Here is a 71357-nt window from a genome sequence, read left to right on the forward strand (position 1 = left end):
GAGCTCGCCGAATGAAGAGATGAATACGCGAATGTGTGAATGACCTGCATTGGCCTGTCAGAGCTCCTTCCTCTGACTCTTGCTGACCCCGAAAAGGAGCCTCAGTGTAGAAGAGCGGAAGGGGTGGAGTAGAAGATGAGACTGTTAAAAAAAACATTTATTTATTTATTTGGCTGCATGGGGTCTTAGTTGCAGCACAAGTGGTCTTCGTTGCCTCATATAGGATATTTCATCGTAGCTCAGACACTCTAGTTGCGATGCGTGGACTCAATAGTTGTGGCACAAAATCTTAGTTACTCTTCAGCATGTGGGATCTTAGTTCCCCGACCAGGGATCAAATCCGTGCCCCCTGCATTGGAAGGCGGAATCTTAACCACCTGGGAAATCCCAGAAGATGACCTGAGCTCAGAGCCCTGGACTCCTAACCTGCTACTGCAGACCCTTGAAGACGGAATGAAAGGATGGCTGTGACGTGCAGCACTGTGGGCGGCACAAGCTGGTGATTCCCAAAGTTTCAGACAATATGGAGAGCAGTGTTTAACAAATGAGGGACCTCTCTCAGCAAGTCAGGAATAAAGGGAAATCATCTCAACTGAAGATAAGCATCTACAAAAAGCCTGAAGCTAACATAACATGTACTGGTTATACTGAAAGTTTTCCCCCAGAAGAGGATTTCTGCTTTCACAATGTAGAACAGCAAGTTCAAGTGCAAGAAGGCAAGAAAAAAAGAAAAGGCATATGGATTGATCTGGAGGAAATAAAACTGACTGCATTTCAGATGACGTGATTGTCGACAGAGAGAATCCCGTTTCAAACAGTGGTGCTGGAGAAGATTCTTAACAGTCCCTTGGACAGTAAGGAGATCAAACCAGTCAATCCTAAAGGAAAATCAACCCTGAATATTTATTGGAAGGACTGATGCTGAAGCTCCAATACTTTGGCCACCTGAGGCAAAGAGCCGACTCATTGGAAAAGACCCTGACACTGGGAAAGATTGAAGGCAGGGGGAGAAGGGGACAATAGAGGACGATGGTTGGATGGCATCACCGACTCAATGGACATGTGTTTGAGTAGGCTCTGGGAGTTGGTGATGGACAGGGAGGCCTGGAGTGCTGTAGTCCACAGGGTTGCAAAGAGTCGGACACGACTGAGCTACTGAACTGAACTGTATACATACAATACATACATATATTCATTAAGAAAGTGATGTTGGAGGAGGTCTAGATGCATAGATCAACTGAACACCATATAGAACCCAGAAATATCCCCACAAATATGCTCAACCAATTTTTGACAAGGTATGTAAGCAATTCACTGGAGGAAGAATAATCTTTTCTACAAAAGATGCTAGAGTCAATGAACATCCATAGACCAAAAAACAATTCACCTGATCCTAGACCTCATGTCTTCTGCAAAACTTAACCAAGGATAGGACTTCCCTGGTGGGCAAGGGGCTAAGACTCTGTGCTCCCAATGCAGGGGACCTCAGTTCAATCTCTGATTAGCGAACTGAGGCCACACATGCTACAACTAAGAGTTTGTAGGCCACAGTGAAAGATCCCACCTGTTGCAACTATGACCAGGCACAGCCATATAAATAAATATTTAAAATATTAAACAAAGATGGATCAAAGATTAAAATATAAAAAATAAAACTGCAAACATTTTAGATAAAAAATAGGAGAAAATATTCAGGATCTAGGGCTGGGCAAAGAGTTCTAGATGGGACATTAAAAGCATGGTCCAAAGAAAAGAGCAAAATGGATAAATTGGACCTCATCAAAATTAAAAACTTTTAATTTCCAAAGGCCCTTTAAAGAAGACAAAAAGGCAAGCTACAGACTGGGAGAAATGTCTGCAAACCACATATTCAACAAAGGACTAGAATATATTCTCTAGTATCGAGACTGTATAAAGAAACTTTCAGAATTCAACAGTAAAAGCCATCAAGCAATCCAATTAGAAAATGGGCAAAAGATGTGAATAGACGTCTCAGCGAAGATGATATACAGATGGTAAGTAAGCACATAAAAAGATGTTCACCATCATTAGCTTCAAAGAAATGTAAATTAAAACCATAATGAGACATGACTACACACCTATCAGAATGGCTCGAATAAAAAATACTGACAATCTCAAATGCTGGTGAGGAAGTGGAGAAAGAGGATCCCTCACACACTGCTGGGGGGATATAAAACCACACAGGCCTTCTAGAGAACAGTGTCTCATAAATTTAAACATGCACCTACCATATGACCCAGCGATTACACCCTTGAGCATTTACCCCAGAGAAATAAAGTTATGTTCACAAAAATCCTGTATGGGATGTCAACAACAGCCTCCTCTGTAGCCTCCCAGATGGGAATACCCACATGTCCTTCAATGGATTAATGGTTAAACAGTGGGACCTCCACACAATGGAGTATTACTCAGTAGTATAAAAGAGTGAACTATTAATACTGATACATGCAACAATATGAATGAATTTCTAGTCAATATCTTGATTGTGGTGGTGGCTATACAAATATATATATATATATGATAAAACTACAGAACTAAACACACAGGCATGCAAATTAGAACAAGGGAAACAAGAGCACTGAGCAATGGCTGCATCAGGGTCACTGTTCTTGTGGTGTACTAACATTTTGCAAAATATTACTGTTAGAGGGAGATAGCTAAAGGGTAAATGGGATCTCTCTGTATTATTTCTTACAACTGCTTATGAATCTACAATGATCTCAATAAAAATTTTCAATTACAGATGAGGGAACTGCTCTGGATGTTGCCTTTTAATTTTGCCAAGTAAGTCATTAAAAAATAATCACCCCATCTCCTGTTGCCATCCTTTCATAAGAGAAAGGGCATTTTCAGTGTAAAAACAAACAAAAAAAAAAGCAGGAAGGTCACTGTCTCGGAATAAAAGATGGTCTTTTCAAAATGAACATTTAGCTTATGAAAAGCTCACCACATTTTTTGTATTTCTCTCATTTCTCCAAGGACTGATAAGAATTCCACCCTATGAGATAAAGGATTGATGACAAGCATTTGGGAGCCACTAATATTAAGTGCTGGCTGGTCAGATGGGATTCTTGGGAAGGTGCTGATTGTGTGTGTGTGTGTGTGTGTGTGAGAGAGAGAGAGAGAGAGAGAGAGAGAGAGAGAGAGAGAGAGAGAGAGAGCGCGTGTATGCACGTGTGCCTTTGTCTGGAGGGGATTTTGCAGTCTCCGGAGGCTGTGTTTAGGATAGGCTGCTCTGATTACAGAAAATGATGCTCTGGTTAGGTTCTATGGATTCTGGGGAGTCAGGGATGGGTGCCTTTCTTAAACTGGAGCTGTGAGACACCTGCATCCCCTTCTCATGTTCTCCGCTAAGATGCAGAGGCTGCATGGAACTTTGGGTCCTCAGTGTGGGAGCCCAGGACAGCTGGGATCATCCAGGTGCGGGCCACCCTCAGCAGCCAGTGAGCCACGACATGGTGCCCAGTGAGATGCCCTTACTGTTCTGGGCAAATTCTGGGTCCTCACAGGTTTCTCTCATGCTGCAGGGAGAAGCATCCCTTTCAGCTGAACCTTCCCTGTGGCGAGTCACCCTGTGACCCCCGTGACTGATGGCTTGATGAGATTGGAATCCATGCTATGCCCCACTCACCCCGCCTCCCAGCCAAGAAGCTCACACTCAGCACTTCTGAGAAAGGCCTTACCCCGGTGCCTGTCCACTAATTGAATAACGCTCAGCTCCGAGTTCTTCCATTTGGTCAGGAATTAGATTTCGCCTGCCCATCCAGCTCTGGGCACCACGTTAGCAGAACTGTACAGAGGAGAGTCCCCAGAGGAGGGAGGCTGCTGTCAGCCTGTGACTGCTCAAGGTGTGCTCACTGACCCCAGCCCACAGTGACCACATGCCCTTTGAATATAGGGAGTGCCTGTTCTGGAACTTTCCTTGAGTGGACTCATGTGGCTGAGGGGCACTGTGGGGGCTGAAGTGCTGGAGAGGCCCATGTCTCACCATCCTCAGGTGGGGTGATGGGCAGACAGGATGACAGAAGTGGGGACTGAGGTGTCCTCAACCAGCAAGGGGTCTGCTTCCACGCCCCTCTACAAAACAGCCACCATGCAGGGAATGGTGGTCTGGCATAGAGCCTCAGAACCAAAGCTGGAGGTCGGCATGTTTCCTAAATACAAACATGTGTCCCTTCATCCAAGCAAGTGGTCTTTCCATGAATTTGTCCACCCATCTGTCCATCCATCCATCATCCATCCATCTACTTATCATCCATCCATAATCTATCCATCCATCCATCTCTCCATCTATCCATCTTTCCATTATCCATCCATCATCCTTCCATCATTCATCCATCCCTCCATCCATCTGTCTATCCATCCATTATCCATCCATCATCCTTCCATCTATCCATCCATCCATCCATCCATCTATCCATCATCTAGTACATCCCAGGCACTGACAGGGAATCCATCAGAATGGTTGTGAGCTCAGAGTTGGAACTAGACTGCCTTGGTTTGAATTCCAGGTCCACCACTTACTAGCTGTGAATTTACCCAAGTCACTCAACATTTTAGCACCTCAGTCTCCTAAACTGTGATATAGAGAAGGTGACAGCATGACACTCTTGCATGGATTCAAAAGTGAGGTAATTTAATGCAGGTAGAGTTGAATACAATGCACGAGAGAATAAGCCCCCAAAGAAGGTTAAAAACAAACATGGCCTGCATTAGATGTTGGGACACGGAAAACAAGATGCCACCCAGGCCCTAAATAAAACTTATTAACACCTAAATAAAACAATTAACACCTAGCAAAGCACTGGACAGAGGTTTCTGAACTTGAGCGTGGGGAGGATTCTAAAGGCTGATCCCATAGAGCCATGGCAGGGCCAGGATTCTGCATCTCTAATAAAGCCCTTGGTGCTTCTGATGCAGTGGTCCAACGGACCCCATAGGAGCCTCAGGGCTCCTTACCAGAGTGGGCTTTTGATTTTGAGGTGGTTTTGGAAAAAAAGAAGAGGAGGAAGCGGGCGGTCAAGGTGAGGGGCTGCAGCCTGAGAGGCAGCCAGCTGCAATCGGGGAACCACAGGGTGGGTCTGCAAGCCAGAGCCGGGTGTTCCTGGTGACAGAGCTGGTGTGTCAGCCAGGGGCAGCAGGAGCCCCCAAAGGGCAGGGGGGCTCTGTGCAGGAGTCCCTTTTTCTCCATAGGATGAGGGATCTCTGTAGACTGCTGGGTGGTGAATGGCATGAAGTGGTGTGTGTTGGACAGACCACCCCTGAGGACACTGTGGGCCATAGAGCAGAGGAGGACGAAGGATACTGATGTCCCCAAGATAAGCAGGAGATGATGCAGCTAAGGGCTGGGCAGGAAAGCTGGGAAGGGCACGGCCTTGCGGACAGAGGCGGGGACAGCCTGGGGGAATGTTTCACGGACAACTGACAGGTTTGAGCGGTGCAGGGTAGGGGTGAGAGTGGGGTCAGGAGAGAGGGGAGAAGGGTGGATGGTGAGCTGCCCGAGAGATGTGTCCAGCAGGGGTGGATACTAGGTCTGCAGCTCAGCTGGCTCAAGGCTGGAGATGGAGATTTGAGCATCAGTGACCCAGATCCTGGGGGTGGTCCAGATCTCAGGTCCATGTACAGCGAGGCAGGGACAAGGAAGTTCCCCAGCTGAGAAGCATTCATTCAAGGGAGATCCACAAAGCCAGGAAGGAGCCTGCCTCCAGCTGGAAGAGTTCCTGTGCTCCTTGGTGGGGCTTCCAGGCTGCCCCGTGCATGAGGGTTCTAGTGTGTGGGACCCCCTCTGCCAAGAACCCCAGGGGCATGTGGCTGGGCCAGAGAGCCACCCGTGGAGTTTCTCTTTCTGAGACTTGATTGAAGAACCTGTTTGCCCCTTCTGCCTCCCCTGGCCCCTGCCTGCCTGCCCAGGCCTGGAGAAGACAGATGCACCCTCCCCAAAGTCCTCGTCAGCATGGAGTGCCTTGCAGCACCCGGACATTTCTGGTACCTCACCTTGCAAATGAGCTGTGGACGACCTGAGAAGACTTCTAATTAGAGCATCTGTTTATGATCTCAGCTTCAACTGCATATGAACATTTTTCTCCCCTGTCCTTATCTGGAGCAGGCTGTCTGGGGTGGCGGGTGAGCAGGGAGGGAGGTGGGAGATTTCCTTGGGGATCCCCTTCCTCTGGCAGGGGGAGGGGCGGGTCTGCTCTTGGCCCCTCCCCACCCAGGGCTGGCAGGCATCACAGGGAGCTTTCCTCAGAACGTTTAATGGGAGTATTGCCAGATTCGACCTCAGAAGGGAGATTATATTCACCAGGCTCCCTCTGCCCATGGGATGTGATGGGTACCATGAATTTCTGCTATGACATTTGGCTTCTAGAGAGACGGCAGCAGAGAATGATGGACACATTTCATTTCAGGAAGAGTCAACTCAATGGAGCTGTAAGACACATGGTCCTCACTAAGTCAGGCAGCGTGGGTCCTTCTCCAGAACCTGCTCTGGATGGGCAAAGGGCCCATCTCCTCCAGGGCAAGTGAAAGGGACCAGGCTCCCCACTTGCCGGGCTACCCAGCCTCCCCACTTGCCAGGCTACCCAGCCTCATGTTCCTTCCACTAGCTGACTTCTTCAGGGCAGGCTGGGGTGCCAGACCCACAGACCCTCACCTGCTTGGTCCCTCCACTCTTGTAACCCCATTGCCCAGCACTGGACTCCTGATGAAGTTGGTGAGGATGAGGGTCACACCCAGAATGAAGAGGCCCATGGAGAGGAGAAAAGATGAGCATAAGTAATGGGGTGGCTCAGTCTCTGGGAGGTCCAGTCTCACCTCTGGAGGAGTTTCTAGAGGTCTAGGGGCCAACTGCCAGCTTTAATTTACCAGGCACTTTTTCAAATTGTATTACAAGCGGAGTCTACAACCAGCCATGGGTATTGCTAGAGTCCCAGTGCCCAAGTAAGTGAAGTCACTCAGTCATGTCTGACTCTTTGCGACCCCATGGACTGTAGCCTACCAGGCTTCTCCATCCATGGGATTTTCCAGGCAAGAGTAACAGAGTGGGTTGCCATTTCCTTCTCCAGGGGATCTTTCCAACCCAGGGATCGAACTCTGGTCTCCCGCACTGCAGGCAGATGCTTTACCCTCTGAGCCATCCCTCTCTTAAATATACCCTGACTCTCTGTGGCTACCAGAATGTGTTCTCATTCCCCCAGAGAATATTCTCTGTGTCCTCTGCCCTCTTCTCCAGCCAGAAAATCAGGTGTGTCTGACTGCCCTGTTGATTGCTCAACCTTTGTTTTTATTTGTTGGTTTGTTTTCTTGGCCGCCTGGCATGAGGGACCTTAGTTCCCTGATCAGGGATCAAACCTGCATCCGCTGCATTTGAACTGAAGTGCGACTGGATGGCCAGGGAAGTCCCTACTGTTCAAGCTTTGTAACTGAGAGGTTCAACCTCAGGATGGTCCCTGGGTCAGACCAGAGTCATGGGTGCTCAGAGGTGGGTGTGGGAGGGGTCTTCCAGGCCACCATAGGGGCCCACCACCTACCATGATAGCACTTCTTTTTACAGGATCTTGTCTCAAACCTATGCTTGGACCCCCCCCCCCCCAACTGTTTTGGGGTGGGTCTCATCATCAGAAAGAAGGTTCTAGGACTAAAGGATACCATCTTTCTCTCTCTGAACGCAAGGAGTGTGGGCAGAGAAGGGGTATGGAAGCATGTGTTGGTTGCCCTGAGCACCTCTGACTTGAAGGTTTAAGGACAGACCCCATACATCACCCCTCCACCACCATCAGCTAACTGGAGTCACCCACCCAGGGATTCAGCCGAGCCTCTCATAAGGCAGCATGTCCTTTTGACTTATTCTTCCCTTTGGAATAATGATCAGAAGAGATAATAAACCCTAAGAATGTGTTAGTCAGTCGTGTCTAACTCTTTGCAACCCCATGGACTGTAGCCCACCAGGTTCCTTTGTCCATGGAATTCTCCAGGGAAGAATACTGGAGTGGATTGCCATTTCCTTCTTCAGGGGATCTTCCCAAACCATGGATCAAATCCTGGTCTCCAGCACTGCAGGTGGATTCTTTACCATCTGAGCCACCAGGGAAGCCCAGCATACACTGAAGTGCTCCGTAACCTAAGTTAGCATATAATGATTGCAGAAGAGGAGATCAATCTTAGCAGCACCTGCAGGTGCCAGCCTCTGTCCTGGGTATGACCATCCTCATCAGGACTCACCAGAACAGCACCCTTACACCTGCTTCACAAGTAGGGGGCACAGCTTCAGGGAAATCAAAACACTCGGTCAAGGCCCAGATAGAAGCGGACCCAAAACTTCCCCTTCTACAAAGAAGTCCCTTTGGTACCCAACCATTCCATCTCTAGGAATCTATCCTGAATGTATAACCAGACCAACATACAAGGCATGTTCAGAAGAGCCCTGGCCATAGCTATAAATAATTATAAATAATAACAGTGGCTCAGCAGTAAAGAATCCTCCTGCAATGCAGGAGACATGGGTTTGACCCTTGGGTTGAGAAGATCTCCTGAAGAAGGGAATGGTAACCACTCCAGTATTCTTGCCTGGAGAATCCCATGGACAGAGGACCTTGGCAGGCTATAGTCCATACGATCGCAAAGAGTCAGACATGATTTAGTGACCAAACGACAACAACAACAGCAAGTATAAATCATCAAATGACCAAGTACCAGAGACTGGTTAATAAATTATGGTCTATTTTCAGAATGGAATATAATGTGGCCACTAAGAAAGATTATGCCGATCTATATCCATTAGCTCAGAGAGATGTTCATGAAATGTTATGTAAAGAAAAAAAAAGCAGAGTTACAAGATAGCACTAAATAATACAAGTATATTTTAAAATGAAAGTTCACATATTCACGTGCCTAAAAATAGCCTAGGAACTTTAACACTAAAAATATTCAAGGTGTTATTTCATGTGATTTACGTTACCGTTTTACTTTTCTGTTTTGTTGGGTTTTTAAACACAGGCGTGGATGAGTTCATACTTAAAAAGGAATAGTAGAGCTGTGCTCATTTTACAACGAAGATACCACTGAATGTCCTTTCACCATAGAGGAGGGTTCCCTTCATTTATCTAAAAATATGCAAGCTCTCCTCTGGGGCCCCTTCTTCTGGATTGTGGGGATGGGGGAGCAGGTCTATGACAGTCCCGTGGGACAGCCTTGGTCCCTCTCCCTTTCCATGTGACATTCTCAGAAAAGAGTCTTGATTTCTTCCCATCTTGGGGTAAAGGAATGAAGAACATTAACTCTGAAACATCTGAAAAGAAGGGGGCCTTGGGGAGCCATTTGGTCAACTCTTTCTCACATCCACCTGCTCTTACCTTCAGCTCAGCCATTTTGGATGGTCCAGATGCTGGGAAAGACTAAGGGCAGGAGAAGGGGCCGACAGAGGATGTGATGGTTGGATGGCATCAGTGACTCAATGGACTGGAGCTTGAGCAAGCTCCAGGACATAGTGAAGGACAGGGAAGCCTGGCATGCTGTAGTCCAGGAGGTCGTGAAGAGTTGGGCATGACCAAGCGACTGAACAAAAACAAGCTCCAGAGTCTGCATTACAGGCTGGAGGACGCCTCTCCCAGGCCACAGGAGGGGCTGCGGGCTCTGGACTCCGGCCAGCGAGCTGTCTGGCTGTCACTGGCTGCGCCTGTGGCCCCTTCCTCCTCCTAACCCCCATTCTGCAGCATGACTCCAACAGGAGGCTTCAGGACAGCAGAACAATTTAATTCCTATTACAGTATAAAAATTAATAACATTAAAATGTCATGATCATCCCACACTAATTAAGCATCTAATGAATAATTAGCTGTGGACACATCTGACATTTTTGGTCATTAATCTGAGCAAGTGTTTTAAGTTCCAAACAAAAACCCCCTCTGTGGTGGAGCTTGCAACTTTGTGTACAGTGGCAGAGACATACAAAAGCATCCTGCATTTCCTGCTCAGCAGGGAGGCAGGAGAGGGGCCAGAGGGGAGGCTGGTGCAGACTGGTCCTCTCTAATTGGGTAGCTGTGCTGGGGAGAGGCCGATGTGAAGACTCAGGGGCCATCAACACCCTGAGCCCCTGGGTCTGAGCCCCTGGGTCCATAATCCCTGTACATGGCTGATGACTCAGAGGCAGGGATCAAGCAGACTGTCTTACTGGGACCTCTTGTCCTTCCAGCTTGTGAAGCCTCAGGGAGGAGCAAGGGCTTGGGGTCATTTAGCAGACTTGCCAATCTGACCCTTCACTTAAAAGTGAAGTCAGGTGTCTGAGGCTCATTCATGCCATCAGCAAAGCAGAGACCTAAGGAACAATGGCTTGGGATATTGTTGGGGACAGGACTCCCCTCTTGTCCTCTGGTGCCTCTCATTTCAAGATAAGCTAGGGCACTCAGGCAATGTCGCAGTTGCAGAGGGACAGCCTGGGATCCCAGCAAGAGCCCAACAAGGTTTAAACCCAGGGTGACAACCCCTGGCTGTCAGATAACCTCTCACTCAGCCCCTAAGGTAGCCGTGTGTTGTTGTTTAGTCTCTCAGTCGTGCCCCACTCTTTGCAACCCCATGGACTGTAACCCTCCAGGCTCCTCTGTGCTTAGTACTCACACACAAAACTCCAGGAGGAGACAGGGGCCCAGAGAGGTTAAGTGATTCCCCCAAAGTCACACAGCTGGAAAGCAGCAGGGTCTAGATGAGAATCAGGGTTTCTGGCTCCAAAGTCTGCATTTTAGATGCTGCTCCTTAAACAACTTTCTTTCTAATATCTGAAGGAACCCTCCCAAGGTCACAAGAGCAAGGAACTGCTGGACCCAGATGAAAGCTGCTCACAAGTAAGCGATGCTCATAAGGGCATGTGATCTGAGGTGGAAGAGCCTTCAAGGACCCCTCTGGGCTCTCAAGGCCAAGCAGAAATCGACAGACAGCTTGCCCTGGTTTTCCTCCAAGACTGTCTTGAATCTCAGGCATACATCTCAGCTGCTGTGCTCTGCAGCTAACAAAGAGGGAGCCCCAGGGTCCCGCATGAAACAGCCTCAGCCCCTAGGACCCACAGCTGCTGGATATGTGCCCAAGGTGCCCCCGAGGGAGAGTGTCTTCCCTCCCGCTACTGTTCCCATAGAACCTGAGAATGGGACTGTCTTAATCTGCTCAGGATGCTATGACTAAATACCACACTCTGGGGGGTAAACCACAGATATTTATTTCTCATAGTTCTTGAGACTGGAAGTCTGAGGTCAAGGGCAGGCGTACTTGGTTCCTGGTGAGGGCACTCTTCCTGGTTTTACAAGGCCGAGAGAGATCCTGTGTCTCCTCTTCTTATAAGGACACTAAGCCCACGTGGGCCTCCACCCTCATGATCTCATTAACACCAACTGCCCACAGAGGCCCCACCTCCAAACACAATCATATGGGGGATTATGGCTTCAAGATATGAGCTTGGGGGGACACTCATTCAGTCCATGGACAATCATTCAGTCCATGGCATGACCTTACTTGGGAGTAGGGTCATTGCAGATGTAACAGGTTAAGATGAGATCATACTGGAGCAGGGTGGCCACTGATCCAACATGATCTGAGTCCTTATACTGCTGCTGCTGCTAAGTTGCTTTAGTCATGTCCAACTCTGTGCAACCTCACAGAACACAGCGTACCATGCTCCTCTGTCCCTGGGATTCTCCAGGCAAGAATACTGGAGTGGGTTGCCATTTCCTTCTCCATGAGTCCCTATAAAAAGGGGAAATGTAAGGCTTCCCTGGTGGTCCAATGGTTAAGAATCTTCCTTGCAGTGCAGGAGACATGGGTTCCGTCCCTGGTCCTGGAAGATCCCACATGCTGCAGAGCAACTGAGCCTGTGCACCATGACTACTGAGCCAGTGGTCCAGAGCCCAAGAGTTGCAACTACTGAAGCCCTTGAGCCCGTAGTCTGCAACAAAAGGAGCCACTGCAGTGAGAGGCCTGAGCACCGCTAGAGAGCAGCTAGAGAAAGCTTGCTGCAACCAGGGAAAGCTCACGTGCAACAACAAAGACCCAGCACAGCCAAACACAAAATAAACTAAAAAAAATTTTTAAACAGGAAATGTGGACCCAGGTGCACAGAGGGAGATGCCACGTGACCACAAAGGCAGAGGTGGAGGCAACCATCGCAAGCCCAGAGACCATCAGCAAACCATCAGAAGCTGGGAGAAATGCCTGGGCCAGATTCTTCCTCAGAGCCTTCATCTTGCCATCAACTTGATCTTGGTCTTCCAGCCTCCAGAGGTGGGAGACAATAACTTCCGGTTGTTGAGCCACTTGGTCTATAATGCTTGGTGCAGCAGCCTTAGGAAGCTAACTAACACAGATGTCTACAGGCATCTTGACTGTATCTAGGGCAGCTCTCCTGACCCCATACAGCCCCCATCGTTGTTAGTGAGAGCCCTGCAGGCAGTCTGGAAGCTTTTCTTTCTCTACAACCTGCATCTGAATGGTCAGCAGACCCCATGGCTCCACCGAGCATCCGTCTGGAATCGGACTGCTTCTCACCACACACAGCTCCCTCATGGGTACCACCGCAGTCCTCGGAAGCATCTCCCACTTGGTCTCCAGCATTGTCCCCTGAAATCTCCCTCTGATAACCAGTGGGATGTTGTTGGAATGTAAGTCACTCGTGACCTACAGAACTCCCATCTCACTCTCATCCTCCGTCCAGGGCCTCCCCTCCCCCTGCACTGCAGCACCCTCCCTTCCAGGAAGACGCCATGAACACTCAACGCCTTGGCAAAGTCTGTTCTCTTTACCAGATGCTCTTCCAGCTTCCCCTGACCCCTTTCTCCCTGCTCCCAGGAGAAACCTGCCTACGTGGAGAAACCTCCCCAGAGGGGCCTGTCGAGCCACCTTCAGGAGATGACACTGCTGTCCAGCAGCCATCACTCCCCCGCTCCAATTTTTCTGCTACCATTGCTGGCTCCACCCTGTGATTCACTTTGGCCACTGCAAGCGGTGGGGCAGACGTGACTTCCCAATAAGCCAGGTCATGGAACAAGGCTGATGAAACAGCCCAGACCTTCCACTCAGCAGGGGCAGAGCCCCAGAAGCTGCTATGATTGGAGGGAGAAATAAATACCTGTTCTTAGCCTCTGAGATTCCCAGGCTGCCTGTTACACAGCAAATCTGACTAGTAAGTTGCCTCCCTCCCCTCTCCTTGAAATCACAACTCATCCTCTCTTGGGGACACTCCAGGTCTCCCCTGCCTTCTGCTTTACTGGTTCTCCCCCCAGCACTGAGTCCCTCCTCCACGTGGTATGACTGACTGATGATGCTTGCTGCTCGGTGTCATCACCCTTGCTGGGGGGTAAGCTGGGTGGGTGGGGCCCTTGGTCTGCTCTGGTCTTCCGCATATTCTTGATGCCCAGAGGTGTGACTGGCAGAAGCAGGTACTCAGTGCTCCTTTTTGAGCAATGAATGAATGAGAGAGTGAGTGAATGAATGAATGAAAAGCACCCTCATGGATCAGTAAGGGGCACTCTCCACTCCACTGTGGAGAAAAGGTCTTAGCTCTGTGCAGGCAGGAGACCCTGAAGAACAGCCAGATTCTGAGCTGGGCAAACCAGGGATGTGGTTTCAATTGTCCAGACAAACCTGAAATTCTTGAGTCTGGAACAGAAATTCTGGGAGGCTCAGAAGGCATGGAGAAAACAGAGCGGGCTCCCTGCCACCCACCAGTCCCCCAAGTCTGTGCTCTGTCCCCATGCTCCTAGGAGGGCCTAGAAGGGGCTTCCTCTGCAAAGTGAGGCTAGGGGCCAGGAAGACCTCTGGGCCACAGTCTCCACACAAGGTCCCAGGCACCCAGAAGCCCCAGCAGTGGCTGGGTTCTGGGGAGAGAGGGTCCCAGAAGCATCACCAGCCTGTTTGGGTTCGTCTCCAGGGCTATGCCGTTCCCCAGCACTGGGGCATCTCCTAGGGAACTGCTGAATGAAACAGCTCCAGACCAATCCAGTAAATTCTGAGGTGAGGGCTTGAAAGGGGGGTCAGGAAACTGTCATTTCTTTTCCAGGCTCCTCAGGCCTGAGAACTGCTGGGCTTCATTCTTCCACTTTCCAAAACAGGCATCTCAGTAACCAGCACTTTAATGAAACAGGGAGCCTTATTTCAGGTCCTATGATATTAATACCAAGTGTGGAACCTCTTTCTAGTATGAAGATTGGTTGGAAGGGGACCTGTCTGGTCCCTGAGTCAGTGTGCTTGTCCAAAGGGAACCATATTGCCGGGAGGAGGCATATTTTGGGGCAGAAGGACTTAAGAATGATACTCAGAAACTTGAGCAGGGGACTCACTGGTGGAAAGAAAGAAAGTGAAAACGACCCCATGGACTGTAGACATCCAGGCTCCTCTGTCCATGGAATTCTCCAGGCAAGAATACTGGAGTGTGTTGCCATTCCCTTCCCAGGGGATCTTCCCAACCCAGGGATCAAACCCAGGTTTCCTGCATTGCAGGTGGATTCTTTACCATCTGAGCCACCAAGGAAGCTCTTCACTGGTGGGCAGGAGCCCTTTACCCCATTGGTGGCCCTTCCACCAAGAGGCATCCTGGCCCTGCTAAGGGGTGACAATTTTTAATGGGCAACCGTTTGGAGAGGGAAGCTTGCTGGCAGCAGCAGAGGTAGGGAGAGCCCATATTCTCATCAGATTTGCACCCCCATACTCCAGCCTCTCTTCTGTGGCTCGCTGATGGCTGTCCCTGCCCAGAGACCAGGAGGAGACCCAGGCAGCTGCTTGTGGTCCAGTCTGGGCCTCGGGCCTCGGTGCATTTTTACAGCCAAGTTATAAACCTCTGAGAAATGGGGTTTATAATGGAAACTCTGACACCACCAGAAATATATCAGCTCTACTGGGTGCTCTCAGCATACAGCCCTAATTTATAAACCACTCAGGGATCCCGGGTCATTTTGAAACTTACAGACAGTAATCCAGAGGCAGAGTAAACCAGGAGGAGAAAAAAATGGCGCAAGCGTCCGTGGATTATGAAGTGTGTGGAGGCCGACAGCTCAGAAATCAACCCTGTGTCACAGGCTCTGGTCTCTACCCTGAATCCTGGTACTCCCCACCCCCGCCTCCATCTCCAAGGGACCTGAAGGAGGCCTGCAGCTCCATCATTTGCCCAGATGCTGCTCTGGGCATCTTCTAGCTGTGTCTTTAGCGTGAGGATTGGAGAGAGAGAATGAGGGAAGAAAGGGTCTACCACGTGGTTTGACAGAAGAGATGGGTCTTCGAGATTTTTTCCAGTGTGTGTTCTCCTTTACTCACCAGAGACACAAGCTTATCCCTAAAGGGGGCGGAAGACCCTGTGCCCACTCAGCTTGTCGTCCCCAGGTCTTGGCTCTGACACCCTGGGGACCAGCCTCATTCCCAGGGGCCACTCTCCTGCCCATCTTCTGGGGAGGGACCCGCAGCAGTGAACCAGCGGCAGGAAGCCAGCCCATCCTCACTGAGGGCTGCAGACTGGGCCTGGGGAGCCTGCAACCCACGTCCCCCACCCTGCCAGCACTTAGCTCCCTGTCTCAGGCCACAGCCATCTTTCCACGTGTTTTCCAGCACTCTGAGGACCCTCACCTTCTTACTCAGCAACTGCATGTGTAGAAGAAATCAGGATGGAGACAAGGGCCCTGGAGGTAACCAGAGCAGTATTATAATTTCCTCTTCTTTCCCAAGAACAGGGATGGGCATCCTCGGACATTCCCACTTACTCCCTCTTCCTGGGTCTCCCCCTCTCCCTCCCTCCAGCCTTCCTTCCTTCTTAATTCAGTAATTCCATTCAAGGAATATTTTCTTGGCATGGCGGTGAGCTGGGCTCAGTGCCAGGTGCTGGGGACGCAGGACGACTTGGGGAACCTACGCGTCGTATGAGTCGCTTTGTAAGAAAACCAAGGTACTAAAGCAGCCTTTCCCGCCCATTTCCAACCACGCACTTTCTTGCTATTCCTCTTTAATTCCATGTGGAATTTCAAAGTAACTATTATGACTAACAACAAACCAAAGTCACTTTGTGGGGGCGTTTTCAAACCATACCAACCCTGTATCCAACTTTCAGGGGATTCCTGGCTACCTCTTCTGATGGAGAAGTAGACCCCTCCCCAAGCCACTGGCATTCACTAGGGGCCACCCCGGCCAGGATGGGGGTCTCTGAGCAGGGCAGCAATAGACCTGGCACAGAGCATGGGCTGAGTTGCCCTGCTCTTGGGCAGGGAGCCTCACCTCTCCAGTTCCCCTACCTGTAATCCACCTGGTAAGGGTTTCCCAAGGGGCACTCATGGTAAAGAACCTGCCTGCCAATGCAGAAGATGCGAGAGATGTGGGTTCAATCCCTGGGTTGGGAAGATCCCCTGGAGGAGGGCATGGAACCCCACTCCAGTATTCTTGCTTGGACAATCCCATAGACAGAGGAGCCTCAAGGTCTATGGTCCATAGAGTCACAAAGAGTCAGACAGGACTGAAGCTACTTAGCATACATGCAAGGGTGCTAGCAGGTTTCGTGGGATAACAAGCAAAGTGCTGAGCTCCCTGTCTGAAACATAGAACAGGGGGTGTGCACAGTAAACCTTGCTGCTGTAGCCATTCGTCAAGGGAACAAGCAAGAGTGGGAATCGTGTGAGCAAAGACCCTTAGGCAGGTCCAGCATTCAGTCAATACCCACGAACAGTGGCCATGAGCTGGTAGAGGTACCACTGTGTGACCAGCAGGGAGACGGTATCAGTCTTTCTAGGAAGATGGTGGGGCATACCTGCCGGCTCAGGGCTCGAGTGTTCTTTGTAGGGTGTGCATCAGAGTTCTGCCCTTCTCTGGGTATGGACGCCCCAGGGAGCCCCCTGGGGACTTGTACCCTGCCTTCGAGGTGGGGAACTGCGTGCCAACTCTGTGTCTGGCCTCAAAGCCCCCTCCGCCCCCTCCTCCCTCTCTCCTTCCTGGGAGTGTGTCTCTCGCGGCTCCTAGGAAAATGCAATTTGAGTCAAGCCACTTTCAATTACTGCGATGCAGTGTTCTGAGCCCACGAGGTGATAAAGGGCCTGCTTTCTCTCCTGGGAATGTATGGGGTTTTCCAGGCACCAAAGGAGAGAGGAAAAGGAAGTGAAGTTAACTGCTTCTTAGAGGAGCAAACGGTTCCGATAAGATCCCAGGGCTGGGCTGGTGCCCCCCTCATCCTGCTCTGCAAACCGTGGGCACCCCCCTTATGTGGAGACCAGCCCCCCAAAAGTGGAGAAACCAGAGGGGTGAGGATGAGCCCTGGAGCCAGAGCAGGGGGCAGGGGACCTGGAGAGCTAGGAATGGTGGGGCGACTGTGTGAGTGTGCAAGGGTGTGGGAGAGGCACTGAGCGTGTGCATGTGTATGCATGTGTGGGATCATCAGGTGGGCAGTGTGCACCTGAGTGTGTACTCCCACTTGTGTGCATCTGCTCTCCACATGTCTCATGAGGTGCACACAGGTATGAACCATGACGGAGGCTGTGGACCACACTGAGCCCCTCCCTCAGGGATTCTGAGTCGGGGCTGGGGGAAAGGCAGGTGAGACATGGATACCCACATCCCTGGGGAGTCACTGTTTGGAATGTCCCTGCCCCCTCAGGGGGTCATTGTTTGGAATGTCCCTGCCCTCCAAACTGATCTGCTCTCCAAAGTGACCAGGACAAACATTCCTGCTGGCCATGGAGCATCTTTGTCCTGTGCACTGGAGCAGCAAAGAGATGAAGGGCCAGTGCTCAAGAATGTTCTTGACCTTGCTCCCTCTCTAGTGCAGAAATGTGGCCCGTCCTTTGGTGCATCCCAGCTCTTTTGCTCCTGTAGGTAGCGCAGGTGGGTGGGGCCCTGACACAGACATGAGAAAGGCTGGAAGCTTCCGGGTCTGTGTCTTGGAGTAAGCTGGCAGACAGACCAGGTGAATTCCTACTTTTTGTTTCAAGAATATTAATTTTTATTTTTTTAACAAAAACATTTAATAAAATATCTTTGTGATCTTGTGGTAAGGCAGGAAATTTTTTTAACTTTTTATTTTGTATTGGGATATAGAATCTGCCTGCAATGTGGGAGACCTGGGTTCAATCCCTTGGATTGGGAAGATGCCCTGGAGAAGGGCATGGCAACCCACTCCAGTATTTTTGTCTGGAGAACCCCATGGACAGAGAAGCCTGGGGAGCTACAGTCCATGGGGTCGCAGAGTCAGACATGATTGAACGACTAAGCACAGCACATAGCCGATTAACAATGTTGTGATAGTTTTAGGTGGACAGCAGAGGGACTCAGCCATACATACACATGTATCCATTCTCCACCAAACTCCTCTCCCATCCAGGTTGCCACACAACATTGAGCAGAGCTCCCTGTGCGATACAGCAGGTCCTTGTTGGTTATCCATTTTAAACATACCAGTGTGAACATCAGACCAAGTGACTTTCTGAAGGAAGCTGAAAGCAGGGCCTGCGCTGTCTGACAAGGCTGTGCAGTCCTAGGTCCCCTTCCTCCTTAACACACGACTGTCTTGCTCACAGGGTCCCCTGGAAGCCACAGGAAAGGCTGAGCCTCATGTGCTGGTGAATTTCAGAGGCTACACCCAGGTAGCAAGGGAGCAGTGTGCTCGCCATAGCTGGGAGCCAGGAGCCACACCTGGTGGTTTCTCTGGGCCAGGACAGCTGTGGCTGTGGGATGCTGGGGAGCAGAGCTGTGAGGACCCCCGGGAGGCTGACTGCCTGGGCCCCTCCATCAGTTAGGCTGGTTCTCCCTGTGGCTGGGGCCCCAAAAGCAGTGTGCTTTGCCCCCTAGGATGTGGCTGTTTCTCTGGTTTACTGGATCTCAGTCACGGCCAGACGTGGGTTGTAGGGAGCAGCCTTCTGGTGCCCAGGTCCCCTCTGGCCATGCCGGGAAATCCTTGAGCCCTCTGGGCTCTGGCAGTCCCCTCTCACATCACCATCACCTGGTTTTCTCCTTCCTGGCTGCCCACCCCAGCCCTGCTTACCTGCTTCCTCCCAGCCCTTCCCTCCAGATCCGCCCCCTCCATGGTTTGGTCCCCAGAGACACAAGTAGGTACAAGCAGAGGTGGCTCAGGGGAGGGCATGTGGAAAAGTCCAGAGGGACCCCAGCTGCGGGGAACGTGGGCAGGAGGTGTTGCCAGGATAGCAGTGAACATCTCTTGTGACGCTACCCTGTGGGTTAACCTGAGCCAAGTGTGGACAGGCCGGCTTCCCCACCTCCTGAGGGCTCAAAACCTAAGAGATTGCAAGCCTTGCTGGACCCTCTGCAAAAGGGGACACCTCTGCAATAGAGAAAGCTGCAATGGTTCCTTGGCACCCAGAATAAAGCCTGGGGTGGCCTGAGACTCTGGATTTGGTCCCTTAACCAGCATAGCTCATAGGCAATGTGGCTCAGACAGTAAAGCATCTGCCTGCAATGCGGGAGACCCAGGTTCGATCCCTGGGTTGGGAAGATCCCCTGGAGAAGGAAATGGCAACCCACTCCAGTACTCGTCTTGAAAATTCCATGGACAGAGGAGCCTTGTAGGCTACAGCCCATGGGGTCGCAAAGAGTCAGACACGACTGAGCGACTTCACTCACTCATAGGCAGAGCAGCCCTGAAGGAGGCTGGCCCTGTGCTCAGCTCCAGGCAAGTCTTTACACACATGTTCACATGGAATGTTCCTGGATGTATACATAGGCTATAGAAAGCCAGCTCCTTCCTGGAGGCTGCCCGGCGGACGCAGATCTGAGATTAGAACCCATTTCGGCACCCCGCTCTCATGTTGTTCTCATGATCTGCCCCTGAGAGCAGTGGGTGAGGGTGGTGACTGTTCCCCTCCCTTTTAGTGAGGCATTGGCCTGGCCCAGGCCAGAGGGAGATGCAGGCCAGCCTCCAGGCCTCTACGTGGGCCAGCTGTGTTTCTCTAGGATACACTGGCTGGGCTCTGCAGAAAACTCACTCTGAGTTCTGAGACCTGAGAGCCATTTGATGAGCACACCCCTGGCTCCTATGCCCCATCTCCAGTGACATTTTCCACATTTTTTGTAACAGGGACCCAGGCAGGAGGGCCCTCCATGCTGCAGACTCTGCTCATGGCCCTCAGGCCCGCCCTGTTGTTCAGCAGAACTTGGGAGCATTTTCCAATGACTGGGTACCATTTTACCAGGATGAAGGCTGAGGCTATTGCAGTCAGGCCTGGGGTTTCCTAACAAGCCAGAGGGTGACCAGCAGGCTCCCCCATACCGTGGGGCCCACAGGCGGCCCCCCTTCCTTCCTCCTTTTTTTTTTCTTTGGCCATACCATGGAGTTTGTGGGATCTTAGTTCCCCCGTGCGTGCATGGGCGCTCAGTCGCTCAGTGGTATCCAACTCTTTGCAACCCCATGGACTGTAGCCTGCCAGGCTCCTCTGTCCATGGAATTTTCCAGGCAAGAATACTGGAGCGGGTTGCTATTTCTTACTCCAGGGGAATCTTCCCAATCCAGGGATCAAACCCCTGTCTCCTACATCTCCTGCACTGGTCAGTGGGTTCTTTACCACTAGTGACACTTGGAAAGCCCCTTACTTCCCCCACCAGGGGTCAAACCCAGGGACTTGGCACTGGACCGCCAGGGAATTCCCTTCCTCCTTCCATTGATGCTCCCTGGCCCCCACCCTCTGTCCAGGCAGGGCTAAGAGCCTAGAACAGAGGAGTGAATGGGGGCTGCCTCACACCCAGAAGCTTAGCTTCCAGCATGATTTTCCCTCTAAGCTCATCGGTGCCCACTGGGACCCTTGGGACCTCTCTTCAGCCCTGGAACTCCTTTTCCAAGTGCTGAGCAAGTGTCCAAAGATAATAAATGAAAATTTATTACACTTCCCCATGATCCACAGTGGATTCATTTCTGTTCCTTCACTGACTTCAGGTCCTCGTACACGTCAGGTCCCCCTGGAGCATCCTGTGTCCTGCTCTTGTTACAAGGGCCCCAGTTCCCAGAGCTCCCAGGGCCTGGGGCTCAGCTCCTCTGAGAGGCTCCACCTTCCCAGCCTGTGCCCCTCAGGGAAGCACGGGGTGCTGTGGACAGGTCATTGCTTCAAGGACCTCCCGCTAAAGGAGGCCATTTGCAGACTGGAGCTGGGCTCCTGCCCAAACCAGGGACCAAACAAACGCTTGGAATTCGTAAGGAGATTCTGCTGAGCTGCTGGAGCCCATCAAATTTTTATTGAATGCATTTCCTCTAGAGAACTTGTGTACTAAATCCTGCCTTGGCTGTATTAGAGGAATAAAAATTCCATGCACAGACTTGACTGCAAATGTTCTTCCTAAGAGCAGAGGACACACTTTCTCAAAGGCCACCTTTTTTTTCTTTTTTGCATGGAGGCTGGGTGTGGGCTTGTCCTTGGCCAGGGCCCGGAGGGCTCCAGAGTGGTGGGCTCCTTCCTTCCATGTGACAAAGGGTGGGATGGAAACCACTCTGCATCCTACCAGCCTACGTTCAAGACTCCTGTGGACTTGGACCTGTCTCGGCAAATTCTCCTCGCTGCTGCACCACATGCTCCAGCCCAGAGTGAAACCCACCATCAAGGGGGTCAGGGGAATCTTTGGCTTTCTCTCTACCCTGGTGGCTCAGGTCGGTCGGGAAGATACCCTGGGGAAGTAAATGGCAACCCATTCTAGTATTCTTCCCTGGGAAATCCCATGGACAGAGGAGCCTGGCAGGCTACAATCCATGGGGTTGCAAACAGTCAGGCATGACTGAACGACTAAACAACCACCACCCCATTAAGCTACATTCCTGGTTGTCCTCCACCCTCCTGGATGGGCTCTCTTGTAATTCTTTTCTGTACTCTGACTTTGTGTGGTTGTCTCCCCAGAGAGATAAGTGCCTTGAGATAAGGTACAGTGGGGGAAATGAGAGAGATAAAGCTCACGAAAGTATTAGAATCACAAGCGGAAGGTCTGCATGAAGTGGGAGATTACTGTACAGAATCACACCGAGAACTTGCCAGGATAAACCAACCAAGGGTGATTTGTGGGGTCGAGGCAGCATGCCAGCAAGTGTGGACGGCACGCAAACTGGGGTTGTCTTTCTCGTTCTCTGGACTGGCTGTGACTTATCCAGGCTTCCCTCGTGAGAGAGGATGGGGCAAGTGGCTCAGAGGATTGGGGGCGGGGTGGGGAGATGGCCTCCTGGCCCCAGGCCTCCTCAGGAACAAGGCGGTGCTTGTGAGCAGCACTGTGGCTGATGGCAAGGAGTGTGGGCCTGATAGAGGCTTCATCTTTGGGGGGACGGGGGTGCCAGTAGCTATTCCAGTCTGACAGGTCCCTCAAGGAGCCCTTTAGGTGAGTGGCCTCCAGCGAAGCTGCAGCCACTTTTCTTTCTGCCTGTCTTGGGGGATGGAGTTAACGTTCCGTGAAACTGACAGGCTGGTGGCCTTTGTGGGCTGGGTTATCTGTCCCGGTCCTGGGTCCCCAGCGGGTAGCACCTGGCTTGACTTTATTACTTCCTCCCCAGGCTGAGCCCAGGAAGGGAGCCCATCTGTGTTTCCCCAGACTCTCTGGACAGAGGCTCCTGGGCTGAGCTGCCTGACCACATGGAGGGTGGGTGATAGGGGAGGGGCTGAAGCAGGAGGAGCCTCCTTCCCGCTGTGCTTGGGGTTAGCATGCTCGGAGGAGGAAAGCTGGACTGCAGTCCTCTGGGAGACAGGAGGATGGATGGCATGACCTCCAAAGCGCCTTCCTTTAATGGGGACCATGAGCAACGGGCTAGGCAGGCTGCATTCTCTCTGCCCTCATTTCCTGAAGCACCCACTTTGTAATTACAGCCGACGCCAGACGAGCCAAGCTTGACTTAGATGCTGGGGATCAGTTCCCAGGGAAACGTTATAGTGGCTGTGACATTTCAGCATGGCAGCAGTCACCAGGGTATCGAGCAGATGCTGCAGTCAATGAGTCACGATTCCCTGTCCCTGGCATGGGGACGCAGACACACCTGTGCCTGTATGAGTACCCAAACTGCTAGAGCTTGAAGGCTGTGATGGGCTCATGGTCACCATCGATGCACACCACCCCACCCTCAACTGGTGCAGGTTACCCACATCTGGAAAGTCATATACATAAACTTGCGTGTCCCACATACAGTTCTATCCCAGAAGGAGCGATCCTGGCTCACACACATCTTTCTCTCTCCTGCATGCCTTCCCACACGTGGGCTGCTTTTCAAGTACAAAGGAGCCCCATTCTATTCAGACAATCCGTATGAAGCTGACCTCGCTCAAAGACCAGGCCACCACGCTGCTCTGAGCCGTCCCTCTGGGTCCAGGCAGTTCTGCTCAGGGTGCCTCCCGCTGACTCCTGGGAACGGGTGAGGGGAGCTCTGAGAGATGGCCCTGGCCCAGGGGAGAGAGAAAAGTAGCTCGACAGTTCTGAACAAGAAGAAAGAAGCTTTCATCCACCTGAGATTAAATTATAGCCAGGAGGCACTTCTGAATAGGACCAAAATAGATAACTGGAAACAGGCAGCCCTGCTCTAAATTCCCAGAATCTGTAGTCTTTCCTGGGTTAGGTTATCCTTGAGAAGCTCTGAGAGTATTTCTGTTTGAACAAGATCTAGGGGGTTCCACGTGGAAGAGTGTGATCTTTGGGTTAACAGAAGCCGTGTTAGCAGAAACCTCCCTGACAAAAACTCAAATCTTCACTTCTCACCCAGCTGGGGGCTCACAGAGACTCTGGACTGGATCCTACTTGGCCTGGAAGGGGCCAAAGCACCCAGGACATTGCTTCCACCCCTGGTATGCCAGCAGCCCAGCTGGCCCTCAAAATGAGAGACTGGAGGTCAAGGGTCTGACAGCCTTGGACTCAGGCCCTGCCACACCAAGGAGGGTGGATACTGACTGGTGCGTGTGTGCTCAGTTGCTTAGTCGTGTCCGACTCTTTGCAGCCCCGTGGACTGTAGCCCACCAGGTTCCTCTGTCCATTGGATGCTCCGGGCAAGAATACTGGAGTGGGTTGCCATTTCCTCCTCCAGGGGCTCTACCCCACCCAGGGATCAAACCCACGTTTCTTTCATCTCCTGCATTGGCAGGTGGATTCTTTATCATGATTGCCACCTGGGAAGCCTGGATGCTGGTTGGTGGTCAATGCAAATCACTTCTATGAATGGAAAAATGGGTGCCAAGACAAAGCATCTTAGAAGGGACTCTGATGTCTGAGGAATTCATTACTATTCCACCACTCCCCACCTGAACTGGATCCTCCCCGCAAAGAACCCAGAAGGCAACCCCAGGAATCAAATGAACCCTAATAACATTGATCGAGGAGAAACAGAGCCAAAGGAGAAAAATTTCTAAATAGCAGTTTGTCAGCCCTGAAACACTCTTCTGTCCTCTGTCTCTCACCAGGATGCAGGCTTGCCGTCTGGGTGCAAACAATGATTAGATTTTTAATTATTGATGAGTTTACATCTCTTACTCCTCTGCAGCAACCAGACAAGAGTCTGATAAGTTTGCAAGAAGGTTTCCAAAGATGGGGACCATTCTTTTGGAGTGACAGCATGTGGGTCAACAGAAACTTGGGTTTCTTGTCTCTTGTTAAGAAACAGGAGTGGTATTGGCCCCAGTCACCTGTCATCTTTGGCCCTCCAACTGGCTCCAACAGCATACAAAACAGGGTAGGGTCAAGCTCTCTGTCCAGGACAAAGAAAGCTTGCCAGTCAAGGCTGCTGGGCTCCCAGACCCTCGCTGTTGTCTTTTGTGTTTTCCATTTGGCTGCAGGCTCCTGCCTGGGGACCAGAGACTCTAGATCTTTGACCTACACATTCCCAGACCCCAGCAGCCTCATCTGAACCCCTTCATGGTTTCAAGTCCCCAGAGACTTCCTGAACTGCCCCCCATTCCCCCACCCTAGGAGGCAGTCTTTCTGGTAGATGCCTGCAGCCCAGGAGATTGAATTCATTCTTATTTCCAGGTGCTATACATTCAGATGAAGTTCTTTGGATCTTCTGCCCAGAAAAGTATAAATATTTCTGATCTATAGCAAATGTGTTTTCCTTTAGCTAACATCTTGGCAGGCAAGTACACTAATCTCCCAGGAAAATCTAGGGCCTGAATAGCAAGCAGATTTTTTTTTTTTCCCTGAGCAAATAGAAATTCTGAGTTGCTTTTTTAATGTTGCTTTTTTTTTTTTTTTAAACAGCAGATCTGGAGAAAAATCACAGTCCATTAAATCTGCATCTCTTGAAAGAAAAACCCAGAAGGCCACCTCCCCATCAAAGGCAAAATGAACAGAGTTGGGAAGTGTGTTTAAAATGCACCAAGGGAGCAGCCGCCATCCTAAATTACCCCGCTCAGCCTGCGGATGCAGGGGTTCAAGCATCCCCTACAAGATGGGATGAGAGAGGCCGGTCGGCACTGCACAGCCTGGTAAGTGGAGATGGGACCCGTCTGCTCCTGCTGAAGGCTCAGCAATGCCCCACCCTGTAGGTGCCAGGGACCCCAAAGTTGAGCAAAGAACGTGCCTAGCAAGACCCCAGACTCCGCAAACCATCCTCGATTCACATGCTTACATTTTATAGGCTCCTTCTGTGGCCAGACCTGGGGCATGAAGTGGCCCCCAACTTAATCCCTGGGGGATGGGTAATAAAAAGGAGGTCAGGAAAGGACCTAAAGCAGGTGGGTCTGCTGCCATGGGCCAACTACCGAGCAACACTGAGGAGTGCGTGCATGCTCAGCTGTATCCCACTCTTTGCGGCCTCATGGACTGTAGCCCACCAGGCTCCTCTGTCCATGGGATTCTACAGGCAAGAGTACTGGCGTGGACTGCCATTCCCTTCTCACCACATAGAAACACATCAAGGGCTGCTCTCCTGTATCTGCAGGCTACTTGCTCCCACACTGAGTTTTGGGGAGCTGTAAGTTGATACTATTGGGTTGGCCAAGAAGTTCTTTCAGGTAAGTGCCTACAGAAAAACCCAAACGAACTTTTTGGCCAAGTTAATACATCTTCCATTAGCACTCCATCCCTAGACTAGAGTCATCTTCAAAGTTTCGCAAATTCAAAATGAGTGAGACCTCAATGAATGTATTAGTGAAGCCACTTTTCAAACATCCCTTGGATTAGGTGGAAAAGCTAAAAATTTATAGTGCTTTTCACCAAATGGGGATGAAACTGTTGTAAGGTTATCCTGATGTCCTCCTTGTTGCTGTTCAGTTGCTAAGTCATGTCCGACTCTGTGACCCCGTGGAATGTATGTAGCCCACCAGGCTCCTCTGCCCATCATATTTCCCAGGCAAGAATACTGGAGTGGGTTACCATTTCCTCCTCCAGGGGATCTTCCCGACCCAGGGATCAAAACTGCATCTCCTGCACTGGCAGGTGGATTCTTTACCACTGAGCCTCCAGGGAAGCCAGCACAGAGGAGTAGGCATTGTTATTTCCACTTTCTTACCTGATAAGGTCTTTCCATCCCACTTGACTGGCTGCTCCTATGAGCCAGAGGCAGGTGGAGGGACTGTCTGAACTGAGGATCCCAGGACCACAAAAGGCTGAGCCTCCGTGCACAATGTTTGGCTCAGACCAGGGCAAAGCAGGCCCTTCTGGAACCTTCCATTACTTCCCACTCACTGGGTTGACCTGTCTGCTTCTTTCACTCTAAAAGGGAAGTGGGTGGAGTAGGGAATGGCAGCTCACTCCAGAATTCTTGTCTGGAAAATTCTATTGACAGAGGAGCCTGGCGTCTCAAAGAGTCAGATACGACAGAGCACAAACAAAAAAGGGTCCACTCTAAACCCAGGGTAATCTCATCTAAAAATGCACAATTACATCCGCAAAGATCACTTTTCCAAGTAAGGTTACTTTTGCAGGTTCTGGGGGTTACAACTTGGGCACACCTTTAGGGGCCACTATGAAACCTGGGGGCTTCTATGAAACCCAGGACATTCCTGGTGGCTCAAATGGTAAAGCTTCTGTCTACAATGTGGGAGACCTGGATTTGATCCCTGGGTTGGGAAGATCCCCCGGAGAAGGAAATGGCAATCCACTCCAGTACTATTGCCTGAAAAATCCCATGGACAGAGGAGCCTGGTAGGCTACAGTCCATGGGGTCCAGACATGACCAAGCAACTGTTTCATAAGTGATGAAACCTGGTAATGAAACCACTAGGAAACCACTATATATCTGGTATAATCTGGTAAGAAAAAAATATAAAAGGGGAGTGGGTTGCTCCAGCCCCTCTCACTTGGAAAACAAGCAACACCTCCATCCGGGAGACTGCTTCATGCCTTTCCAAGTGGGCAACCCACCACCTTGTCTGCAAGAAGGTGTCCTTGATCCAAGTAGGACAGCACCCCACACTCTGCCCACTCACCTGAACCAGCTGGTTGCTGCCAGCTTCCAGCTCAGAAGCTCAAACTGAGCTGGTGAAAGTCCAACACCAACAACGTGGACAAAGAACTCCACCGAAAAGAGCTGGACCACAGCATCCGTCTCTGGTTGGAACACAGAGAGCTCACAGAAGGGAGCATATTAGGCCTGTGTTTTTCATCACAGAGATGGTAAACAAACCCTGAGGAAGAGCTGCCCATCACCCGAGCTGGCTTCCCGACAGGAAATGGTATGAGTGACTTCGTTTTTAAACATTATTATCCTCTTGAAAGCAAAAGATAAAGGACGCCTTGGAGCAGCCAAATTGCTTTGGCTCAAAAATCATTTTAAATACCATTTCCTTTAACAAGCCTACTGCCTGGGCAACGGATCAACACTATCCATTTTAACCTTAGTCAGTAGGAAAAAAAAAAAAATCACTGGAGTGCTTGTAATTATTTAGCTCTCTCCCTCTCTCCCCACCCAGATATGTTAACTAATGACCAAACAATGCATACTCAAGTCCTATTTTAAACAACTGAACCCATCAGGGATTGTTTTCCCTCTGTGTCTACTATCAACCCAGATAAGGGGGATATGGGGCTATTTTCAACCATTCCCAGAAAGCACTGGAAACACTCTTCCCCTCTTGCTTAGGTTGGTAAAGCACCAAGTTAGAGCAGGTATTCACCTTTGCCCTTAAGCTGAACAAGTCTCCTTAAAGACGTCTTTATGAATGGGAAGGATGGAGCCAGTCTGCCTCTGCTGGAGAGGGTCAGGCATGGAAGGGCTCGACAAAAGCAGAGGTGGACAGGTGACCTCTCAGGATGCCGCTCAGATAGAAATGCTGTTAAAAAATAAATAAATAAATAAAGCTTGGAGGCTTTCAGATGTGTGGGTAGAAAGTGTGCTGTGCTCTCCTTTTTGTTTTGGAAGGAAAAGGAGTTTCCATTAGGTTATTTGAAACAGACAAACAAGCAAAACATGCATAAGTTCAAAGTAAATGACTTTCACAGGGAATAGCCTAGGCAGTGGAAGGGATCCGAGTCTCTGGGTTTGCTCTTGTTTGGGTCGAGAGACACGTGCACAGGAGGAAGTGTCTTTACCGTTGAAACGGGAAGGTCTGAAGAACTTTGGGGTCATAAACTTGCCTGGAGGGCTCTAGGTCTCCCCAAGGAAGAGTGTCCAACCTGGGAGAGGATGGTACCTCCGCCTGCAGTGCCTCAGAGGCCATGTCCATCTCCAAGGACCTGGCTCAGGACTTTATCTTCACAACTAGATCAGAAGCCCCTGCAGGACACACAGCATCTTACAGCAGAGACCCAGCAGGGAACTCACTCTGGCACCAATGCCTCTGGTCCCACCAGCCCCTCACCAGGTTGAGGGGCAGCTTTTAACGCTGCTCTTGGTAATTACAGTTTTGGCTTCACTGAGGCCAACTGTGGTGCTTCTGGGAGGATCGACTCCTTACAGAGTGACTGCTCATTTTACCTGCATCTCTTACAAAAAATAAGCTCTCAAACTACAGCCACTATGGAGAATAGTATGGAGATTCCTTTTTAAAAAACCTAGAGATAAAACTACCATATGAGCCAGCAATCCCACTATTGGGCATATACCCTGAGAAAACCATAACTGAAAAGGACACATGTACCCCAGTGTTCATCCCAGCACTATTTACAATAGCTAGGACAATGGAAGCAGCCTAAATGTCAGCGTCCATTAGCAGATAATGGATACAAAAGCGGTGATACATATATATACCATGGAATATTACTCAGCCATAAAAAGGAACAGGTTTGAGTCAGTTCTAGTGAGGTGGATAAACTTACTTACAGAGTGAAGTAAGTCAGAAAGAGGAAAACAAACATCATATATTAGCACACATATATGGACTCTAGAAAAATGGTGCTGATGAATATATTTGCAGAGCAGGAATAGAAACTCAGACATAGAGAACAGATTTATGGACACAGTCGGGGCAGGAGATGGTGGGATGAGTTGAGACAGTAGCACCGAAACATACACATTACTGTATGTAAAACAGATCGCTAATAGGAAGTTGCTGTATGACACAGGGAGCTCAAACCACGCTCCTGACAACCTGGAGGGGTAGGGAGGTTTAAGAGGCAGGGGATATATGTACACCTATGGCAGAAAACCAACACAACATTGTAAGGCAATTATCCTCCAATTAAAAACAAACAAAAACTACCGAAAGAGCAGATACGAAGCCAGGAAGCCCAGAGAGGGAAACTCGGCTGCAGATTTAGAATCAAGAGAGTCTGATTCTGGGTCTTGGTGAAGAGTTATTCATTCTGCAGGCCTCTGCAACATTAACCACAATGTTGCATCACTTGGGGAGGAGAGAGCATCCCCTGGGTGGAGACGGGGAGGGCTCTGTTTTCAGATGCCTGGTGAGGCTGGCCCTGCGGTCCAGCAGGGAGCATGGAATGCTTCCACTGGGACCCAAGTGCCCTCACAAAGCTGCTGAAAGTTACCCCGTGTAATGAGCAGCAGAAACAAGCTAATGACACCAGTACGCCGCCTCCCTTCTGTCCAGCGGACCAGGCACAGGTGTGTGTGTTCACGTCCCCACCTCTTCTAGGTCATGGGATGTCGGCCGAGGGCCCTCAGTGTGGAAGCATGGAGTGGAGGGTCAGACAGTTGGGGTGTGGCATTCCCTGCCGACATACCACCCTCACAGGGGGGCTCCACTCAGAGTCTCCGTACACGAAGCCCCAGTCAGCAGACTGCACGCACCCAGGGTGACTCTTTGCTTCCCAAAGGACTCCCAATAGGGCCCCCAGCAGCCTGTGTGCCATCTGTGCCACCTCTGGACTGTAAGCGTCCAGAAGTTAGGTTACCCATCTGCCTGGTCATCCCCGGGTCCCCTGTACGCGGCAAAGATCAGTGATATCTGAGGAATTTCAGATATCAGATAGAATCACTAGAATTTCTGTAGTGCATTTAAAACAAGATCTCAGAGCCCAGCAGGTGCCTTGGTGACCCACAGTGGAGCTGATATGCCGATTCTCTAGGCACAGCTCTGTCCTGTCCCACAAAGCCCTCATGAAAGACCCCTCCACTGTGGGGTTTATTTAAGACCTTCTGGACCGTACTGTATAATATGTCATCTGGAGAGCTACATAGGACAAATAGGAGCCTGGCCAGGGGATGGGAGGGTGTCATTGTCCCTTCCCAGGCCAGGGCCACTACTGGGGAGGAGGGTGGGCAGAGAAGGGAGGGGACTTCCACAAGGCCACATTGAAGGAGAAGCCAGTATTTACAAGCACTAAACTTTATGTAGATGATTTCATGACATTTTTATAAGGTCCCTACAAAACAAGTCTCAGCATCCATTTACAGTCCGGGGAAACAAAGGCCCAAGAGGTTAAGAAGTGTGTCCCCAGGTCATGGGGCTGGGTGGCCGAGGAGAAACTTCTACAGTGGAAAAAGGCCATGAGCCCCCTTGGAACGTGACCTCAGACTCTAGATAGTCCCTGGGGCCCATGTCTCCCATCTCCTCCTGTCTCCTTGACTCATCTCCTCACCACTCTGAGAGCAGCGGGCAACCTGCCATCCAGGGACGCCCGGGGCAGGTGTCCACAGTGTGGTAGGCAGAACACAGGCAGGTGTGAGATGGGTTTTCATCAGAGGAACAGAGGAGGAACGGGCGCTCCCATTGAAGGTGTAAATGAATGAATGAGGACTGAAGGTGTCCAGCCTGGAGTCTCAGGAAACCACAAGCACATTGGGCCTCAGCTGCTGGCCTGAACTGATTCCTCCAGAGCTGGGATTATAGGGTGTTTCCATGACGATGAACAAGCCCAAAGTGTGCACGTGGGCCTGATTCCAGCAACCCCAGAGATGAGGACAGCTGAACACACGCATGTGTGTGGTGGACTCTCTAGAATCAACACTGCTGGGACTCCCTTGGTCACCTGGGCACAGTGCTTACGAGGCTTCACCAACAGTGCTGGGTAAATGTCAAGAAGGGGACCACAGGGCCACAGAGGAGGCCCACCCTGGAGCCTCGGCCAGTAAGGCCTATTCTGGACCATGACCTCTAACCCCAAGTGTTCTGGCCTTCAGGTTGTGAGTGTGGCCGTTGAAGGCCGCCATGCTCATGGACCGGCCTTGACATGCACACAGGAGTTCTCAGGTTTGCTGACTGGAGAACCCACGTTCAACTTGGAAATGTTTTCCAGCTTCTATCAAGAGAGTCTGCAGGAGAGGCTGGGGGGCAGGGTCTGTGGCAGGACAATGCAGGAAGCTACTCAGGGAAGCAAAAGCCATCCCTACGGGGCAGAGATCCTGGAGAGGCACTGAGAGGAGCTGGCAGCTTTTGCTTCCCCTGTCCTCTTCCCGAGAGGAGGCACAGAACTTTAGTGACCTGGTCAAGGTGGCCCATCCAGGGAAAGGGACCCAAACCCAGAGGTGGACACTTGGGTCTGGGCTTTGCCTGGCCGGCCGTGGGGAGGAGCCCTGGGATTCTGGGCAGGTCCAGTCCCTCTGGGCCTTCATTTTCCATCCTCAGAGGGTGTCCTGTGCTCCCCGGGGCAGGAAGAAGGAAGGGGGAATGTCGTCACTTCCCCTGTCTTCCCCCAGCAATTCTGCAGGCTCTGCGACTCCTCTGAGATTCTACCGCGGATGCTCATGGGGGCCGGCAAGAAAGGAGGGTTTCCTTCCCAAGCTGCCTGCCTCCTATTGGCTGTCTCCTTCACCACCCCCAAGGGAGAGCCGAGCATCAGGTAAGGGGCTGTAGTGATGCCCCAGAGGACCCTCTGCAGCCACAGGTGGGATCAGCTTCCCCACACCGGCAGACCTCTTCCTCCACAGGGCCCCACATCAATTGCCTGTTGGTAACATCCTGTCTCTTGGTCTGATTTTGGAAATCTGGGTGGGCTTTTGACCTTTCTGAGCACTTTGCCGGCATCAGCACCTGGCACCTGGTGAAGCTGTCCCTCCCCACCCCCACCCAGGTGATCAGAGCAGGAGAAGCATGGTGTGTCCACCTGGCTTGCAGCCACATCCATCTCCCATGGGGCCATGAAGCCCATTGTCAACTTGGGTTCACACAAAAGCCCAGTGGGGTCACATTCACTCGGTGCTTGGCCACAGTTCCCCTCACAACCTGCACCTCCTCTACCCGTACCAGGCTTTCGAGTCAATTTCTGAGACAAATACAGCCTAAGTATTAATAAACACTGTATAAAAACCTCAGCGAGAAAACTCACATTACATGGAGCGTCTTGGTCTTCAAGGCAGGACCTGGGTGCCTCTTTTCCTGCCTTAATGGAGATGAGGTCGGGGATCTGCATCCGCAGGCTGGATTTTCCCAGGATGTGTGTGTGTGTGTGTGTGTGTGTGTGTGTTATATGTATCTCTGCGTGTATATGTATGTGCGCATCTCTGTGTATCTGTGCATCAGTGTGTGTGTGTATCTAGTGTATGTGTGTATATACGTATCTCTCTGTGTGTATATGAATGTGTATATCTTTGTATATATGTGTATCAGTGAGGGTATCTGTGTAGATATGTATCTCTGTGTATCTGTGGGTGTGTCTGCAGGCTGGTCCATCACAGGGTGTGTGTGTGTGTGTGTGTGTGTGTGTGTGTGTGTGTGTGTATGTTTCTGTGCATCAGTGTGTGTGTAAGCATATCTGTTATGTGTGTGTTTATGCATCTCTCTGTTTGTATGTGTGTGTATATCTGTGTGTGTGTATATCTGTGTGTGTGTGTATGTATCTGTGCATCACTATGTGTGTATCTGTGTATGTATGTGTGTATAAATGCATCTCTGTGTATATATGTATGTGTATATCTGTGTGTGTGTCTGTGTGATGAGATGGGCAGAAAGGCTGGGTAGATAAAACAAACTGCAGCCTCAGGCTCCACACCCTCCCAGGCCCCTTTGGTCCCTGAGGCTTGAAGTGTGAAGCTGGGGTGATATGAACTCTTTGGAGGGGGTGCTGGGACCAAGGTCTGCACCCACTCTGGCTGCCCCAGCCTGCACCCCAGCCAACAAGAGCACACCCAGCACTGGGACCCAGCCTCCAGGTGGCCGTAGAGCTCCAGACCTGCCTGTGGAGAGGCTCTGGCCACCCGGGCCAGACTGACCAGGAGTGTCTAGAGTGAGTCAGATGGCAGATGGGCAGATCCCAGATGAAGAGGTAGGCTGCTGTGGTCTGTGCTCCCTGGGGGAGGTGAGGAGAGGTGAGAGAAAGTGACCATGCCTCCCGGAAACAGGTCAGAGGCCACAAGGCAGGTCTGTGGACAGAGCTGTGATGTGTGGACAACTGGGAGGAGCCTAGCTGAATCACAGCAAAGAACCCACTGGAAGGTAACAACGGGACCAAGAACAGGCCAGGGTCTGGGATCTCCCCTTTAGGGACCTGGTTCTAAAGATTCTGGAAAGTGCAGCCTTTGGGACTTCTCTGTGGTCCTTTGCTTCCTGTCCCTCAAGCAAGGCTTGGACACCTACTGGATCCTGGGCCCCTCTATGGGCTGGCATCTGAATGTCTCACGAGTTTTCTTGCATCACCTCATTAGCAATACTTGCAGGCCCAGGCTGGTCCTCAAGGGACATCTCAGGCGGGGCTGGAACTAGCATGAGGCAATGGATTGGTCTTATGTCTTGGGTTAAAATTTAAGTAGGTACCCAAATGCTCATCACTGAGACAAATGCTATTTTAATGCAAGCTTCCAAAAAAAAAATCAATGCAAAAATTCTCAATGAACTAAATGCTAAAACTTTAAATAAAGATAGGATGATCATCACTGACTTCTTTTGCCTTAAAGCTCTGATATGGCTTAGGCTGGCCCGCAAGCAGAGGGGTAGTGGCTCCACCCCAAGTGAAGGTTTATCACCCAAAGTGCTGGCTTCCTAGTCCCATCTGGGTTGCCACAACTGCTTCTCTCCATGTCAGTTTGAGGAGACTGAGGCACAGACGGCAACTGCTGAGGGGCCTTTGTGCATTTGCTACAGGAAGTGAGGAACACAGGCAGTACAGGTGGCCACATGTCAGAACACAGCCATTGCGACCGTGGATTCCTGTTCATTGAGCATGCGCTATGTGCTCCATGTCGTGCTGAGTGTTTCACACGTGTTGGGGCTTTTTTTTCCTCTTCCCAACAACCGCCCGAGGCAGGTACTATTATCACATCCATTGTGCAGGTGAGGAAACTGAGGCACAGAGAGGTTAGGCTACTCCCCAGAGGACTACGGGCAGAGCTGGGATTTGAACTCAGAGCCTGAGTGCGCTAGGAAGGTGGGCAGGGAAGCCCCTGGTCCTGCCTCGGGGAGAGAAGCAAGGGGAACTTGAGAACAGGACAGTGCCTGGGGAGGACAGCCCTTATGGGAGAGGAACTGACTATCCAAGTGAAAGCCAAGGGCACTACCATGACCCTGATGAAAGGTCCACTGAGTCACTCCAGGCACAGGGGTGGGGCAGGGTGACCTGGAGTCTGGGGCTGGCATCCCATGGAAGGTCTGGGGAGCTGTGATGTATACAAAGGGGACAGCGACCATCCTGGAGGCAGCTCTCAGATGCCCAAAGAAGACCTCATTCAGCCTTAGAGATAGCCATGGTGGCAGCTAACTTGTCCCCATGGAAACTCAAGAGGAACCTCCTCCTTTTGCTCCACAAGGTAGGAGCCTTTGTCATGTGGGCAAGGACTAGGGAGGCCCAAGCAGGTCCTGTGACATAGGATGTGGGCTCCAGTCTCCACATCTGTGCTGCACAGAGGTGACAGGGCAGGGGTGTGCTGAGCTGGATGGGAGTTGCTTGTTATGTTTTCAAGAACGCTGTAACTGGGGCTTCCCTAGTAGTCCAGTGGTTAAGAATCTGCCTTGCAATGCAGCAGATGTGGGTTCGACCCCTGATCAAGGAACCAAATGCTGTGGGGCAACAGCCCCTCACTGTGACTACTGAGCCCGTGCGGCACAAACTAGAGTCTGTGTACTGCCGTGCAAGATCCCACATGATGCAAGGAAGAACCCACGAGCTGCAACTAAGACTCGACCCAGCCAAATAAATATTTTTTAAAAATAGAATGTTGTAACCAATGGCCATCAACATGGAATCCTGAGATCCGCTATAGTGGGAGTATTTACACCTTAGAAATTGGCAAATATAACCCATCAGGAATTTGTTTTTGTTCTTCCCTCCACCCCCCACCCCCACCACAGGAGACCTTGTTGTTGAATATTTACCAGCACACCACTGCATTAGGGAACAAAGTCTCAACACCTACAAAAATCTGGCCAGCTCTCAATCGGCCATACTAATCACAGGAGCATTTGTGTGTTTCTTCCCCAAAGAGGCGATCATCCTGCCAAACGGGGGTTATAGTCCAGCGTCGTTTCTGGGCCTGAAAACACAATCTGTTTCTGGCAGCAGAATGGTCTTTGATCTGATTAAGCTTGACTTGGGCTGCTGTTGTAAGCCTGCCTCCTCTGATCAGACACCATCGGCTGGCGGCTGAGTTGTGTGCTGGGTGGCCAGGAAGCCAGCCTGGAATTTTAAAAGGCTCTGGGTTGCCTGCGGTCTCCACGCAGAAGGGTGTCCCAGAAGGAGAGGCCTGGCCTTTGGGAAGCAGGGTTCAAGCCCAGTTCCTCCTGTAAATTGAGGTGTCCCAGGTGAGTCTCCCAACCCCCTCTGACAGCTGTCCTATGCAAACAAAGGGGTTGGGCCAGCTGGTCTCTGAGGCCTTTCAGACTCTGCAGCGCATGAAGCTGAGACCTCCCAAGCTGAGTGCGGCCTGGCTGGTGCCCAAGAAGCCCCTCCTGTAGAATCAGGGTTACTCCCTGGGACCCCTCTCCACCCGGCCGCTCAAAGCCTCACAGGGCCTCAGCAACCCAGATCCTGCCGGTGATGCTGACCAGAGATGGCAGAGCCCGCCCAGGCCCCAGCCTCCAGGGACCCTTCCTTTGCTGTAGCTCTCTGCCCTGTGCTGTCCACACTGCTTAACTTTGCAGGAGCAGGGGTTGGCTAAGAAGGCGCCATGCTGTTCCTGGGCTGGCTCCAACCCCTCCCAAAGCCCCAGCCGCCACCAATGGCAGCTGCTCCTGGGAAGCAGAGAGAGTGGTATGTCAGGGAGCATCTCGGGGGCTGTCACTCGGTGATGCCTGTCGGGGGCTGGCCTCCTCCCCGCCTCCCCTGGGGCGGTGGAGCTGCCTGCTCTGGAGACAGGAGACACGGGTGACACAGAGCAGACTACAGCTGTGGATGCAGCCACAGGAGAGCCCGGGGTTGGGTCCCAGGGTCGGGGAAGGCAGGGAGGGACTGGCCAGGAGAGGTCAGGGCTGAGCTGGAGGGTGCGGAGGAGGACCTCCTGGGGGCAGGACCTCTCATTCTTAACTTCCCAGAAGCCACAGAATGATCTGGATCTGTGAGGACTCAGCTGGAGCAAGCTGGGTCAGGCACATCCCAGGGGTGTGCCTGATCCCATGGATCATGGTTGATCAAGGCTCAACCAAGGCCTTCGGCTGTGAATGCCAGAGGCAGAGGCTTGGCTAAGGCAGAGAGGCCTACTCTGCTGATGGTCAGAGAGGGGAGGACCCAAGATGGGGGCTCTGCAGGGCCCAGCAAGATGTGGGTGACTCTGTAGGGGTGAGGGCTGGGTTTATAACAGTTCAGGAGGGGACAGTGCAGAGAAGGCTGGGTTAACAGTAAGGTGCTGCCTGGCGAGATCAGGGTACAGGTATAAACGTGGGATCATTAGCGTAAAACTGGTACGTGAAGTTGTGGACCCAGGTGAGAGGATCCAAGGAGATGGTGTAGACACAGAATGGAAGGCAGAGGAAGCTCAGGGATATTCCAAACTCTAGGGCTTGAGGAAAAGATGTGGGGTCTGCAAAGAACCAGCAGTGTGGGAGGTAGCGAGCAGTAGAAGAGAACATTCCAGAAAGAGGGAATGGCCAACCTCATAAGTGTTGCTAGAGGTCAGGAGAAATGAGGATGGAGTGAGGTGACCTTTGTGTTCTGCAATGCAGAGGTCACAGGTGAGCTCGAGACAGCCCTGCCATGGCGCAGAGGAGGAGGAGAGCCGGAGCAGGAAAGAATGAGGGTGGGCAAAAAATGACGACAAGCAGGCACGTAACTGAGGAGGACTCTGGTGTGCCCAGAAAGGAGAGGTAAGAGCTCCCAGGAAGCCCTGTGCATCTGCGGGTTGGGGGTGATGGCAGAAGTCTCCTTCAGGACCCCAGAACCTCTGCCTGGGAAGAAAGCAGAACCAAGAGGGGAGGTGAGAGGAGCAGTGATGTCTTTGTGTACGTGTGTTCATCTTTGCACACTTGTATTCACCTGTGCACGTGTTCACCTGTGTATAGCTGTTTACCTGGGTATACTTGTGCACACCTCTGGATACATGTATTCACACCTGTGCTCACCTGTACCTGTGCACACCTGGGTTCACTTGTGTATATCTGTAAATACCTATGCACACTTATCTACACCTATATTCATCTGTGTTCACTTGTGTACACACCTGTGTACACCTGTGCACATCCGCATATACCTGTCCAGCTAAAGCCATCTGTCGTGAATCTGGGGTGTATGATGTATCTCACCTGCATCCCGGAGCCATTGAAATAGTAACAGTTGTAAAAGCAGCTATGATGTCACGCTTGGGGACCAGAGTCTACAGCACCCCCAGGCAGTCTGACTGCATGAGCTGGGCGCCACCAGAGGCCTGAGCAAGCGCTGACGTTCACACATGGAGCTTGTCACCAAAGACTCACGTCTGCCACTTCACTCTATTAAATTACATCTGAATTTCATTCTTGGCCCTTTGAGTTCTTTCAGAGGCAAAATAGAAAGTGTTTCCTTGAGGCAAACTTTTGTCTTTTGCTTTGGAAACGGCACTTTCCCCTTTGCTCCAAAGAAGATTAGGATATTAAGGACAGAATGTCAGCTGAAGATTACATGAAATGGATAATTAAACAAAAGCCCACATTATAAGCCATCCAGAAGGGAAATTAAGCTGCTTTTTCCTTCTCCCCGTCTTTGAAGGATGCTCTGTCGAAAGGGAGCAGGGATTGTTTGGCTTGATAAATAAAGATAGTAACCAAACTGTAGCGCCCATTGTTCTGCCTTTATATTAAAAGCAATTGCTTAGCCGAGCTGACAACACACACCATGGAGGCATAAACCCCTCTGCAGACGGAAGGATTAAGAGGCTGACAAGGCCTGGATAATAAGACTAATTAATAATTTCCATCCTAAGGAACTGCAGCTCTGGCAGCTTCATTCTTCCTCTGCCTCCCAGTCTGGCCTGGGCAGCCCTGTCCTCTAAAGGAAGGACAGAAGGTTTGCAGGATGGGCCAGGATAGATGGCAGTCAGTCCTAGCGGGGCAGGGAGCCAAGGGGGTCCCGGGGGAGGGGCTGCAACAGATGGAGGGCTGCAGTGTGGAGGTTGCCTCTCACTAACCAGGCAGAGACCGCAGAGTGAAAGAGGGAGCTGGGTTTGCTGTCACACTGTCGCCTCTGATGGACTAGCATTTCTTCATTTGAAAGGTGGTCTGGATGGGACCTTCTCAAGGGACCCCCTCCTCAATTACACCCACCCAACGAACCCCCTGGAGCAAAAATGGCTGGAAATGGAGCAAAGGCATTGGTCAGCTGCCCCTGCTTGCAGCCAAAACTGACGCAAGACTTCTGCAACCCTCTCCCGCCCCCCAGGGAGGTATTTTATACCTGTTTTACAGACAAGACCTAAGGTTCAAAGAGGTTAATTGACTTGCCAGAGTCATGTGGCTAGTAGAAGGCAGAGCTGAATTCAGATTTCAAGCCTCGGGCTTAGAAGGACCACAGGTGTGGGGGTTCCAGAATTTAGCCAATGAGAAGCCTGTCCAGCAGCCTCGAGGCCTCCCCCACACTCAGGAGCACCCCCCTCCTTCCACATCCATAAGGTGTGGGCAGAGCATTCTGCTTCCCCAGAGGAACCCAGGGGCACATGCAGCTATGATTCCCAAAACGAAGGTCAAGCAGCTGAGACCCAATCACTGGGACTTTCTGGGTTGCCCCCATCTCCAGCAACATGACCAGGTGAAAAGACCAACCACCTAGGAATGCCAGAGGAGGGGGCCAGGATGAAAATGCCCAGCGACTTTCCTGAGCGAGGATAATGGCTGCTTTGGGCAGGGGGACAGCCATATTTCTCTGGAGGCTTTAGGTGGTAAGGCAGAGACCTTGGCATCGTAAATTGCAATCAAGCAAAGATGTCTGAGAAGGAAATAATATCGGCTCTGCTGCGCAGCCTTGGCAAAGATCCTGAAATCTTAATGGAATTGAGCAATTTTTTGCATAGCACCGTAAATTCCTAGCGTCTACCTTATCTTCTCATCACGTTTTTCAAGGCACATTAAATGGAGAAAGAAGTGGAAGCTGCTAGTTAGAATGAAACCGGAACACGAAAGCGCGGCTCCCTGGATGATCCGTCTGAGACCACAATTCATCCCCACGCGCGCCTTTCCCCGCCGCAGAAGGCCTTCACCACTTACTGCTTGTCTGCTCCTGTCTCCGCGGGTAAAAAACCTCTCCTGGGCTTATAAGTGGGGCTTCAGTCTACTTATCTATCCCGTGGTCTGCAGGGTCTCTGCTCCACCTGCCTCCTGCCTCCACTCGCCTCTCCTTCAGTGCCAAACCCCTTCTGGAACTCTGTCCGAGAACCCCCAGCCCCTGCGCTTCTTTCCAGACCTTGCCCATCTCCATAATTTGCCAACAACCATTGCTTGGTGGGCCATGGCAGCCCTGACTTGTGATGGCTATTGTTACTACTACTGATAACCATCACGATAAGGGTAAAAGGGTCTCATTTCAGCCTGGGAAGTCTTTCAATGCCTCTGCTGGGCTGGCCCCCTCTCTCCTGCTGTCTTCTCCTGGGTCCAACCAGACACGGGGGCACGTTCTCTCCCCAAGCTCCCTCCAAGTCACTTAATAGGCACCAGGGTCTGAGACACCAGCCCTGTGCCTAGCCCATGGATCTGGATCCCCACATGTCCTTACTGCTGTACACTGTGGCCCAGACCTGCCGCGTGTCAGGAAGGGCATGGAAGAACATCCCCGCCCCATTCTTCCATCCTTGAGTTCACCTCCTCCTCCAGGAAGCCTTCCTCGATCACCCAGCCCACTCTATGCTCCCTTCTCTGGACTCATTGCATTGACAGGCTCCCAGCACCACCTATTAGGGTCATAATAGAGTTTATAGGTCACATAAACTCAGGGTCAGAAATGACTTTGATGCCACAGGGCCTTTCACACATCTATCTCCACACAGAAGATTTCAAGTGTTCCAGGCCTGACAGCTCCCTCCCCTGTCTTGCTCTGTCCCTGGTGGACTGGAGAGAGCTCAGAGTCATTTGGGGAAGGAGGGCCAAGAGTGCAGACCTACATGAGGCATCAGACCTTTCTGTCCTTCTGGACATCTGGACCGACGCTCAGAGGTTAGCAGCTCCAGAACTGTGAGCTACCTCCCTTCCCATCCTTGCTCCCTGCCCCTCCCGTGTCCCTTGGCCCGGTCACTGTGGCCTGTGAGCTCCAGAGGCTGGGACCACGTGTCTTTAAGGGGCCTGGATCAAGCCCTGCTTTCCCTAGTCTTTGGGGGTCCCATATTCTCCTGGACCCTCTTTTCCTTAGAAAATCAGGGTGAGTTCACCCAGTCCTGACTTTCCTCCCAGGGCAGCTGTGAGAACCCCAAAACTAGATCTGGAGCCTCACCAAGTGCCGAGGGCCCCCAGGTGCCCAGGCTGTGGTCCCCCTGAGTCTTGTACCCTCTGCCCCAGCCCAGCCCATACATGCCATCTGCCACGTCCACTCTTGTGGCAGAGGCTGCGACACAGGGGCTATGCTGAGCCAAGCTGCCACTTCCTGCACGCAGGGTCTGTGGGATGGCGCAGAGGGGGTCCAGCCAGCCTGGGCCAGGGGCCAAGGACCCCTCAGGCACCAACTCGCTTCTGCTCCCTGAACTGCATGGGTCAAAATGCCCCGTTTGGGACACAGTCAGCCTACCAGCAGCACAAGCTCTCTAGGCTCAAGCAAAGCCTCATTTGGCGGCAAGCCCGCGAGGCCTTGTTCAAGGGCCGCGTGCAGGGCGGGCTCAGCGTGCTTTATTTCCCAACCACTTCGATTTCACCCCGATGAAACATAAAAGTGGTTACTGAGCAAGAAGCCATGAGTACATTTTATGAAGCTATAATATCTTCCATTAAAGAAAAAAGATGAAAGAGAGAGAGAGAAGGAAAGAAAAGAAGGAAAAAAGGAGGAAGAAAGGGACAGAGATGGATTCCCACGTCTCAGGGGCGGCCTCCTGGTGGAGCGTGGCCCATCTCATCTTGCGTGGAGATGTCACCCCAATAGGACGAGCCTGGGGATGGGGGGCGAGTGCAAACACCTTCTTCCAGCCACTCCGCTGGTTTCATCTGGAGACCCAGCTCACCTGCAGGGCCACCCTCAGGGCTGCAGGGCCTGGTCCAAGGAGGGGCCACACTTCCAGACAGACTGAAGATGAAGACGGGGGAAGGGGAGAGGCACTTAGGTTGCAGAAGAGCTGATCATTTGCCAGATGGAGTTCAAGTCACTTTGAGGGGAGGAGAGGGGGAGGGACGTTTATAACCGTGACAATGCTGTCGCTGCAGAGTAAGTGGAGGGAAGGAGGAGAGGTGCCCTGGCCGGCTTGCCCTGATCAGCCCCGCTTTGGTGGGGGGTGAGGATGTACCATGAGAGATGAAGAGGTGGTGGGAGGTGGGGTCACAGAGCTTCCCAGGTGCACCAGGAGGCCCTGTGGAGATCTAAACTGGAGCTGATGGGGTTGAATTATCTGTGATCCATGGGGCGCTTGCTGCAGGCCAGGAGCTGGCTCCCTTTTCATGTGTTCTGTTTCATTTATAGGGAATTCTTACAACAGCCCTGAGCAGTCCACACCATCCTCGGCCCCATTTTACTGATGAGGAAACCGGGATTCAGAGAAATGAGATAAACTGGCTGGCATCACGGAGCTAATGACCCCATCCCACTATTTTAAAGGGTTCAAATGAACACTATCGCAAGCCTCTGTCCACTCAGTGCTCTGGGCGGGCACTAAAAGGGCAGTACGTGGGGCACGTACTGCATGTCCCCCTGGCTGACACCCCACACCCCACCTCACCCCAGCTTTGCCACTTCAGGGAAGCGATGACATTGGAAGACCCTTCCTGGGGAGCTGGAGGCAGTGGGCTGAGAGAGAGGCCCTCACATCCACAGTCAGGTCTGTGCCGATGGACAGAGCTATGCCCTGAGGCCCCAAGGGTGTGGTGTCGGGACACAGCACTGGCCCCATGAGGTGCCCCAGTCCCAGGCCGGGAGGGGAGGCCAGGGCCCATAGCCTGCTCCCCCCGCCCACGGGCAGTGCCTGCAGGGCTGCCCAGATGCCGTTGGGGGCCCGAAGGCCTTGTTCAGAGGAGAAGAGGCCCCAGGGGCTCTGGTGAGAGCCACATGAGGTGGGAAGGGTCCCTCTAAAGGAAGGCAGGTCTCCCTTGGGACATACTGGGGTCCAGGCCTGTATCTGGTGCTGTGAGCAGATGGCCTTCTCTGGGGCCCTGTCTGTCCACCTGTGAAGCTTCAGAGATCTGGTTCACCTGGGGGACCATGGGCCACTGTCCCTGCCCCTTGCCAGCAGCCACCCTGGGAGTCCCCTCCTCCTGGCAGAAGGAATGCCCTCCTCACAGGCTCCCTGCTCTGGTTCCTCTGCAGTTCTGCTATCAGGATGGGGTGGACGGAAATTGACCATGCAGAGGAGGAAAGGCCAACAGGGGGCCCACAATCCAACAAAAGGAGTAAGAGCTTCAGTTCGACCCCCTGGGTCTTGCAGGCAGGTGGGGAAGTGGTTCTCATGGGCATTTTTCAGGGGACCCTGGGCTCGAGCAAGAATGGGGGCCTCCCCCATCCTGGAAGGCAGTCAGTCCTGTGGTGGAGCTTCCCTCCTCTCCAGGGGTGGGGAGGGTTTGGGGGCCAGGGCAGCCTGCAGTGAGCCCCCTTGGTGAGCTGGCTTCACCCCATCACCCCTGCACTCCTCTGTGATGACTCTGCACTCACTGTTTCTGTGGTGGCTGGGGTGGCAAAGCTCAAGGTCAGACTGGAAGCAGTGAAGTTGGGGGTGAAGGCAGGTGCCCCCTTCCCTGGCTGCATGACCTGGGACCAGATGCTCAAAGCTGTCTTTGCTCACAGACTTAGAGAACTGAACTCGTGGCTGCTGAGGGTGGGGGGAAGAATGGGGGAAGGGAGTTTGGGATCGACATGTCCACACTGCTATATTTAAAATGGATAACCAACAAGGACCTCCTGTATAGCACAGGGAACTCTGCTCAGTGTAATGTGGCAGCCTGGATGGGAGGGGAGTTTGGGGGAGAATGGATACATGTATACGTGTGGCTGAGATCCTTCGCTGTCCACCTGAAACTATCACACATTGCTAATTGGTTATACCCCAGTAGAGCACCGAAGAATTGATGCTTTTGAACTGTGGTGTTGGAGAAGACTCTTGAGAGTCCCTTGGACTTCAAGGAGATCCAACCAGTCCATTCTGAAGGAGATCAGCCCTGGGATTTCTTTGGAAGGAATGATGCTAAAGCTGAAACTCCAGTACTTTGGCCACCTCATGTGAAGAGTTGACTCACTGGAGAAGACTTTGATGCTGTGAGGGATTGGGGGCAGGAGGAGAAGGGGATGACAGAGGATGAGATGGCTGGATGGCATCACTGACTCGATGAACGTGAATCTGAGTGAACTCTGGGAGTTGGTGATGGACAGGGAGGCCTGGCGTGCTGTGATTCATGGGGTCGAAAAGAGTCGGACACGACTGAGCGACTGAACTGAACTGAATTGAACTTTGGCGCCCTGATGTGAAGAGCTGACTCCCTGGAAAAGACCCTGATGCTGGGAAAGATTGAGAGCAGGAGGAGAAGTGGGTGACAGAGGATGAGATGGTTGGATGGCATCACTGACTCAATGAACATGAGTGTGAGATGGGGAAGGACAGGGAAGCCTGGTGTGCTGAAATCCAAGGGGTTGCAAAGAGTCAGACATGACCTAGCGACTGGACAACAACAATGCAAAATAAAAAGTTTTAAAAAGCTGTTTTTAGCGCCTCCCAACAAGAAGGGTGACAATGGCACTCCAGGGAGTCAGAGATGGGTGCCCTAGAGCTGGTCTCCTGGAGGGCAGGAGGCTGGTGGTGGGGGTCAGGTGTACTGCCCAGTGGGAAGTCGGTCCACAGGGGCCTGGCTGTGTGGTCCCAGATTCCCATGTTTAGGGTTGTCAGGGCAAAGCTAGAACCCCGCTCCTGCTTACAACCCACATGTCCTAGAACTGGGAACCCGAATGCCTGCCATTCTCAGGGGTCTAGGAGCCCACAATCCCAAGGTTCCCCCCCAAACCCCAGGGTCCTTGTATTTGCCCAGCAGCGCCCAGGGTCCTGCACGCCTTGGTGTGAGCTGCCAGTGTGGCCAGGGAGCAGCCCCTGCTGCCTCCACCCTGGTGAGCTTGTCTCGACAGCCGCACAGCCCCGAATGAATGGCGGTGGCAGACACACAGGGACACACCCCCTGCTTCACTTGAGCACGGAAAACATTCATTAAGCATTTTAGAGGACAAGGGCAAAAAGAAAAACACTCATTAGAAGCAGAAATAGTTTCCAAATGAGCCATACAGAATCTGCTGGCAAGTCTGGCCTAGAGTGGGGGCCTGGCCTCCTGGGGGAGCAGGCAGAGGGGAGGAGAGCACAGAAGGGGGCATGTGGGACCCAGGAGGAGGCAGGGAGGCCACAGCCTAAACACTGGAAGATTCCCAAACAGGAGAGGCCACAGTGGCAGAGATGGTGGTTGATGCCCCTTGCTGTCTGGCCCAGCCAGCAGCTGGGACCACACTTCCGTGGCCCCAGCAAGACTTAAGGCCTGGGCGGCTGCAGCGATAACCATGTTAAATGCCGTGGGAGGCAGAGCAAGGAGGAACAGGGAGGCCTGATCCCAGCCCAGCTCCATCACTGACCAGCTGGGTGACCCTGGGTCTCACCTTGACCTCTCTGGGCCTCAGCATCTATCTAGGAAATGCAGCGGCTGAGCTGGGGGCAGCCTATGAGGGCCTTGCCAGCTGGAACACATGGAGCCCTCAGTGGTGCTAGTGATGTGAGGAGCATAGGTGGGGCCGGCTGGGGGCAGGGGCTTCTCTAGGTCCCAGGGCAACCCCCCAAAGGCCTTGGAGAAGTAGCCTGAGCTTGGGTCCTCTGGGGGTCTCGAGACGCTGCCCATGCAGGTGACCATGTGGTGCCTGCAGAGCATGGCAATGACCTTACGCGCCCTCCACTCCAGGGGAGGACTCTGGTTCCTCAGTGTCTGTCGGCTCACATCCTCATAAAATATTTATCAGCAATGGAGAGAGAGGGGTGTCACACCCTCCCTGAAGCCAGGTCACAGGGAAACTGAGCGCCACGTCAACTCCTGTCCTTCCCTCACTCCTCCTGCTCCCCGATGCTCTGCTTCTAGCTGGGGCAGCCATCTCTGTGCAGGCTCTGACATGCTGCCCCTCCCCTGTCCTGGAAGCCGAGTGTGGTAACAGGGGGGACATGCTGGGCCCCCTTGATCATGCTGGGCACTCGGGGCAGACGGAGGAGGCAGGTGGCTCCCTCAGGAAGATGACAGTCTGGCTGGAGAGGAAAACCAGGCCTGTGTGGGTGGGGTCCCCATAGTGCTGAGAGGCCTTGGAATTAGCCATTTCACTTTGAGGCTCTCAGAGGCAGGAGTGAGCTCGCAGAGGCTGCCTGACAGGAGACGGCCACTCAGCCAGCACGGCAGCTGCTGGACGGGTAGGGCTGCTTCCAAAGGAAAGTCTCCTTTATCCAGAAGCCCTCTTTCCCTCCTTTCTTGTCCTCCAAGCTCCCTTCCTTTCATGGGGGCCCCCCACCCCAGCCAGCCTGCTCACCTGGGCAGTGGGGCTTGAGGGGCATGGCTGCTCATTGCTCCCTTCGCCAGCAGCATGTCACCGGTCCCCTAAGGGACCCACTGACTTTTGTTGCCGTTTTGGCACCAAGCTCCTCCTTTCTCAGCTCTCATCCCATCAGTGCCCTGATACCTTCACTCCCACCTAAGCCTTTATCTTGGTAATTGGTATCAGAGGAAAACTTGGGCTGATTTCCATCTGAGCCAGTGTCTCATGGCTTCTTTCCTATTTAATAGCAGAGAAATTAAACCTGGCCACGCATCATTATCCTGGTGGTGTAATTAGCATCAGAACAACTGCCCTGAGCTGGGCAACTGCCACACTCACTCTGGGGCTTCACGCAGGCCCGGCACTGTGCCTATTGCTTTGGTTTTTGCTCCTTAACGTCCTCCCACCTGGGAATGACCGGGCACAGGAGCCCCTCACCACATCCATGTACATCCTCACTTTGTCACCTGCTCACAGAAACAAGAATGATGTTTGAGGACACAGAGGAGAAGGTGAAGAGACAGTCCCCCAGGGACCAGGAGAGAAGGGCTCAGATCAGCCTTGGAGAAACCAGATCATGTGATCCTGGCCTTTGGGGAGACTCGGGTTCCCTGGCAGCTGAAAGGTAGCAAAGCCCAGAGGCATGTGGGTAACCCCAGGTACATTACCAGCACACAGTGGCTAGGACTGGAGTGCAAGGGAGGGGAGGGCTAGACAGAGGAGCAGGATCCCTCCTGCTTCTTTCGTGGCCCCACAAGAAAGGCGAGGGCAGCCCAGTCTAACAGTGAGCCTGCTCCAGGGGCCTGAGTGACTGGAATCCAATTTGGGAAGCAATTGGCTCAGACTTCACGGCTGTCTGGAGATGTCTGAGATCATGGAAGGAGAGGGAAGGAGATCCACCGAAATTTAAAAGCCATCAAAGCCTGAGGGAATGGAGACAGGGGTGCAAGAGAAGGGCCTGGAGGAGAGGGAGCAGCCTGGGAGAGCAGGCAGCTGCAGCTGCCGGATGGGCTGGCTGGCAGGAAGTTGGCTCTGGGGATGCTGTGCTAACAGGAGGTCAGTGGTCAGGCCTGGCAGAGGAAAGAGGTACTCTGATGGGGCCTGAAACTGGAAAACACCAACACGGGACCTGGGGCATTGGAGACCCAGGAATGAGGTCACGAGGCTGCTTGCGGTGAGAGTGATTCTCTGGCAGCCATAGTGCAACCCTGCGGACAAAGCACTTTCCAACTCCACCAGATCTCTGCTCTCAAGGAGGAACCCACACCCCACCCCTGAAGCTGCATAGAAGACCCTTTGCAAGATGGAGAAATGCCTGGGTCCATTCTTAGTTACAAGACCTGGAAAGGATCACCCCAGGACCATGTTGAAGGTCCCTTTCACAAGGACAGAGGGCTGAGCAACTACAGAGGCAGGTGTTACTATGCCAACATCCAAGGGGGACAAACCCCAGGAAGTTGACCCTGGTCAAGGTGTCGAGGAAGTTGTGTCTGCAAATTAGCACCTCCTCCCTTGGACAGCCTCAGGTGCTACCCATTAATGAATGTATTGAACCACAGACAATTATTTCTGGGGACTAAAGAGAACAGAAGTGTGTGAAGGCAAGGGGCTTGATTCGTGGAAGTAAGGCAGATCTGATGGGCAGAGGCCTGGGTCTAGGTGTGGACGCTGAGGCTGCTCTGTGCCTAGAAGACATCTTCCAGGCGGCCTTCCCTGGAACTAGCTGCCCTTCTGCATTCCATGGCATGCACAACTCTCTTCTCTCAGAACACGTGCCATGAGCAGTGGGGGGCTTGCTTTCCTCTCTGCTGGACTCCTTCCAAGTGCATCCTCCAGGTCGGGGAGATCCCCAAACCCCTGGGACCCAGCCTAACTTGAACCAAAGTGGATGCAGAAAGTAAGACCTATGGAGGGAAAGGCCAGAGGCAGCAATTCCTGGGCAGAGGCAGTAGCAAGAAGTTGCAGTGATGCAGACAGGGCCCCCCAAGGAACGGGTTCTACAGAGAGCGGCTGAAAATCACAGGACAGGGTTTGGAAAGGACCCAGGTCCAGGCTGACTGGGTGGATCCCTCAGACCCTCCCACTCATACAGCAACACCTTCTACTAGGCAAGAAGATCATCAACACAACCAATCTGCCAGAGGCTGGGAGGCCTCAGGGGCGGCCTCAGGGCTGTGCATCAGCATCATGGATAGAGGATCCAGGAGCCAGGCTTCGGCTTGGAGATGGCTCCTCCACTCCTCTCTCCACACTGCTCCCCAGCAGACATCACAAATCGATTACAGAGCCCCTTCCCCGAGAGCCAGGGGCTCCTGCTCTGCCAACAACCGTCCCAATCAATCCGACAGCCAAAGGTGTGGCTCTGGAAGCCGATTTTACACACGTGCCAACGACAACAAACTCACGTGAGAAAACAAACGTGGTTTTCAGCCAAAAGGCTTTTCTCAGTCAGGGGCACAGTGCCCAGCCTTCCCTGTCCTCATTCGAAGGAAACTGAGGTACCCTGGAAACACCTGGCGGGATTTCACCCTCACGAGGCAGGCAAGGACTCTCCCCCGCCAGTTTCTCCTTTTCCTGGTGCCTGACATTGCAATGGGCCAACTGCACAGCTGGCCTCAGTGCCACATGTCAACATCCCTAAGGAAAGCTGACCGGGGCGCCTGGGCCTGAGGCCGCCGCACGCAGGAGCCCCGCCCGACTCAGCCCCCTCCGCAGACCCTTCCCCAGTACCAGAGACGGAAGAAGAATCCAGTCCCAGCCACCTACCTGAAGGAGCCAGTAGCACCTCCGGTGGAAGGTGGGGATGATGGAGGAATGGACATAGCAGCCGTACAAGCACTAGGGAGAGAGGAAAAACGAGAATTCAGTTGGAAAGAGGGAAAGGAGGAACAGAGAACAGGGAAGGAGCAAGAAAGGGCCGCGCACACTGCCACCACCCCAGGGAGACGGAGGGGTGCGTGCCTCCATGTCTGGCTCTAGGACCAAGGCTAAGGTCTGGGATACACCTAAGAAGCATAGTTGGGACACCCCAGTGGGCAAACACGGATGGACAGCTGGGGTGCTCACCCTTGTGGGGCCATGGGGACACGTGGGAACCCAGACAAGGCAGGGGCCAGGAGAATGCACAGAGGTGTACATTATGCCCATCACTTTAGGGCAGTTACCCTGGGAGTTACCCTGGAGCTCATGCAGAGAGTCTAGGTTAAGATCCTTTGGTGTTCGGGGTGGGACAGAACAGACACACATTCCAGACCTTTCCTGGCCAAGGAGAGTCCTCCCTGGCGGCCCTGGCTGGGAGGAACTTGAAGGCTGGGGGCTGGGGAGAGGCAGCACTCCCTCAGACTAACCTCTGGAGCCTGAGACCTCTTGTGTACACCCCCCACTTTCTGGTTTTTATTTAGTTTTCTATTCATACTTGTGCTTGTTACAAGTATCAACCTGCATCTTTTACAGATGGATCTGGTTTCAGAAAACAGCTCGAGCCAGGATGGAGAAGGTGGGCGAGGATTCAAGTTCAGGAACAGCAGAGAGAGGGGACATGAGGAGAGACAGCTCTCATGGGGCTTGTCTCTCAGACCCAGGCGAGCTGACCAGGACTGGGGGAGGGGCACAAGGCAGGACAGCACATCGAGTCGAGGGCGCTGTGGGGGCCTGCCTACCGGCAGGGGTGAGGAAAAAGGAGCTAATGAGAACAGTCAGATCCCTCCTGTAATTGAACTCTGAGTCTGAGCGGGAGGAAATTGGTCTTTTCTTTTGGAGCCTCCAATTCCAAATTAGAATGAACTCCTATTTTCTTTGGAGTTCCCCTAGCTTCCCAAAGAACAGGTTCCAGAAGGGGCAGAAAGAGAAGGCAGGCCACAGAGCCTCAGAGGACGAAGGACAGGAAGGTGTTCCCCTCCCCTCTCACCGAAGTCCCCCAACACCCACATCAACTCTGCAGAGAGCGATGGCCGTCAGCTCTGCGTTCACAGCTTTCATCAGTTATTTTTCACACCCTCAAAAAGACCAAGTGCAATTTGGTTCAACTAGGAGTCCATTTGAGCCCTGCCTGTCTGATTAGCAGAGCTGAAAGAGAAATCATTTTGGACTATGGGACTCTGGCTGCAAGAAAATCAGATTTCCAATATGTTAGAACTTTTACAGATTGCTGTCAGCTGGGACTTAAGCCCTGTACAAACCAAACAAACAAAGCGGAAATTAATTTAAACGATTCCCTTGCAATTCTTGCCCACAAAATGTGTATTTATTATTAAGAAGGCAATATTCTTTTCTGACTTTTCTGGTTTTCAATAAACTGTGTTTCTTTCTTAAAAAAAAAAAACAGAACAAAACTATTTTTTTGATAGCTCATTCCTTCCTGCCAAAGGAGCCTCGTGTCTGGACAGTTTCTATGAGCACTTGGTTGCAGTGGAGGAGCAAGCCACCTGCAACTTACATCAGCCCCTTCATTTGGATGCTGCGTGTCCTTGTGGGCAGTTTCATTGCTTTCAGTCAGGCCATGAGTCGGATGGAGGGAGGCATAAACTGTTGGGAGAAGTCTCTCCCTCTCTTTGAAATGAAAGCCTCTTTTTGCACTGTTCATCCTCTCGAGAGTTTGCAACGACTGCCCTTCTTCACCTGTCTCTTTCTCTTTCCACCGCTTTTCTTTGAACTTGAAAAGAACATGGCCGTTTGCAGCACCATCTGCCCCTCCATCAACTGCATTCTGTCTGGGTTGGTCTGCAGCATCCTTGCACCAAATGCTAGGTAATCACTGAGAGTTTACCAAACACCTACTGTGTTTCCCCCCGATGAGAGCACGGCCCCTCTCCCCAGCCATCCCAGCACTCCCCTCTTGGGCACCCTCCCCTATCCTGAACCATCCAGAACCATCCAATAAACAGAGTGATGTTAAAAAGAAAAATCGCCGTTTCTACATCAAGGCTCATGCATTTTAATTAGAGGAACCCTCGGGGCCTCACTCAGAACCTAGTTAGTCTATTTTTAGATGTTACTCCAACCACCCTGGTGATCTGATGTCTCTGGTCTCCGCAGATGAGAAGCACGATCTTAGAAAGGTGGGAGAGATACACCCTGGACAAGAACAGCTGCGTCAAATGGCATCGAGGGACGAAGCTCCCCAGGGAGCCCCAAGGACTCAAGAAGCCTGAAGGCATCAGACAGTCCTGCCAGACAGTGTTGCCCTGCCTAGCACACCAGTCACTCCATAGCTGACTTGTCTATCTGCATTTCCTGGAAGGGAGCTCCTGGCAGGCAGGACCTTTCAATGAAGGTGGCCCATAGTTCCCCCAAACAGCACCCTCAGAACATTGGTCTCGACAGCCTGGTGCAGGGCAAGACCCAGAGACAACACATGTATAATTCTGCTTGTGAGGACTTCCCTGGCAGTCCAGTGGTTAAGACTCTGAGTTCACAATGCAGGGGGGCCTGGGTTCGACCCCTGATCAGAGAACTAGATTCTGCACGCCACACCTGAAAGACCTCACATGTTGCAACTAAGACTTGGTGCACCCAAATAAATACTATTAAAAAGGGGGGGCTAGTTTTCAAGGAAAACTGACAAGTGTTGGAAAGCTGTCTGGAGGGAGGCTTCTGGTGCCTGGTCTTAGTGAACTAGGGCCAGCAAGGGATGGATTTCAGAACAAGGCATCCTGCTCATGGGGCGAGACCTGCCATCCACCTGCTGGGAGGGCTCTCCTCCAGCCCAGCTGCAAAGTGGGCACCATCCTCTCTCTGTCTCCTGGGCAGCTGTGAGGGCTGATTTCACATTTCTACTGGACATTCTGAGGAGCTCATAAGACCCCCAAGAGAAGACACACAGAAAGCGGAAGGTTGCCGAGTTCTGGATCTGGGCTGGGAGTAGAAATCTCCATGTCCTCAGCATAGGAATGGTGTGGGATGCCCAGGAGTGGGGTCCATCCACTCAAGCTGGTTTCGGCAGCACAGAGCCGTGCCTGCTGGCTCAGACAGGTGGAGCAGACAAGGTGTGAATTCACAGATTCTCTGACCAGCGGGTACGTGCCATGCCAGGCCGCCTCACTGCGTGCCTATACACCTCGCAGCTCCAAACCACCCACGGCCCCATCCTGGTCCAGGCTCCCTGGCCAGTTCCCATGGTCACCATCATCCTCACACTGCAGCCTTCCTGCCCGTTTTCAGCCCGCATGACAGAGTCATCACCAAGCCAATCATGGATTAATTGCACACAGCATATCAAATCCATTCCTTTAACCACTAATCAAAAAAGCCATCGCGTTTTTCTGTTAGTCATCTGTGTAGTACCAGCTCCTGGTGCTTTTTGATTAGGCTCTGGGGGTCCCCTGGGGGTGGTCCCTGGGTTGAGGTTTGCATTTGGGGGCTGTGACATGATGGCGGGGGAGAGTTCCATTCGGGGCTGGTGGGTGCTGCTGAGTGTGCATGTCTATGTGTGTGTGTGTGTATGTGTGAGCGCAAGGGTTGGGTGCACCTGTGTGTGGGGGTGTTTGCAGGAAAGGACACACTGGGCCCCTTGTTTATGTGCACCACATAAAACAAGGAAAGAAAAAGAGAAACAACTAGCTATTTATAGGAAATGCAGGCGAACATCACCCTTTAGATGAAAGTAATGCTCAAATTAGTTATATTCAAAAAATTAAGGTATGACAGTTTCCCTTTCACATGACAGTTGAGCAAGGAAGAGTTTTTTTCTTAAATATTCAAAATTGCTTGTGTGACACTATAGGCTGCTTTCTTCTTTTATTTTCTTAAATAAAGAGGAAAGATACAATTACAGGGGAAACCAATAGCAGACAAGAACTCCCTTCACTTCGAAATATATGTTTTGGAAAGGGATGTTTCTGAAGGCAGTGTCAGCCTCAAATCTCCTCAAAGGGATTTTTTTTTCCCAACAGACTCAGCTGCCCGGGGTCCCACAGGTGCCAGACGGTTCATCAGGGCTCAACATCCAGTGGCCTCAGTGGACCAAGAAGGGAATGTCTCAGGTGGTGAGATGTTTATTGGTGGGCATGGGGACTGGAGGGTGGGCCCCCTTCCCGTCCAGCTCTCAAAGGCTGCTTCTCTGTCTCTGTCTCCAACTGTTTCTCTCCAACAGGAGCTCAGCCCCTCCCACCCCCCATGGTTTCTTCCACTCTTGGCTTCTGCTCTAGAAAACGGTTGACTTGCTGTTCGCAAGCCGACCTAGTGCTTCCCACTTCCACGTGTTCCCTTGTACAATCCCACACCCCAGGGTGGGCTCTGTCCTCTCCTGTGCAAACTCCACCCCTCCTGAGTCGATCTCAGGTCCTCCCTCCTCCACAGAGACTCTCCTGATGCAGCCAGTGGCAGGAATCCCTGGAAATGACCCCTCTGGGGGCAGGGGGCAGCAGGGGAGGTGGGCTGTGCCTCAGGGCATTAGACAGCCCCTCTGCCATCCAGTGTTCCCATCAGCAGCTCACCTATTGCAGGGATTGGCAGACTTTGCAAAGAGCCAGAAGTAGATATCCTCAGCCTTGTGAGTCAGGTGGTCTCCACTATCGCTGCTCAGCTATGTTCTGGGGGGCAAAAGCAGCTTAGACGACAGGTAATGAATGTGTCCCCAAACTTTATTTATGGACACTGGAATTTGAATTTTGCATAGTTTTCACCTGTCATGAATATCATTCTTCTTTGGATTTTTTCCCAACCATTAAAAAAAAAATGTAAAGACCACTCTTTAACATCAGAGTAATCCAACTCTATGCCCCAACCACTGATGCCAAAAAAGCTAAAGCTGACCAATTCTATGAAGACCTACAAGACCTTCTAGAATTAATACCAAAAAAAGATGTCCTCTTCATTATAGGGGATTGAGATGCAAAAGTAGGAAGTCAAGAGATACCTGGAATAACAGGCAAGTTTGGCCTTAGAGTACAAAATGAAGCAATGCAAAGGCTAATAGAATTTTGTTAAGATAATGCATTGGTCATAGCAAACACCCTTTCCAACAACCCAAGAGACGACTCTACACATGGGCATCACCAGATGATCAATACTGAAATCAAATTGATTATGTTTTTTTTGCAGCTGAAGATGGAGCTCTATACAGTCAACAACAACAAGACCTGGAGCTGACTGCCTCAGATCATCAGCTTGGTATTGCAAAATTCAGGTTTATATTGAAGAAAGTAGGGAAAACTACTTGGCCATTCAGGTATGACCTAAATCAAATCCCTATGATTATATAGTGGAGATGATGAGCAGATTCAAGGGATTAGACCTGATAGATTGCCTGAATATCTATGGATGGAGGTTCATAACAGGAGGTTATGGAGGGGTTTTTTTGACCAAAACCATACCAAAGAAAAAGAAATGCAAGAAGGCAAAGTGGTTTTTTGAGGAGATTCTACAAATAGCTGAGGAAAGAAGAGATGTGGAAGACAAGGGAGAAAGGAAAAGATAAATTCAACCAAGTGCAGGGTTCCAGAGAATAGTAAGGAGAGATAAGAAGCCTGTCTTAAGTGAACAATGCAAAGAAATAGAGGGAAACAATAGAATTGAAAAGATATGAGATCTCTTCAAGAAAACTAGAGATATCAAAGGAACATTCATGAAGGATGGGCATGATAAATGACAGAAACAGTAAGGACCTAAGAGAAGCAGAAGAGATTAAGAAGAGATGGCAAGAATACACAGAAGAAATACACACAAAAAAGGTCTTAATGACCCAGATAACCATGATGGGAACCTAAAAAAGGTCGATGTTCATTTCAATCCCAAAGGAAGGCAATGTCAAAGAATGCTCCAACTACTGTACAATTGCGCTCATTTCACATGCTAGCAAGGTTATGCTCAAAATCCTTCAAGCTAGGCTTCAGCAGTAAACTGAGAACTTCCAGATCTACAAACTGGATTTCGAAGAGGCAGAGGAACCAGAGATCAAATTGCAAACATTTATTGGATCGTGGAGACCACAAGGAAATACCAGAAAAACTTCTACTTCTGCTTTATTGACTATGCTAAAGCTTTTGACTGTGTGGATCACAACAAACTGTGGAAAATTCTTAAAGAGATGGGAGTACAGATCACTTGTCTCCTGAGAAATCTGTATACGGGTCAACAAGCAACAATTACAATTGGACATGGAACAATGGACTGGTTCAAAACTAGGAAAGGAGTACAACAAGGCTGTATATTGTCACCTCTGTTATTTAATTTATGCAGAGTACATCATGCAAAATGCCAGGCTGGATGAATTACAAGCTGGAATCAAGATTGCTAGGAGAAACATCAACAATCTCAGATATGCAGACAATACCACTCTACCGGCAGAAAGTGAAGAGGAACTCTTGATAAGGGTGAGAGAGTGAAGAAGCTGGCTTGAAACTCAACATTCAAAAAACTAGGATCATGGCATCCAGTCCTATCACTTCATGGCAAGTAGAATGGAAAAAGTGCAACCAGTGACAGATTTTCTTTTCTTGTGCTCCAAAATGACTGTAGCCATGAAATTAAAAGACATTTGCTCCTTGGAAGGGAAGCTATGACAAAACTAGACAGTGTGTTAGAAAGAAGAGGAATTATTTTACCAATGAGGATCCAAATAGTCAAAGCTATGACTTTTCTAGTAGTCTCATATGGGTGTGAGTTGGACCATAAAGAAGGCTAAGCACTGAAGAATTAATGCTTCCAAACTATGGCACTGGAGAAGACTCTTGAGTCCATTGGACTATAAGACTATCAAACCAGTCCATCCTAAAGGAAATCAGTCCTGAATGTTCATTGGAAGGATTGTTGCTGAAGCTGAAGCTCCAATACTTTGGCCACCTGAAGTGAAGAACTGACTCATTGGAAAAGACCCTGATGCTGGAAAAGATTGAAGGCAGGAGAAGAAGGGGATGACGGAGGATGAGATGGTTGGATGGCATCACCAACTCAATGGACATGAGTTTGAGCAGGCTCTGGGAGTTGGTGATGGACAGGGAAGTCTGGTGTGCTGCAGTCCCTGCAGTTGCAAAGAGTCGGACATGACTTAGCAACTGAACAACAACAACAACTGAATATATTACACCTCCCCAGCATCGTCCACAGGAAGCTCAGAGGATCTGATTGTCTTTCAAACTGGACTCAGTTGTAGAAGTGTGTTTGGGGGGCCAGAGTGAGACATGCATCACCTAAGTGTGAGATCAACAGACACTCAGGCACCGTGCTTGGCATAGAGGATGTCCTGGCATGTAACAGGCATTCAGTGAGAACAACGCTTCCTCTCCTGGTCAAGCATCTTCATTTTATGAACTAAGCAGAATTCAGTGAAATAAAGTAAGGGCGGCCGACAGCAGCCAGAGCAGGACCGGAGAGGTGAAGCTGCTTTTCATACCCATGGCCTTGATCACCTATGAAATTTCTTCTTTGGGCAAGACCTTTGCATTCTGCTCTTTGGGGGTCCCTCCCTCAGGAGGCAGGGAACCCCCAAAGCCAAAGCCTGCTCTTGACCTCCTCCTCTGGGGAAACTTGAGCCCAGAATCTTATCCTGTGGACTGTGGGAATGCACATCCCTAGCATCGAGAGATAGGCCTCTCTAGAGGAGGGCATCACAGTTAGGAGAATTGATTCAAATTCAAATTATGTAGAATGAAATAAACTAGGAATTAGAAATTCCAGTTCCTTGCCACTAGGCTCATTTCAAGTGCTCACAGGAGTCAGTGGCTCCCCATCATCACAGAAAGTTCTATTGGACCCTGAGGTTCAGAGAACATGAGCAGGGGCCCAGTTCAGAGATGTGCAGTTGGGGCCCCTGGAACCTGGGATCCCTGGACCCAAGATTTGGAGAAGCTATGGTCTGGGGGAAGAAGTGGAGGCTGGGGTGTTGGGGGCAGCTCCACTTTGGGGGGCTGGAATGTTTGATATTTGGTGCTCACAGTGAGTGAATCCCTGAGTCCCTGTGTTCAACACAGAAAGGCTCACTCCCCAGCTTCTCCCCCTGCCTCCCATCTCCCAACCAAAGCCTCGTTTAACATAGAGATAATACCTACTGTGTCTCCAGACTAGGGTGTTTACAGCTAATCTCCATCTCTGTCTTTATGGGGCTTCCCAGGTGGCTCAGCTGTAAAGAATCCACCTGCCAGAGCATGAGATGCAGGTTTGATCCCTGGTCAGGAAGATCCCTGGAGAAGGGAATGGCTACCCACTTCAGTATTCTTGCCTGGGAAATTCCACGGACAGATGAGGCTGGTGGGCTACAGCCCATGAGGTCACAAAAGAGTCGGACACGACTGAGTGACTAAAAAACAACAATCCTCCCTATGAGGGTCCCCCTGCCACCTCCTCTGCAAACAGTCCTGCACTAGCCCCCCGCAGCCAGGCCACCAGCGGGGGTGGGAGAGAGAGCTGGGTTAGGCTTGCGCCCCACATGCCTCCTCAGTGGCCTGGTCTCAGGTCCCCCAGTGGCTTTGCCTGTCTCTCCCTGGGGAGATGAATATCTCCACAAGGGAATCAGAGTACAGATTTTTAAGTGCCTGGTTTCTCTCACACTTGAATCTGATGCACACACGACAAAGATGAAGAGAGTTAATGGTAAAGGGGCTTCCCAGGAGACTCGGGGTAAAGAATCCACCTGCCAATGCAGGACAGCAGAAGACACGGGTTTGATCCCTGGAAGGGGAAGGTCCCCTGGAGGAGGGCATGGCAACCCACTCCGGTATTCTTGCCAGGAGAATCCCATGGAGAGAGGAGCCTGGCAGGCTCCAGTCCATGGGGTCGCAAAGAGTCAGACACGAGCGAAGTGACTGAGCATGCGCACCTGGTGGAAAGGTGGCAGAAGGAAACGAGACAACAGAAGGGAAGGGAAAGCCCACTGAGATGAAGAGCTCATCCTGCTCTGAAGCAATGACAGGGCAGAGCCATTCATCCAGAATATTCCAGGCAGGGCAGATGAATTTTCCAGTTCCGGTGTCTGATATGGTGACTGCCACACTTGAAAGTCGCCTGGGTTGGGCTGGGCCTTGGCTCCCATGTAATAGGAGGGAGTGTAAACCACACTCCATACTGTCTGCTCTGTGCCTGGCCTGCACCCTTGCCTCCAGGACCTCCAGTCTTGTGGTTGAGAGAGAGGATTTGGTTTGTATTAATCTAAGATTAGACTAAATGATTCAATTCGCAGGCTGCCTGCAAAAGCACAGGGCCTTAGAACTTGTTAAATAGCGAATTGCTTTAAAATTAGTTTGAGCTAAATGGATTGCAGTCTGATTCGGCCTCCAGGATTGGGTGACAGGAGAGACCTGGAATATTAGATCATCATTGACTGGGCCTCCAGCCCCACACCTCTCCCAAGAAGATCTCTGACGGCACCTCCCAGAACCCAAACCCCTGTGTGCAGATGTGCAAATAGGGTCTCAGAGATGTCAACACCTTGTCCAGGGTCACAGGGTGTGTCCTCGGAGCTGGGGGGATTGAGGGGCAGAGAGAAACTGATGTGGGGACAACAAATTGCCACCCCGCCCAGATGGGCAGCATGCAGGAGAGAACAGGGTATTGCCTGGCAGGCCCAGTGCATGTGTGACCTCACCCCATTGTCCTGCAGGAAGTGCCTGTAGCCCCCAGTCCCTGGAGACCCAGGCACCTGCGCTGGTGGAGCTCAGAGGAGGGCACATAGGATGGTGGGGTGGCACCTTGGGCAAGAAGAAAGCACCACAGAGACCCTCCAGGTGGGGGCTCTGTTGGGGGGAGGACAAGGGGGCTGTAGCCTGGGGGCAAGGAGGGAGGCAGTGCCTCCCACCCCCACTTCAGGCTTCATGGACCCTGGGTCTGGGTGGGGAGTGGCGAGAAACACAGGCAGTGGATCTTGGAGAAAGGTGCTCAGTTTTCACTCTGGAAAGTTCTAGGCTATCTTCATAGCACAGGCCCTTTCAGTAGCTATAAAGGAACCTGAAGAGGAAGTGAGGGGTAGAGATAAGGGATGAGGGGATGCTGTGTGTTCTGGGAAGTCCCCTCACTGCTGGCCTTTTCCATGGACTGGAGAAGAGACAGTCCTGACCTGGGGCCACCCCGCAGCATCAAACCCACCTGCCTCCGCTCACCTGGGCCGCCTTCCCATGGGGAGGTTGAGCATTTGCGGGAGGAACCCATCTAAATTGAGCCACTGCAGCCTAACCACGACATGAGTGAGGAGGGTGATAAAAATTAAATGAATTTTTAGATAAAAAGGCATAAAAATCATGTTTAAAGATATAAATAAAATCCCTCAGAGCCTCAGCTTTATTGTTTTTGGGGGTTTCCAGGATTAATAAATTAGTGGGCATAAAATGGAATAATGGCTAACAATTGATAATAAGGTAAATTTGGATTTAGGGAAGGAGTTGATCTGAGTCATGAATCTCCAGCTGGAGGCCAGGGCAGGTGGGAGGGGCCGTGGGTTGAACCCTCTGTGGTCTCTGCCAGCGTCTGTTCCCATACGTGATCCCAAGGGTAGAGCCTCTGCTGGGGTCTGTCCAGGTATTTGGCCACTTTCACCTGCCCCCTTTCTCATCTCCTGGGGACTCTGAGCTGGGTCTGTGGTCTCCTCTCCTTCTCCCCATCCCCAGCATTTGTCAAACTGCTCTGGGAAACCAGGTCACCCAGGGCTTTTCTGTGTCTCAGAAGTCCCTTCTGGCACCTGGTCCCCAGGGTCCCCACGAGGGCGTTCATTCACCTCTTCTCCCACGGGGTGCACCGGGCAGCACCCCACACCCAGCCAGCAGCAGCAGGAACGCCTCTCTGTCTCTTTCTCCCTCTCCTCTCTCTCACTTTCTCCCTCTCTCTCTCCCTCTCTCTCTCCATAGTCTGATCTGGTTACCTTCCCACTCTGAAGTTCCTGTTCTTTTAGCCTGTTTCACTGTGTCTGGGCTTTTTTTACCCCAAATACTTCCTAAGAGTACTGGGCATAAATAATAAATAAATAAAGTGAAATTTCCTCTCTCTCATCAAAGTGCATTGCTGAGACCTGTTTCTTGGAGCCCAGCCAGGTGGCTGGAACGGATCCGGAACGTGGTTTACACTGATCGCGGCCTCCTTCCCCTGCTCTGTCCCTTCGTCCCCTCCCTGCTGCTTTCCACCAGTGGTTTCAGAGCCCCCGCATTGCCCACGGGCCCCCACCTGCACCGAGTGGGGACCCTGATGAGGAAAATGAACTCCTACAAGCAATTCTCGGTCTGGCTGGTGTGCCCCTTGCCCACTGATCTGTTTAGCTTGACACATCATAACTGGATCTTGATGGTTTTAGACCATGTGGTGACTAATTAGAGGGGAGGGTCACTGAGCCTCTGTAGGGGGCTGGGGGCTGCATCCATGGTGCGGGAAGCTTTCCGTGTGCATTCCCGGATAGCTGGCCTTGCCCTTCTCATCTTGCATGCCTTGGTCCCCTGTTTTCAGAAGGGAGGACACCGGGAGCTCACCCCATAGCCTCCAGAAGACATTCAGATGTTAAGAGCTGTCCAAAACTCGAACGGCCCTCTGACGACTGCCCCGCTCAGCACACGCAGGGCTGGCACTTTGGCTGTAATTACCGCTTCGCTCTGGAGCCTGCTAAAACTCAGCTCCCAGCGCCGCCCCATCCAGGCACCCGTGACACCATCCTGGAACCCAGGGCTCCCTTCAACACACACAGCTGCTCGCAGCCAGGGAGTCCAGGCAAGGAATTCTTGCGTAAAGCAGCCGATGGGGTTTTGTTTATTACGAAGCTGGAGGAAAACGCCAGGACTCTGTCTGGCTATGTTAATGCAAGGCTGGGCTCCCTGCCAAGACATTAAGTGGAATCGAATTTCTGAAACCAGCTTTAATCAGCAGATTTTTAAGGTTAGAATTACTCTCTCCTCTCAAAGCCTTGCCAAGGTTAATTCGGGCCTGAGAATGCAGAATTAATGGGCTGGACAGAGGGAATTGGCCCTTTCCTGGTTTTTTCTCAAGTTCACAAAACATTCCTACAAAAGAGAGAGGGCAGTGGGGCAGTGCCCAGCTGTGCAAGGAGCTCCCAGCATCAGGAGATAGATCAGGGGCAATGTCAGAAACGCTCACAGATCAGAATCACACCAATGGCTGGATCTGGCCGAAGAGAGACGCCAGGATGGGCAAGGAGTTGGGCCCATAGGAAGCTGAGGGACCCACCGAGCAAGGCGAGCTCAACCACACCCTGGCACCTGGAAACAAATGTGTTAAGGATGTCTATGGACCTAACAGAAGCAGAAGATGTTAAGAAAAGGTGGCAACAATACACAGAACTGTACAAAAAAGATCTTCATGACCCAGATAACCATGATGGTGTGCTCACTCACCTAGAGCCAGATATCCTGGAATGTGAAGTCAAGTGGGCCTTAGGAAGCATCACTGCGAACAAAGCAAGTGGAGGTGATGGAACTCCAGGTGGCTATTTCAAATCCTAAAAGATGATGCTGTGAAAGTGCTGAACTCAATAGGCCAGTAAATTTGGAAAACTCAGCAGTGGCCATAGGACTGGAAAAGGTCAGTTTTCATTCCAATCCCAAAGAAGGGCAATGCCAAAGAATGTACAAACTACCACACAGTTGCACTCATCTCACACGCTAGCAAAGCAATGCTCAAAATTCTCCAAGTGAGGCTTCAGTAGTACATAAACTGAGAACTTCCATATGTTCCAGCTGGATTTAGAAAAGGCAGAGGAACCAGAGATCAAATTGCCAACATCTGCTGGATCATCAAAAAAGCAAGAGAGTTCCAGAAAAACATCTACTTCTGTTTCATTGACTACACTAAAGCCTTTGACTGTGTGGATCACAACAAACTGTGGAAAACTCTTGAAGAGATGGGAATACCAGACCATCTTACCTGCCTCCTGAGAAATCTGTATGCAGGTCAAGAAGCAACAGTTAGAACCAGACATGGAACAATGGACTGGTTCCAAATTGGGAAAGGAGTACATCAAGGCTGTATATTGTCACCCTGCTTATTTAACTTCTATGCAGAGTACATCATGAGAAATGCTGGGCTGGAGGAAGCACAAGCTGGAATTAAGATTGCTGGGAGAAATATCAATAACCTCAGATATGCAGATGACACCACCCTTATGGCAGAAAGTGAAAAGGAACTATAGAGTCTCTTGATAAAAGTGAAAGAGGAGCATGAAAAAGCTGACTTAAAACTCAACATTCAAAAAATTAAGATCATGGCATCCGGTCCCATCACTTCATGGCAAATAGATGGGGAAGCAATGGAAACAGTGAGAAACTTTATTTTCTTGGGATCCAAAATCACTGCAGATGGTGACTGCAGCCATGAAATTAAAAGATGCTTGCTCCTTGGAAGAAAAGTTATGATGAACCTAGACAGCATATTAAAAAGCAGAGACATTAGTTTGCCGACAAAGGTCCATCTAGTCAAAGCTATGGTTTTTCCAGTAATCATGTATGGATGTAAGAGTTGGACCATAAAGAAAGCTAAGTGCTGAAGAATTGATGCTTTTGAACTGTGGTGTTGGAGAAAATAACTGAGAGTCCCTTGGACTGCAAGGAGATCAAACCAGTCAATCCTAAAGGAAATCAGTCCTGAATATTCACTGAAAGGACTGATGCTGAAGCTGAAGCTCCAATACTTGACTGAACTGAAGATGCTCTCAGTGCCTCCCGGAGCCCCCTGCCCTAGCGGCATTCGTTGTTGTTCAGTCACTATGCCATGTCTGACTCTTTGCAACCCCATGGACTGCAGCACACCAGGCTCCTCTGCCCTCCACTATCTTCTGGATTTTGTTCAAATTCATGTCCATTGACTTGGTGATGCTATCTGACCATCTCATCCTCTGTCACCCTCTTCTCCTTTTGCCTTCAATCTTTCCCAGCCTCAGGGTCTGGAGAAGGAAATGGTAAGCTACTCCTGTATTCTTGCCTGGAGAACCCCATGGTGGCATTTAGCAGCCTATGAAAATTGCCTGCACCACTGGTCTTCCTGAGCATTGATTTCTTGATCTGATCCACATCCTTCTTGGATGATCTGGGGGAGGACATGGGTGTTGGAGCCAGACCTGGGTTGGAAACTCACCTGTATGTCTGGACTCATAGGACAGTGACTAGGGTGGGGTGAAGTGGAGGTGGGGTCAGGATGGACTGGGTGACTTTGAATCTCAACGTCCTGGTGAGTGCAAGACAGATGACAATGATCCCAGTCCTGCAGCTTTGCTGGACTATGTGTGCCCCGTCACTCCGTTGTGTCTGGCTCTTTGTGACCCTATGAACAGTAGCCCACCAGACTGCTCTGTCCATGGGATTCTCCAGGCAAGAATACTGGAGTGGGTGGCCATTTCCTTCTTGTTGGACTGAATGAGGATTAAATAACAATGTGTGTGCAGTGATGGACACATAGGAGGTCTTCAGTAAACACTGGTTCCCCCGGTTTCCCCAGGTACGCCCTTCTCCTGCCATCTCAGGGTGCTCTTCCACACAGATAACATCTCACCTGCCCTCCTCCCTGGGATCACAGAGGCTCAACATCAGCGCCCCTGACAGCTCGGGGCAACTACATGGTGGAGACCCCCACTCAGGTTGTGTGTGGAGGCATCACCCTCATCACTTCTCTCCAACTTCCACAAATATTCAGGGCTCATTTTAAAATAAGCAGCAGAGGCTGAGCTTCCTAGAACTGGCCAAAATGGAAATGGAAGAGGGAGGGGCTAGAGTCAGGAAGGAACTCTGGGGCCCTGGAGCCAGAAGTCTGCCCCACAGGAATGAGTGCTAAGACCCACCTGTTGGCTGGGAGAAAAGTCAGAGCCTCTGGGATTCTGTCCAGGTTTCTCTTGACATTCCCAGTTTTCCTCAAGATGGGCTGGACTGACCTTTATGGAACAGATCACGTGCCAGGACACACTCCTTTGCCGGGGCCTGGCTATGTGGGTCAGGCTGCAGGGTCGGGGGAGGCCTGGGGGAGCAAAGACCCTGCAGCAGCCCCCAGGGCAGACAAAACTCCTGCCTGCCTCTCCTTCTCTCTCTTAAGGTGGGGGCTTCTGCCCCCACAGCCAACCCACCCCCCCCTCCTGCCTGTAAGTCTGCTCTGCAGGCATTGCCTTCTACTCTGGAGGGAGGAGGGCAAGGTGGCCAAGGCCAGACTATTGGTCAGAGTGCTGCCCACACATCAGGAACCACCGTGCGGAGGAGGCCGCGCAGGGCCAGCAGACCCCCAGGGCACACCTTGGAAATGGCCCCACAGAACCTTCCTCGCCCATCACCCCACCCCAAACCTGCCAGCTCCCTCTTGTCAGCCCCTCTGCTCTGCCTGTGTGAACTTCTTCACCTGGCTGGCTTCAGGGCCCCCCAGCCCCTGCCCCACAGGTAAGAATCTAACAGTCCCTTCACTACTGTGAATCCAGAGGTGGCCGCCCCTCCTGCAGGATAAAGGCCTATTCACTGCCTGCCCACTGTGGGCTGGGTCCCGCTTACTCTGTCTCATTTCTCAGCACCCACCAGCCCACACTAGCTCCTTGAATAGTGAGTGTCCACTGCTTCCTTGGAGCCTGGCAGTACCAGGTGATTGCAAGGCTATTCAAACATCTCTCAGAACCTTAGAGAAACTGTCCTGTTCCTCATAAAGTTAAACGTAGAATTAGCATACGATCTACCCATTCCACTCGCAGATATGTACCCAAGGAACTGGAAAAGGTTCTCAAGCCAGCGTACGTATACTCGTGCTTACGGCAACGCTCTTCACCAAGATGGAAACAGTCACGTGGCCATCCGTGGATGCACAGACAAGCTCCATGTGGCACAGTCACACCGAGGAATGTGGTTTGGCCATAAAAAGGAACGACACAGTGATACATGTTACAGCTGGGATGGACCTCGCAAACAGTGCTCTGACAGAGAGAACCAGACCCCGAAGGTCACAGACCGAATGATTTCTTTTGTAGGAAATATCCAGATCTGGCAAATCCATGGAGTCGGAAAGCAGATGGGTGTTTACCAGGGCCCAGGGATGGAGGAGGCGGAGTGATCACTGATGAGTACGGGGCTTCTCTGCGGGCGATGAAAATGCTTTGGAACTAGACAGAAGCCCTGACTGCACAACACTGTGGAGGGAGTAGGTTCAGAATTGTCCACGTGAAAATGGTTCATTCTTGTGGACACAGTAGGGGAAGGAGAGAGTGGGACGAACAGAATAGCATTGAAACATACACGTTACCATGTGTAAAACAGACAGCCAGTGGGAATTTGTTGTATGAAAGGGAGCTCAAACCGGGTGCTCTGTGACAACCTAGAGGGGTGGGATGGGATGGGAGGTGGGAGAGAGCTTCAAGAGGGAAGAGAGATACGTACTGATTCATGTTGATGTTTGGCAGAAACCAACACAGCATTGTAAAGCAATTATCCTCCAATTAAAAACAAATACATTTAAAAAACCCATTTATTCTAAGTTCTGTGAGCTTCAATTAAAAAAAAAAAAAAAACAGTGGCCCAGGCACAGACACGGGACAGGGACCCCAGTACACCCCTTCCCTGGTGCCACTGCCTCAGCTCCAGGACCTCAGAGGATGGAGGAGAGACCGACCCACCTGTGAGGCCACCTGTCCAGTTGACACGCGCTAGCTGAGCACCGACGGGTGCCAGGCTCTGTTCGAAGTGCTAGGGTTTCCATGGAGGGTCGGACAAGGCTGACCCAGCCTCTGGGGCTGAGATCCTGGGGTGGGGGCTGGGTCACCCTCTCTGGCTGGCTCCCTGCCCAGCACCTGCTGTCCAATCTCAGCCCCAAAGTCAAGCTGCCCCGCCTCTCTGCATCTCTTATCCATTACTTTCTGAAAGGTTCGGCTGCTCAGCGAGGCTGTCCCCTCCTCCTGGGTGTGATGTGACCATCTATATTTCCTCTGCTGACCCTCCACCCCCTTGCCCTGTGACTTCCCTGGCCTGATAATGGAGAGGGACGTGGAACAGCCTGTTGTTGGGACCTGGCTTGGAGGAAACCAGGGTTGCGGGGGAGGAACATGGGATGTCTGGGGGCAGGGACTCCTTATGCTGGAGCTCTGTGGGCTGAGGGTCTGCCCGAACTCAATCCCCTGCACCAGCCATGCCAGGAGTCTGCACAGAGAAGGCAGGCAGGCATGGAGGCCTTCCGCCCCTTTGAAAAACTTCTTCAGGAGGTTTGGCCTCCCATTTCTCTATGCCTCCCAATCCTGGCACTGAATGTTCTAGAAAAGCTGTTTGGGCAGAGGACAAAAGGAGGAAATATCCCTCAGGAGACATGGAGCCTGAGCTTTGGAGAAGGAGGGGCGTCCTGCAGTTGGTACCTCCAGGGTGGGGTCCAGACCCCCTCAGGCAGTGTCGCAGCAGGGAAGGTGGCCAACTGGTGCTGGTGAGGCCCACGCAGGGTGGAGCCTAGGGGCTGAGCTGCTCTGGGTGGTCCAGGCAGCTGTGGTCGCTCTACATACTGTGATCTGCAGCCCTGGAAACTGGCCTTCTGAAAGCCTGCCCTGTAAGTTCTAAGAGTGCAGTCTGCAAGAGAACATTATGTAAGCCCTGGAGGAGGGCAGGGGGGCAGGGGGCAGACTGGGCCTGGCTCCACACTTGAACAGGCCAAGGCGGGAGGACGGTCTCCCCGAACCAGGAGTCTGAGCACAGAGATGAGGGGGTCTCAAGGCTCAGTGTTATGTACTTAAGTCTAGCAGTGGATCCTCCATGCATTAAAGCCCTGCCCTGCCAGGACCTCTGCAATTACACCTGCTTCTCCCAAGCAAGTGAGCGCCTTCACCAGCTCCCCCTATCTGGAGAAATAAGTGATTGTCCTGAAGCCTCAGGAGGGAACTTCCCCGGGGGTGGGGGTTGCATGCTGGATTCTTACTGTGAGATGTAGACACCCTACATTTAGCTGCTCTCTCTGGGCCCCACAGAGGGGCTCTTGGGTGGGGGAGGGGCTCTGCCCCCACCCCTGCATTCTACCTGCCTCGTGATGGATCTTCTTGGTTGAGAGAGAGAGAATGCAATATTTTAAAGTGTGTAATGACATGCAGGCTGCATGTGGTACACATTTCCTGGATGTATAAAATGGGAAAGAAACAGGTTTTCTGTCGCCTGCAACTATTCGGCAGCGTTAAAATATGACTCTTTGGAATCCAATATTCTGCTAACCTGCACAGGGCAGTATTGAATCTTGCAGGCAGTTGGGGGAATAGGGGAGGGGCGCAGGGGGGCACTCACAGCCCCGGGCACCTGTGGCTAATTCAATCCCACCTGTCTTCAGCTCTGCATCTGTGCTGCCTGCGAGGCCAGCGGGTTGCAGCAGCTCCCTTCTCCCCTACCATGCTCCTCCAGTCCAGAGGCAGAGCTGAGGCTTCGGGGTCCTGCTTTGCCTCCTGATGCTGCTGCAAACAGAACTCTTGCGTGACATCACACTTTGCTCTGCACTCAGCTCAGCTACTGGGGTCATCTCTCTGGGATCGTGTGTCTCTGGCCATTGTTGCCCGAGCAAGTGACACTGCACGCCGGCTCACAATGGACACTCAAGGTGGGGTATTAGCATCCATCCCACTTGGAGGATGGCTTAAGCCTCAGAGGAGCCAGGACTTGTCCAAGTTCACAGGGATTCTGCCCCAGGCTTGCTGGGTAGCCTCAAAGCTGGTGCTGAGTAGCTGCTGGGCCGAATGGTGGGATTTCACTCTTAGTCCATCTCCAGGCAGAACTCCCAGCCATATGGGTTGTGTGCTGGCAAGGCCAGAACCGGAACCACTGCTCTGTTTCACCCCTTAGCTACTTCTCCATTTCAAAGCATGGAGTCAGCAGCCTTTCTCAGCCAGAAGCTGCTCTGAGAGAGGAGCTGGTGTTTACTCAGGCCTGTTTTCTAGGAGAAGAAAGAGGCCTTGAAGTGGCGGGGTAGGGCCCGGGGGTGGCCTTGCCTGTCCTAGGAGCACACTAACTGCATCCTCGCTCAGCCCCTGGAGGGCCAGCCTGCCTCTCCTGCTAATTCTGTCTTCCCTGGTGACAGGCGGGGGTCAGAGGAAATGCCAGTGGCCACCTCCCCCTTCCACTCCTCCCTGCCCCCCAGTTTGGGTGCAGCTTCAGGTTAAGAAACCCGAGTCCCATCCTAGTGAGAGATCTAGGCTGGCATCAATCATTTCAGCAGCCCTGTGGCATCCAGAGACTCCATGCCCCTGGACACAGCCTCTTCAACAGTTTTCCTTAAAAACAGGTGAACCAGCATCTTCCTGGTGCAGCAGCACCTTCAGGCCATTGCCCTGAGCCTTTGGCCCCACCCACCACTGTCACGCACTCCCTGGTTCCAGACAGGCCATGCTGAGATCAACAGTCACACAGCTTACTGCTTTGTTTGGGGAAATGTTTTGCTTCTCTACCTTGGAGCCATTTTCCATCCATGGGTGGATGGAATAGCAAAACAGTCTGGATGGCAGAGCAAGCAGGGCAGGCAAAGGCCTGCCAAGGGGCCCCATCCCCACCCTGGACACAGAGCCTGCCGCCTCTGCTGGGGACCTCAGTCGGGTCAGTCCCACCCCGAGGTCAGGCTTTCTCCCAGCACAGGGGCCTTCCTCCAGGACACAGGGGCTTGAGAACATTCCCAATCCACTGAAGCCTCGCACCTTACACCTTCCTGTCTGTGGGCATAAGGAGCTGAGGATGGAGTGCTTACAGCGGGAGGCCTATATCAGAACTCTGCTCCAGGGAGCCCCTGCCCCACCCCCATACCTGCTGCTGGTGAAGGAAGCCTGTCCATCCTTGCAGCCCCTCCGCAACCAGAATGTGAGGGCTGGGCGGGGGGGCGAGGAGGGAGCAGGGGAGGTGGGGGAGGCCTATGCTTGGGTGTCTGCATTCTCTCTTCTGAAAACACCTGGGGCTGGTGTGAGCCGGGAGGAAGAAGAGGCTGGCACAGGTGACTGGGGGAGGTCTGCTCACCTGCTGGGGGACTCGGTGACACAGGAAGTTGGTGAGGTGTTACTGAGAGCATGGACTCTGGGGTCAGGTTGGCCTGGGTGTGAACCTGGCTTCGTTGTACATGTGACCTTGGGAAAACAGCCTATAGCTTCTCTAGCCCAAGTGCCCGTGTAGAGCGAGGGGGAGAAGGATTGCTCTAGCTGGCAACCCTGTGGCTGCTGGCCTGGGGTCAGAGGGCAGCCCTGGAAACCCAGCACTGAGTCCTGCAGCAGCCCCAGCCTTTGACCCAGGAAGCAGGAGATGACGGGTCCCTGCTCTCCCAGTGCCTCACATTCAGGTTGGAGAGCCTGCCTGGACCCCCAAGCCACTCAGGTGGATAAGAGAATCCAGGGGCGAGAGGGCCCTGGCACCCACCAGGCCAGGCAGAGTCCTTGCTATTCGGCTGAGACCCAGATCTGGGGAGGGGAAGGACTGGTTTGTGTTCCTAGCGTGCACTGAGTGGAGGTGAGTGGAGTCCAGGCCCCCAGCCCATAGCCTGGCGCCCAGCCCCCTGCCCCCTGGGTCTGGAAAGGGTGATGTGGGGGAGCTGGAAGGAGGCAGGGCTGCAGGGAGGTTGGGGGCCCTGGGGGCAGAGGGAGGCTCAATGTGGGCCTTAAGGGGGGGCATTGGTGTTGCTGGTGAGCAGTAGGGGCTCTGTGGCTGTGAGGTGGGGGTGGGAGGAGCAGGGATAGGGTGGAGGCCCTCGGCCCCCAAGCCTTCAGGAAGGCTCCGGGTGGGAAAGTGTGAGCAGCTGTATCCAGTGCTCACCCCCTCCCACACAAAAGTCCTAAGACAGCCCACCCTCCACCATGACTGGCTTGGTTTTCCCCCTCCTCCCCCCCAGCACCCAGCCATCCATGCACAGCACAAGCTCACCCAGGGCCTGTTTTGCAGAGCAGAGTTCCCTACCAGGGATGGTTTTGCCCCCTTGGGGACACAGGGTGATGTCTGGGAGCATTTTAGGTGGGCATGACTTGGTGGTGCTGCTGGCACTTTGGGGGGTGGGGGATGCCAGGGTTCCTGTTGCATGCCCTGAAGGGCTTGGATGGTCCCCACCATAAGAGGACCCAGCCCGACGCTCAGGAGCTCTGAGACTGAGTCAGCCTGTTGCAGAGCCAGCTGCAGACCCCAGCACTGTGCCTGGGAGGCTAGAAAAACAGTTGCTGGGGACTTTGGTAGAGTGGTCCATGCTCCCAATGCAGGAAGCCCTGGATCCATCCCTGGTTGGGGAATTAGATTCCGAATGCCACAACTAACATCCCATATGCTGCAACTAAAAGAGCCCACGTGCAGCAACGAAGATGTCATGCACCATGCCTAAGACCGGCACAGCCAGATGAATTAAGAAAGGAAAAAAAGAGGGAGTTTGAAAAATTGCTGGCCACAGAGAACCGTTTATATCTCTTTGGCAGACCAGGGGCTGGCTTCCCTGGTGACTCAGATGCTGAAGAATCTGCCTGCAATTCGGGAGACCTGGTTCTATCCCTGGGTTGGGAAGATCCCCTGGAGGAGGGCATGGCAACCCACTCCAGTATTCTTGCCTGGAGAACTGCCATGGACAGGGGAGCCTGATGGGCTACAGTCCATAGGGTCACAAAGAGTCAGACATGACTGAATAACTAAGTTGTTTTTTTTTTTTTTTTTTTTTCCTTTTTGGTAGACCAGATGCCTATTCAAGGAATGGCAGGGCCATAGGCAATTTGGGGAAGCTATGGATGACGGAGGATGAGATGGTTGGATGGCATCACTGACTCAATGGACATAAGTTTGAGCAAGTTCTGAGAGATGGTGATGGACGGGGAAGCCTGGCGTGCTGGAGTCCATGGGGTCACAAAGAGTCAGACAGGAATGAGTGACTAGACAACAACAAATAGAGAAACAACAACCCCACCCCCACCCCCCACACCACCACCACCCCAGCTTCTAGAAGGGACCTAAGTGTTTCCAGCCCAGCCATTAGTTTAACAGAGGTTCTTTTCACAGCACCTCCCAGGGTGGGACAGCTGGATCCCACAGCTGGAAGAGGCCCCTTCTGGCAGAAGATGTTTCTCTGGAGCCTGCAGAGGCACCCCCTAGAGGAGAACCCCACTAACACAGGCTCAGCTTCCCCTGAACGGCTAATCCTACAAGATCATGATGGTGGATGTCGCTTCATTTCTCTTCAGGCTCACATACTGCATCAGCTGACCTGTGGGACCCCAG

General features: G+C 51.9%; 1 long non-coding RNA gene across 2 annotated transcripts; it reads left to right on the forward strand.

Annotated features, from left to right (window-relative positions):
• Positions 1 to 35638: 35638 nt before the first annotated feature.
• LOC121820786 (uncharacterized) lies at positions 35639 to 44459 on the forward strand. 2 transcript variants are annotated; one of them, XR_006061483.2, is made up of 4 exons: positions 35640 to 35984; positions 37341 to 37481; positions 39705 to 39873; positions 42235 to 44459. It is a non-coding gene; the product is annotated as an uncharacterized LOC121820786 (long non-coding RNA). The 2 variants fall into 2 exon arrangements; XR_006061482.2 differs by having other exon boundaries at positions 35639 to 35984; positions 39705 to 44459.
• Positions 44460 to 71357: the final 26898 nt, after the last annotated feature.

The sequence above is a fragment of the Ovis aries genome, chromosome 12, assembly GCF_016772045.2.
Source record: "Ovis aries strain OAR_USU_Benz2616 breed Rambouillet chromosome 12, ARS-UI_Ramb_v3.0, whole genome shotgun sequence".
NCBI classification, from domain to species: Eukaryota; Metazoa; Chordata; class Mammalia; order Artiodactyla; family Bovidae; genus Ovis; species Ovis aries.